Source organism: Anoplopoma fimbria, chromosome 3 (genome assembly GCF_027596085.1).
Source record: "Anoplopoma fimbria isolate UVic2021 breed Golden Eagle Sablefish chromosome 3, Afim_UVic_2022, whole genome shotgun sequence".
NCBI classification, from domain to species: Eukaryota; Metazoa; Chordata; class Actinopteri; order Perciformes; family Anoplopomatidae; genus Anoplopoma; species Anoplopoma fimbria.
This window is the reverse complement of record NC_072451.1, coordinates 4,795,170-4,858,902: the sequence shown is the minus strand read 5'-3', so window position 1 is coordinate 4,858,902 and position 63,733 is coordinate 4,795,170. Positions and strand designations below refer to the sequence as shown.

The following is a 63,733-nucleotide window of genomic DNA, read 5'->3' as shown; positions in this document are numbered from 1 at the left end:
TTACTGACGCTGTGCAAGAGGAGCTCTGTGAGACATTCAGAGTGTGTGTGTGTGTGTGTGTGTGTGTGTGTGTGTGTGTGTGTGTGTGTGTGTGTGTGTGTGTGTGTGTGTGTGTGTGTGTGTGTGTGGAATAACCGAAAACAGCCTTGATTTGACTGAGCTCCGTTAATACATGTGAGCAATAAAACAGAGGTAGCAGAGAGGAGAAGAAAATAATTGCTTGAATATCAGGATAAACCCGTTGAGCAAGGGTGAAAGAAGTACTTCAATGTTTTACTGAGGCTATGTACAAGTAGTAATACCTCAGTGTATACATACTCTGTTACAAGTAGGAATCCTGCATTGTCATTTTTACTTATTTAATTATTAAAAGCACAGGAGGATCAGAATATACTTCTAATGTGCAGAATGGTCAATTTCTGAATATTATTAAACTTTAATCATTGACGCTGCAACTGGTAAATGTGGGGCTGATTTTAACTACTTTATGTGCTTAATATATAGTAAGTTATTAGCTGATGGTATATTTTATATTAATCTGAATCTGCAATACTATTAACTATCGCTGTCAAATAAATATATTGGAGTAAATCTTAAATGTACTGTAGTGGAAGAATATAGTTGTATAAAATCGAAATACTCAAGTTAAGGAGAAGTAACAAAAAATTGTATTTCAAGGGCAATTCAGCCCAAATTAAAAAAAGACATTTTTCTTCTTACCTTTAGTACTATTTATAAATGTAGATTGTTTTTGTGTGAGTTGCCTAGTTTTAGAGATATTGGCCATAGAGATGTCTTCTCTTTAATATTATAGGTCTAGATGTTACTGGGCTTTTTGATGCTCAAAGCGCCAAAAAATAAAACTTTTGAAAAACTCAATAAACAGCTATGTCCCTTTACAGAAATCATGAACTGGTTACTCAAGATAATTCACAGATCTTGTTGTGAGTAGTTTCACAGGAACTATTTTATTTCTAATGAACTACACCCGCCAACCGATATCGCGATATGCAAACGTGAATGGCGTCCTCCTCGGCTGAGCTGAAATGTGAACTAGCTCAGTGTCAGCCAACAGTATTAAAGATGCACGCTCCAACCATATAAAAATATAAAAAAACATGAGAGAACTGCAGCCATTATGCTAATCCATAATTCAACCTCATGTTTTCTCACATATTCTTTCGTGTATTCTGTTGGTTCTCTTAACACCACATTCTCTCTGAATTCTTGCATCAGATACACATACATCATCCAAAATAAAAAAAGAGCTTTGTCAAATGAGGATGATGCAAAAGCCATTAGCATACAAATACAGGATTTGTTGTATTGCTGCATTTTCAAACGCTTGAGTCACGCTGTTGGAAAAATATTTCTCATTAAAAACCGCATTGTTTCCTATTAATAGCCAAGCAGTAATGAGCCAAAGGTTCCTCAGCTGTGACCTGCTGTGCAAAAAAGCATAAAAATGTTATATTGCAGGGTAGTGACTGTCGTGATGAAAAAGGCACAAATAAGATTTACAGCAAATGAGATTTCCTTTCTCCCTCCTGCCTCACACCATCCTATGAGTCCCACATCATCTGAATTGTCGCTGAAGTATCTCACAAGGGAAAGCTATCAACATGGCAGAATGAACAGAAGTGGAGAGCAGAGACAGCAGCGCTCCCTAAGGAGGTAAAGTGGTATAATGTTGTGAATAAAAACTTAAGTCAATAAAAGAGACAATAGAATGGACCTGAGGCCCTTTGAGTAGCATTGTGTCCATGTGAGAGAGAATAATGAAAGCAAACGAATGCCCTCTCACTTAAACCCAGAAGGTTATGGGACCAATTGTCTTCCTCACATCCTAGGGCTTTTATTTATTTTTCGCCTCCACTTTCTGGTCTCTCAGCCTCCCTGGTTCGTGCCGCTCTCCGGGGACCTGTGGTTTCTAAAAGGTTTCTCAATGTCCTTAATCCCTCCATCTCTTTGTGTCCAGGCAAAAAATATATCCGCATGAAACTCAAGAGGCCGACAGGGGCCAAGTCGTGTGAGAAAGAGATGAGCTTCTTTCCAACATTTTGTGGGAATAGGAAAAAAAAAAAGAAGCTTTTATTTCATTTTAATTGAGGATAATTGGGATTCTTTTTCTTTTTAAAGCACAAAGATTTAAATGAGTGGCTCTAAAACTGGTGTGCTTTAGGTTCAGAAAAAAATAGAATGGTTTGATTTCACTCATTTTAATAACTATGAATTATCCCAATTAAGACCGGGTGACAGCTTTAATCATAGGTTTCAGTTACCAACATTATTTCTAAAACTACTCAGTAGCCACCAAAGTGGATCCATTGTGGAGCACCGCTCAACTAATTTGATAGAAAAAAAGGAGTTATGATTGAATTAAAAACTACATCCACATTTTTGTGTTACAGATGAAAACAAACACACAAACAGGATTTAATTGGCGTATGCTGTTCTTGAATATATTCAGAATAATATGCTAATAGCCACAATAGGTTGACTGACTGAGCAGTACACGCAAAACTAGTTAATAAGCAAGCAGAGAAGTTGAAACAGTACGCTAAAATTCATGAATAAATGGTTGGAACAGCTAAAAGTAATTGACAAAAAATGGCTGAAACTATTAGTTAAAAGTAACGTATAAATGGCTCAAACTGTTAGCTAAAAGTAACGTATAAATGGCTCAAACTGTTAGCTAAAAGTAACGTATAAATGGCTCAAACCGTTATAAAAAATGGCTCAAACTTCAAACTGTTAGTTCAAAGCTAAAAAAGTAACTAACTCATAAATGACTTAAACTGTTATAAATGACTCATAAATTAAACTGTTAGCTAAAAGTAACGTATAAAACTAAACTGTTAGCTAAATGACTTAAACTGTTAGCTAAAAGTAACGTATAAATGACTTAAACTGTTAGCTAAAAGTAACTCATAAATGACTTAAACTGTTAGCTAAAAGTAACTCATAAATGACTTAAACTGTTAGCTAAAAGTAGCAAATAAACGGCTACAAATGTTAGCTAAAAGTAAGGGATAAATGGTTGAATCAATTAGCTACAAGTAATGGATAAATGGTTAAAACAGTCAGCTAAAAATGACATATATACAGTTGAATCTGTTAGCCAAAAGCAACGAAAAAAGGTTGAAACGGTTAGCTAAAAGCAACTGATAAATGGTAAATCTATTGGTTACAAGTTATGGAAAAATAGTTCAAACAATGTAATGGATAAATGGGTGAAAAAGATGATTATCAGAAAGTAACAGGTAAACAGTTGGTCAGTTAGCTTAAAGTAACAGATTAAACATGCAGCAGGAGTATTTTAATTATATATATTTTTCTTCGACATTCATGGTGTCATCAGGTCATGCGTTTTGTTAAATAAAAATAACTCACGCCAGCCATTTTGTACATCATCATGTCTTTATTTGAGTGTAAACAAACTCTGAAAAGAGCATCAGCCAGGTTCTTTATTATTGGCATTAACATGATTGATTTCTTTTTTGCAGTCATGGATAAAACATGATCACTCCACTGCAAAAAAAGGTCTTCAACAAGTAATTTATTTCACAGTCTTAAAAAGTAATGCACTGACCATAACGTGAAACTGGTGGATCATTGTATTAATCAAAAAAAGAAAAGAAGGAAAAAAGAAGTCATTTTCCAACAATAAATATGATTTTAGGACTTGATAAATGACTTATTTGTGGCCTTTTTTTGCAGCGTGTATAATAAATAACATGACACTTCCATGTGAACCGTTTGCGACCTCAGTTCAGTCAAGCAGGGCAACTTCTTCTCATCTTACTTGGTGTATGCAGTGTTTCTCACTACTGTATAAGGTGCTGGGTGTTTGTGTTTATGTGTGTGAGAGAGATAGAAATGTGATTGCTTGAGTATGTTTTGTTGATGTGAGTATGTTGATGTGTTTGTGGTTAAAAGATTTGGACACGACTTGGTGTCCAGAGGCTTATTAGGTTAGTAGTTCATCAAATCATTAAATATGTAACAGGTGAAGGGTTGCAAAAAAAAAGAACCTTCTTTAAAACAAAAAAAATAAAACGTCCGCAGCGATCACAGCAGTAGTGTTAAGCTCGGAGTGCAACATAATCTGTCACTTCCATTGTACATAAACAACAAATATATTTACAATCAAAACAAAAATACATACAGAAGAAATGTTACCACATTCAGAGCCACAGACAGAGAAGTCTTTATGGGACTTAATGAGTGAGAATGTAGCATGTAGTGTGTGTTTATGTTACTGACCTATTCTGACTGGCATTAGGCTTCGTGTGGTAGGTAGTGTTTTCCTCTTAACTGATTTATTCTACTGGCATTAAAAGTAGACGCTCCATCTGGAACCAATCAACAAGAAAGCTCAATAACAGCCTCCATCTTCAATGACAAAAACATTGACGTATTTCCACCATGAATGGTCCCAAGTGCAAACAAAACACTGTCAGATTTTTAGCAACATGGTGTTGGTTTTTTTTACGCCAATTACAGTTTGTCTCTTTGGAGCCCTGATGCATTTTGATGTACATCCCAACATTTTGGGGGTTGCTATCTGGAGCTTTTAAGCTCACTGTTGTTTTTGCTTTTATAGATTCAACCTCAGCTAACTAAAACATACAAACAGGCCCTTAAAATTCAGCTTAGTCCTCTCCCAAGACAAATATGTAGTGCTGTTTGAGAGCATGAAAGCTTACAACAAACAGAGAGAAATTCGAAAAACACATCTTGTACTCTGGGTTTTTGTGGGTATTAGGCGGCAGATATCAATGTTGAAACAGCCAATAGCTCTTCGTGTTTTGTTTCATATTTTGGTCTGTTTCGGAAAGCGAAGCAGCATAAAAATCAATCCAGGTCAAATCTATACAGGCGCCTGTAATAAAGTAAAGCCGTCTCTTAAAAAAAGGGAGGAAGGATTGTGCCACATTTCTCTGCTCATGATTTGTCAATTGGAGACATGCGATTGGAGTTTGGTATAACGGGAAACTAAACAATAAAAAGTTTATTTTTTATAAATGTAAACCTGTTGGCTATAGTTTGGATGAACAGATGTGATTACGGGACCAGAACTAAATATCCAACTTTCATGCAAAGCGGCATGCGTGTCACTTTTTTTACTTCGCTGAAAAAAGGACAGCAAAATGGAGAAAATCAGTTTGCAGGTCCGTCTTTGAAGGGGGAGACCGTTTGTGAGCCTTTTGTTGTGTGTAGGTATGTATTCATGTGTGTGTGTGTGTGTTGAATCCTTCTACCACACCTCCTTTTAAGGCTTTCAAGCTGCTTTGGATCAAAGTCAGTCCCAGGGGGATAATTCAGCAGAAAACACTGAGTTTATAAAACATGATAGCCTACCTTCACGTGCTGCTGAATTAAATTTTTCTAGACACATTTCAACACCTACTTCTTTCGCTTAACAAGGGGGGGGGGGGGGGCTGATGTCCCTCCAGCCACACACAGCCGTCTTCTGCTGGCATTGATGTGTTCGCTTCATCTGACTTCATCGCCGCTTTCACAAAATCATTTGTTTCTCCGTTTGAAATGTTTTAAATGCTTAAATACTAAACCAAATGGTCAAATTAGGATTGAAGAAAGTCAAAGTCAAGGGCAGAATTGTAGTATAAACAGCGCAGGGGGGAAAGCAGAGAAGAAAAACTGTTATAATGTTAAAATGAACCCCAGACTGGCCACAAGATTAGAACAGATAAACAGTACATTAGGCTATATGCATCATCATAATTACCATTAGATAAATAGCAGTCGCAGCCACCGCCATCCAGTTTTAGAAACATAATTGACTAAAAGGGAAGGAGCAGAAGGAGAAGAGAAGTTTCTCTTTCTGGAGTTGGATTGAAATAAATAATCTGTTTTTTTGTGTGTGTATTTGTTGTTTTTTTCTTTCCTCCTGCCTGGCGGGGGGTTGGGAAGAGAGGAGCGGAATTGGGTCTGGATGGGGGCTCTATGTGAAGTTCTGGAGGGGCTGGCTGACCCTCATGCAGGCCCAGTAGAAGGCCCGGGCCAAGGTGACGAGAACCAGGAGCAGCAGCACGGCCCACGAGGCGTAGATCCCCTGGTAGGTCTGAGCCTTCGCCCACGTTCCAGCCTAAACACACGTTTCAGAGAATCAGATGATACACTTTAAAGTACAACATGAATGTGTTATAGAGACTATAATGAGTCAGCTCAAGTCCAACCAGGCTACAAGTAAACCAGGAAACACAGAGCTAATGTCCAATGCATTTATTATGTGATTAATATGATTTATGTTGTCGCAAATTGTGCAAAATTCAAGAATCCAGAGATTTTTACTGTTAAAAGATGATTTTTTTATTTTTTATGACAGCATTTCAATATTTTTTAATCCAACAGAAACTCCCTCCTTCAATTATTTATCCAAAGTCTGCGATTAATCCACCAGCACCAGACTGATTTGTAGCAAATTAACAAATTTAAACATGGGAAGTATTCGATACTGAAGAGTGACTGGGGGGGTAATAGAGAAAATATCTTTCCCATCGAGTATTGAGTGTGCAGCTGCTCCGAAGAAAATTATTTAATGAGGATGGTAAAAGTGACTTTGAGAGAACCCACAGGGATTTTATGAGTGTAAGGAAATATGAATTCCTGTTTCAAAGTCACAACAGTAGAGTTAAGCCAATATGGGAAGAAAAAGTCTAAATAGAATTATAATACATTATTTAATAGGCATTTCATTCATCTATATATATATTTGTTGTTGTAGTGCTCTAAGGAATAGCATAGAATTACTGTAATGAATAACATTTTTTCCTGTTTTGACATGAAAAGATCCCCCGGATGATACACACCCTTGGCTCTGATGATTAACGCCATCTAGAATAAACCACAGAGCATGTTTAATGTCGGGACTCTGCACCTAGATAAAGGATTTGTGTACGTTACAGGTAAAGGTTTGTGTGGTTGGCCTCACAGAAACACTGTCAGATAGATTCTCTTCATCCTTATTTAAAGAGAGCGCGACCAGCAGCCGTATCGAACCACGAGGTAATCAAACCGGCTCATGCAGGCTGAAGAAAACATCAAATATGCTTAAAAAGTAACGTATACCACAGCCTTTAGTTAATGTCTTCCCTCTTCTCTTGTAAATGATGTGTGAAGCTTTAATGATTCCAGCTGCTCTCGGGGGCCTCTACATTTTAAATGGCATCTATTAGCTCGTGTTGCTGAGTTGGGGACACATCGCAGCTCCTGAAGCTCACAGCTGTTACGGTGATGGATCTTCTTAACTACCTGCATGTACTGTAAAACCACTGCTTCAGTATTCCTCTAATTAAATGCAGTCTGGAAGGAAAGTTTTATCCGTTACTTGTTGCCGATAAAGTTTACCGATGCAGCTCGCAGATTAAACTGTCAAAACTTGTGCTCCATATTCATAATTAAAACAACCTTTTTTTTTTTTTTTTTATTGAACACGACCTGATCTCGTGGTGTGGCATTTATTGCCACTACGCCAGCATTATGCAATGTCGTCAGTGCAGCATTTTCATTGTCTGTAGACTGCTAACTGTTGTCCATGCTGGCAGGCACGTATGCACCCTGTGTTATATGTGTCTGTACTGTTTCATGCTCATCTTGCACCCTCTGCTGTTTAGAAAGCAGAATGTATCGACTGTCTAGTTCTCTCTGAGTAACTGTGTTTTATTCTCAGCTGGATGTCTGTAAAATTGTGACCTTTAATTGTTCTACTGTTACACTAAAAAGAGCACCGACATACAAACTATATAATATAAAATGCACTGTGAGCCTTGTATGTTTGAATGCGCACGCAACTGTGAGTAAATTAAGAAAGGGAAAACGAGAAGTAGCAGCTAGTGTGGCCACCTGAACACTGCTTACAGTCAGACTAGGTTGTTTGTGCTGTATCTCACTGACAGATAGGGGCCTGTCACACAGTGTCTGCAGAGCTGCTGTGAGGTGCACAACCTCCATGTTAAAGATTGTAATCGTCCTGCTTCTGCCTACTGCTTTTTGTTTTTTCTGCACTTGTAAAAATTTGCATATTATAAAATAACAAAAAGGGAGGAGGGATTTGAAAAGATGAGACAATAGCTATTATTTTCAGCATTCTTTTGGCTTACGCCTACAGGCCAGTTATTGATAATCTGATATTAATACTGAACAAGAATTCTAACATTTCTTGAATGTCAGTGTGGCGTTACCACTTACCATCAGCCCGGCGGTGGAGATGCTGAATAGCAAGCAGAGTAGAAAACACCACAAGCTCCGCCTTCGGGGATACCTCTGGCCAATGGAGGAGCTGAAGGACAAACAGAGGAGAGAGGGGGGGTAATTAATTTATTTAGGAAATACAACACAATGACATGACATGACCCTGCGTTTTTACATCTGAGCCTTTTTCACAGCAGAAATGTTGATTTATCGCGGCAGGAAAAGCACAGGCGTTATTAATAAAGAGGGCTCCGTTCTATTTGAGTTCCCAGTAAGCCACGACAGGAGGACGGTGAGTCAGCATGAACGATACCAGAACGCTCGAACTGGAGCAGATAAATAGAATTCAGCCACCATTCATTTTTATATTTACACCCGTGTTTCCACTGTCAAAACACATTTGATAATAATATCAAATAATATGATAATTAAGTACATAAACGTACTCCAGGATCAATCATTTCAGTTTGTATATTTGGGGAATGTATAACCTTTTATTATTACTGCCGCCAAAGCAGGTAAACTCTTGCTGGAATTGCAGGGCTGAAGTAACACATGAAGGATGATGGAGATACACCTGAAGAAATTCAACTTCCAGCAGCACCTGTCCAGGTTCAATTGAGTTATTTTAGATCAGTCTGATGACTAAAGTCTGATGACTAAACCGGCTCTGTTTCGATTACTCGTAAATGTACAACAAACAAAAACTACACAGTTCTGTTCATAATTCTAGTCGTAACCAGACGTAAACACCTCGCGGTTGTATGCTTTAAATAGATGTCTGTCCAAAATGTCATCACTTATCCTGTAAGACGTTTTTGTTATCATATGAATTCTTGAGTTATGGCCAGAAATGTCTTTTGAGAAGTTACAATGACCTTTGACCACCAAATTCTAATCAATTTAAATTTGAAGACATTCCCTCCAGGTGCTCCTGAGATGTCACGGTCACAACAATGAGACGGACAGACGGACAACCTGAAACCATAGTGCCTCAGATCCCGGCTGTCGCCAACGCTGAGGCCTAAAAGCTGCAATACCACAGACTTGCCATACTTCAAATACATTTTAGCACCTCAAGAACTGATATGCATCACATGCCTGTTAATTCTAGTTCCTAAGATCCAGTGAACTTTGCCCACCATGTTAAGAAGCTTATGCAGAAAGTAATATAGGAATGTGGTTTGCAGCAAAGTCAAAGAAAACTCCTGAGGTTCAAAACACGAGCAGAGCTAAATCCCACAGATCAAAAACCTCATGATGTTATGAGACACGTGAACTCTGTGAGGCTGCTGCAGACCCTGAAGCCTCTACCTGCTCTTTGAGTAAAAAAGCCTCAGCCGACCGCCTAAGGATGTAAATCTGCAAAAGTGAAAGCACAGTGGGAACGACGGGATGTGATGGATGAATCGCTCACAGCTACTTACACTTTCCTGCAGTGTGGGCACCTGGCCAGCGTCCGGTCTGTGAACTCTGTCCACTGAAATTACAAACACAAAGACATGTCACCTTCAGCTTCAAACCAACATGCATAAAATGACAAATGAGGTATAATGATGATAAAACCAGTATGACCAGTACATTAAATACCAATAATTTACTCTTGCTCACATTCAGAAGAACTTTATTTTCTCTGAAAAGGTAATGTAAATTTGTTGCTGACATTGCTAACATTATTAAAATGTACAAAGAGTTAAAGTAGGGATGGCAGTGCAGGAAATAGGAAAGTGCAAATATGTGGAGGTGTTAAAAGTGCAAAGTCCTTCACGGTCCTATAGGTCCTTCACGGCTTGTTTATATTGGGTTGGCATTTAAAATTAATGTTTTTAATTAATGTGTTTGTCCCGGCCAGAAGGTTTATATATAAGAGACCTGAGTGACTTATGGAGGTGGTGTAAAGCTGCATACTTTAGTAAAACAACTGACTAATAGATTAATATGTCTGGAAAACAACAATCAAAAACAGAAAAAATATTGACCTTGCAATAATATATAATGGAGAAAAGCAAGAATCCTCACATTTAAGAAGCATATGTTTGGCATTTTTGCTTCATAAATGGCTTAATTTGAATCAATATTTCAGCATGGAAATCGATGCAAATGCAAATCTGCACTGATGGGGCAAATACTTTGACTCAAAGTTAATAAGTAAATGTACAAACTTCCAATAAAGTCTTAGTCTGATTACAGGCGGTCTTACATAAATATGCCTGCTGCTGCACGGATTGATGACATACTTTAACAAACTTAACACAACCGTCCCTGCTCTCGCCAACAGGTGCTGTGTGCCATCCAAAAAAAATTGACAAAGAAAAATAGTCTTCTCTCAGGCTGCAGACATTTATTCCCTCCCTAACGTTTGGGGGGTGTTGATACATTTGTAAAGCCGGCAGAGCAGAAAACACTGTGCATGCTATGCATTCGTCTTGTTTGGAAAAAAAAAAAAAAAAAAACACTCTGTATTGGAGGCACAGAGAACATTATCAGTAGATCTGCGACAAAAGGATCACTGCACCGCCACCCGGGGCACAGATTTGTATTTTCAGTCAGCCTCCCTGTCTTTAAGCAGGCAGGAAAAGGTCTCCCTGAATGCTAAACACCCTCAATCATCCATCTAACATCCAACTCTATTCTTCTCTTCGCCCTCCTCTCTCTGGCCATATATCCAAACCATCTTTACCTGTCGCACGCATTGTTAAAGAGCGCTGAGTTAAAATTCTACTCCCCCCCCCTCCTTTAGCACAAAATGGCCCCAATATATCAAGGCAGAGTTGATAGGGTTATTGATCTACACCAATAACTCAACATTTACTTGGCCTGGTGCAACGATGTTTTTGGGGACTATTCGATAATTCACTGCTCTGGCTGTGCTACAGTACATTTCACAACAAAAACCTTGCAGGCCCTACTGAAACTGTCAACAGATATTTCAGCGAACAAATGCTAAAAGCTCCACTCGGAAGCCAAAGAAGGAAACGCCAAAGCAGTTTTATTATTCAGTTATTGTACATAGTAATGCATCACCTCTTCATAAACAATTTTAATGGATCTTGACTCCCTATAGGGGATGTGGTTTTATTGGTTGTGCCTTTTTCATATATATATATAATTTTAAGAGGTCGTAGAGGGACCTGTGCCAGAGACTTAATAAATTGTACTGATGTTGCAATTCCTACTGCTTGTCAGAGGTTGATAAGAGCAATCAATAAATGTTGTTGAATTCTATTGTGAATAATTTGACAATTTGATATTTGGTCATTAAAAAAAATGTTAACCTATGCTCAGAAAATTATAGTAGTTTGATTTTCGTTATTTTAGCAATTTATCTTAAAAATCCAGGCAAAAAATAGAAAGAAAAAAGCTAGTTTGTGGACCATTTTAGAAAAAGTTTGGTTTTTTGCCAATAGTGAAATAAGACAATCAATACCACTTTCATGTCTGTCTTCAATCTTAAACCTAGCTAAGTTAGCCAGCTGGTGGCTGAATATTTAACAGACAGACGTGAGAGTGAAATCAATCTTCTTATCAAACTCTCAGCGAGACAGCATAAAAGCAAATTTCCAAAAATGCTGAACTATTCCTTTGAATAAGAAATTAATGAAAACGGTGTCTGTGTTGTGAATCTAAATCCTGGGGGTATTTCACCAAGGCCACATTAAAATAAAATAAATAAACTTTTTTTTTTTTTTTTTTTTTTTAAAAACAGAGTGAGTGTGGTACCAGGAAGGTGTTGCTGCAGTGTCCACAGGAGACCCGGGCCCCGGCTGGCTGGGGATCAGGACTGGCCGGACCAGGATGAACCGGACCCAGATTAATTATCCTCTTACTAGAAAAAGACACAGATGTGAAAAAATTACAAAATGAAAATTCCCACCACAGCCGACTAAAGACATCACTCAGCGTCAAGTGCGAAGCTAATTATCACTGCCTGAGGCGTCGGTGTGGAAAGGCTGACGACAGTTTCACTTTTTAGGGATTCATCAGCAGCCAATCTTCTCATTATCATTAGGACAGCTTTTCTTTAATCAACTTCCTCCTCTGACTACTACAGTCGCTCAGAATCCCTGATCAGACGGCTGCACACAGATTAGTCTGCTTTAGTCAGCATGGCTGGTTTGAATGCAAAACAGTGACGGTGGAGGTAAACTCTCCAGAGCAGACTGAGGCAGGAAAAGTGGTCTCTCAGGAATTTAAACAAACTTACCCAAGCGTGCATTTTTTTAAATGCAACAGCTGAGCCCAGAGATAAAAAAAAATTGTTAAACTTTTGGAACCCTGCAGAGCGAAATGCATGTCATGTGTCGAGGAACAACCAATAACTGCTGTAGATATCCGGTTGAGAGATCAACCAAACTAACACAGACTAATTGAGCAGCAAAGATACTGTGATGGATTTATGGTGCTGGAAATGTCATTGTTTTGACTTTGTTTAACTTAGTCGGTGATGCTTACTGCTAATTTATGGCGACTTCATTATCACCTTAGCACACAGGTTATGGTTGCTTAGCAACGAGGGGCGCGACAGGCAGCACCCTCCCAAGCAGCTTGGAAAAACAAACGAAAGTGGCACGGCAGATGTTTCACAACACGTTTTTTTAGACGCAACACGTCAACGCCTCCTAACATGAGAAACATGCAGATCCCCACCTTCTATGAAAGCAAAATTATGTTGATTTTCAGAAAACAAATTGCAGCATCTGTTTTATTATCAAGAATATCTGTGATACAAAAAATACACACACAGTTCAGAGACAATATTTTCAAAGAAAGTTCAAACTGAAACTCATTTTGGGAATAAGATTCCTGCCTTGTTCCTAAACAGTCGTAATGTGCGATCATTTCAAAGTTGTGAAATATGTTTTTTAAGATATGAGGATATGTCATTTTGTTTGAAATAAACAAAAACAAATTGACTTGTGCATTTATGATAAAATATTCAAAAATGCAAACCCTAATTCGCCCTCAGCCTTATGATCTGCAGTGAAGCTGACAGATGAATTACGTGTTCCAGAACATTAACAGATTTTGTGATGCACAGTTTAAAACGATACATAATTAAATTGCAGCAGAAAATTAACCCCCAAAAAAAGATGGCTTAAAAAAAAAATGGTGGTCTTGCACATTTTCTACCTCAGGCATAAAAAAAAAAAAAAAAAAAGGTAATGATATCTCTCTTACCAATTACACTAGTCTGCAGCAGCGTGATGTTTAGAAGACACTGAAATCAGCCTTCTGTTTTTTTACAATAAAATATCCAGACACATCTGTTTGGCCTGTAAAGGGTTTTATAGCTTTTTGTTTTAGCTCATTTCCTGACAGAAGGAAACATAAACGTTTCTTTCCCAAACTGTATTTGAACTTTTAGCAACACAGGGATGTTTTCTTTATGTACTGGAAAATAAAACAAAGTATATTTTTATTATAACACATGGAACAGTTTACTGTCATCCGTTTTGGTCCTAAAGAGACTTATGTGCTCATTTTGCTCCCTAATATTATAATATATAAATTAATCAATTTGCTATGCGATTATTAGGTTAGTAGCAGGAATTTAACTCATAATTAAAGCAGCTTCATGTTGAATGAATTATGTGATATTTAGCTGCAAGGTGCAGATTGAAAATTAAACCTCAACATAATCCCCATTCCTCAATTTAAATTTGGCCCAACAGAACACAGAATACAGACAGAATCTTACCCATGCAGACATAATACGGAGGCTATGCAGATGTGAAACACATGATGTGGCTGTTCTAATGAGGCTGTTATTTGCTCATCCGACTCACTGAGCACCGCATGTGAACTGAGCCAGGAGCACAGCCTTAATTGAGGGGACTGCTTCTCCCACTGCACCTTGTTTCCTCTGCTTCACTTCTCTCTCACACAGACACACAAAAACACACACACATGCACACAGTGTTCAAACACACTTTGGAAAATAATCTCTCACCAATATGGCCGGGGACAGGCGATCCTCTGGGAAGTGACTTTGCAGATGAGCAGACAGTTGCAGGGGCAGCGAACGTACTTCTTCCCCGCTGGAGCATTCTTAATGGGCTGCAGAGGGAGACAGAGGCGCCCAGGAAGAGGAGATAAGAAGACAGCAAGACAACAAATTAGAAGAGGAGTAGATAACAGGCTAATTATTCTTGACGGATGAGAATTAACCAATACTACTTGAGGGAGAGAGGTATTCTGGGAGATATTAGAAGTCGATGTACTGCAGTTGCGGGTACCGAATCAAGGGACAGTTTTCATGATACATCATGATGCCAGTGGCGCGTCACTGACCTTATCAGCTCAGGAGCAGAACAGAGTAATCATATGATTATTTTTTGTGATATCAATAGGTGATTTAAGACTAGAACTAACACATCAAGCATCAAGTGATCATTCTTTGCATGTTCAGGGCTCCAGAGTGTCATCCTTTTGGACGTGCGACGGAACATTTTCATTGGTCGCCAGTTGCACCTGACATTTAGGAGGTTGTTTATGCGTCTATACTTAAAACATACTGGTAATTCAAAATATAGAGAACTACCGGTTGTTTTTGCGTCAAGAAAAAAAAGGTGCGTTGCCCTCTACACCGTCTCCACCCCTGAAAGACCCAGCCAAGAACACGATCTCATCGGTGGAGGTAACTGCTCCACCAAATGTCTTCACAGTGTTCCCTGTAAAATGCATTGAGGGGCCGGATTAATTTAAGAAGTGGGGAGGGGAGGCAAAAAGTGTGTGTGTGTGCGTGTGTGTGTGTGTGTGAGAGACACAGTACATTTAATAACAGACAACTATTTCTTGTTGCCAACAGCTGATCTGCTCTGATTATTGTCAATGTTTCTCTAAAGCTTAGCCACAACATCCCTACGAAAACATAACTTTACGCTACTTTTATACCAACGTAATATGTAAACATGTTGATTGCACTTAACCCTGGCCATGGTCATTTTCACTGCGTGCAACAAAGCTTGGCGTGGTATTTTACATTTTGTTTTCTTCATCTACTCTTGTTTGAAATGTGGGACACGAGACGGCCTCATCTGAATCCAAAAAACATTTATTATCACCTTTATGCTTATTTACAATCATGTATATATTGTGTTAAAAAAATAACCAATGCATATGGGAACCGACAAAAAAGAAAAAACGCTTTAAATGTATTATTGCGGCACCAAAAGGCATGCAGGGAGATTTTGGGTGCACCTGAATCAAGTTCCAGTGAACCTACATGAAAAATGTAAACACATCTGCAAAGCAACAGGAGTCTCTAGCACATGAATATCAATAAAGGGGAAAATATAGAAAAAGGCATCAAAACAACTTTGTATCTTACTTCAGGACGAAATCAGTCATGAAGGACATTGTTTGAGCTCACACAGAGAACTGAAAACATTCTGTGTTTTCTACAACTACACCGGTAACACACCTTCCTGCTGATGGTCCTCTCCACTGCATCATTAAACTCTGACTAACCAGATCAGATTGAGTCCTATCAGCTTCCTGCTGCATCATCAATATCACTTACAACAGCTGTGGGAGTGGAGTGTGTATCTGCACTGAGGGGAGGGAGGTAATGATGGGGAGTGAAAAACTAATATTACATGTAGTCATTATACGGTGGATTGTCACCTTTACTTATTAAAATGTGTCACTGTCAACATTTATATTACTTTCAACACAGTCTAATACAACTGTCGTGCAATAAATCCTACCTTCATGAATTATGTCATTTTGGAGGCTGCAGATTGTGTTGCTGTTGAGAACATTATACTGACATGTGTTTCTTATATTCTGCCCAGTTTATACCAAAAATCTCTTCATCAAAACAAAATAACGTGCAGTTGCAGGAAAGTAACCTTTTCCACATCCTTTAAATTAACTATTTTCTTTATGAATATTTGAATCTGACATTTAAATATATAATCATTGCTTCGGCTAGATCAGCTTGTCCTGTGTCGCTACGACCGGAGAGTAAAAGATGTTCTGCCTTGTGATTATTGACAAATTAACAGCGATAAAAGAAACCGAAATCTGTGGCAGAGAAATAATCATATATAATTCTTTAGTTCTTGTAATGATGGTCTTCTTACACTATCTGTTAAATTAAAAGCTGGGCTAGACAGCATTATCACAACATGCCTAATCGATCAGGCTAATTAAGAATCAAAGACTGACACAGAAACAGAGTGCCCCATTAACACCGGTAAAGACCCTGTGGATCAAACCTATGTTTTGCTTCCTGTCCACATGCTTGTACAAATCTTATTTGAACCAGCTTTTATGCAAGTCTGTGCAGAAAGCATCAATATATCTTGTACAAAACAATCTATAAATGTCTGTTAATAGTTTTTTTTCCCTTTAATCCGAAACTCAGTTTTCCTGCCTTGTAGCTTATTTTTTCAGCAATGTCAGACAACCTGTTGCCTTGTTTTGGTCTTAAAAAGATTCTGTCTGATGCAACTTCCATCTGTGAGGCCGACGACAAAATCAAGTCCAGCCCAAATGAAACCTCATCCTTATGTTCTATGAGGTTGTGTCCAGCAATCTATATCTGCACACCGTGGACATATTTCTGCACACGTGCATATGTTCCCTCCATCTGTGAATTGCTCATATTTGCCAGTTGGTACCTCTGGACACATTTCAAATTTCAACTTCCATCTGTATACCGAGCTGCATTTCTTTTGACGCACACCAGAGGAGCCCATTTAACGTGTGATATCTTCAGCACAGCTCTCCAGTTGGCTAAATAATTTAGATCTGTTTCTCTGAGAGGCCTTTTTTATCATAGTGATGATCAAACTAGATTGTTTTTATTTATATATATATATATATATATATATATATATATATAAAAACCTTCATGTGTTCAACTTGGACCAAGAAGGTAAAAAAAAGGGTGCATCTGAAGTGTTTAATATTCATGTTGTACATCCTTCGATTTTGTCAACACCAAGCTCACATCATAAACAAATGGCTAACATTAAAAAGAGGACCAACTATCCGTCTACAATATGTCTCACTGTGATTGTTTGGTGCAAATATAAAAATCAAATGACATCTTGCCTCACCGGAACAAGCAGATAAAATAAATAAACTGGGTTTCGGAAAAAACTATTTACTCCGTTAAGGAGTCCTTGGATCTGGATACTTTCTGTTTTATGCCATGAGGCTGACCCAGTGGATTTTAGTTGATTTTTTGTTGGCATTGTTCAGAGTGGAAACTTATAAAGACAGCCAATCTAATTTAAAAAAGATTTTCATGATGTGTAAAAAGTAAAACCAGAACATTTAAGGGTTGCTTCAACCAAATAGCAGCAAAAAATGCTTTCTAAAAAACATTTCCACACAGATTAAAGGGACCATTAGTGACCTCACTGTGAGCTCTGGTGATTATCCAGAGTAATGAGGACACTGATTCCAGAAACATAGGAACTTTCATTGCTTTGAGTCACAAAAACAAAATTACATTCACCTCCATTGAACTGAGATGGAGGCAATAATCTATTAATGAGAGAAAAATATATTTTTGTAATTTGTGTGAAGCAGCCCTTTAATGGAAGATTGGGTCTAGTAAGTGTGCATGTATTTATTTTGCAACTGCATACAGTTTTTGTCAAGGTGTCTATTGTTAATTTCTTTTTTAAAAAGGGAAGTTTGATGAAAGTTAATAATTGATTTTTCATTTTGTAGGCCTAGCTTGAGTTTAAGAAAAAATCAAAAGGGTGATGTGCAAAAAACTTTGTGTGCGTTACTCTAGAAACATACCGTAGCTTCATTGCAAACCCCGCACTTCACCACATGCTGGTGGATCTTTCCCTCCACGGAGATCAGGCTCTGACACACCCTGCAGCTGATAACAGGTGCACTGCCACTCTCCGGGGAGGTGAGAGGAGAGTAGGGCGGAGGGTCCTCCCCTAGGAGCACCGAGGGCTGAGTCGGGCTGGGGAACGGAGGGAAGCCTGCACACGAAGGGAGAAAATGTTGAATGCAAAAGTAGTCCGACCAGAAACAAATGAATGGATTGTTGAGGGAAAATAAATACAAGAGCTGTGCAACAGACTGAAAAAAAAAAAGCCTAAATTCCCATAACAAGTAACCTCTTACATTGCGATTAACAAGATAATAAGATTTATCCTCGAGGTGGACTGAAAGGAGCTTTGGAAGAAAAACACTCTTGGAATGCTGATCAGGGTTAGTTTCAACAAATAAGGGTTTAGTATTAGTGAGAGACAGAAATCTGGTAAGGAATGAGTTAATAAATGTGGGTCACTTTTTAATTAGTAATGTTTCAGTTATAAGTTCCTCAAATGGAACAATAAAAAGGTGGATAATGTACCATCACAGAAGCACATGGTTCAGACATTTTCCAAGTTTATCTCAATGCAATGCTTATGTTATTGGTCACTGTAAAAATTTCCAAAAGTGAATAGTCAACTATGTATAGGTCACTTCCATGCATTCTTGTTTCTTAATGTTTTAGAAGAAAAACACTCTTGGAATGCTGATTGGTGTTAGTTTCAACAAATAAGGGTTTAGTATTAGTGAGAGACATAAATCTGGTAAGGAATGAGTTAATAAATGTGATTTAATCTAGAAAGCATATGCAACATAATTATAACAACATTATCTGATCTAACAGTGCAGTTTGTGGACGCAGAAACAATTAGGAGCCATCCATTTATACCATTAGTGCCTTTACCCAGAGCCCCGCCCTATGCGAGCTCCCATTGGTCGCAGCGTCTCTCGCCGGCCTCTGTGATTGGCTGTCTCACGTGTCAATCAAATCAGGTGTTTCTCAGATGCTAGCTAGCTAAGCGGTAAAGTCATCTATAGTAGCAAGCATGCAGCTGTTAAAATACATGCAGGAATATGAGTTAGGAAACATAAATACAATATACTTTAGTGATGATATTAATGAGCAAAACGTAAAGCTCTGCGCGTGCTTCTGCCGGTGCTAAAGCAGAGCTAGCCAGCTAGCATAGCGGGTGCTAGGTTGGCTAGCTAGTTAGCACGAAGCTAACTCCCGCGGACACTCACTCTTTGGTTTGTTGGGGGCTCCGTAGGGCGCCGCGCCGGGTGACACCCCGCCGTTACCGCTGCCCAGAGCACCGTCTCCCAGGTCTGACAGTAGCGGGGACCTCTCGCCGTCCGCCATACCGAGAGCCGGGGGAGAGGGGGAGAGAGGAGCGTGAATGCAGACCGGTGTTGTATTGTTGTGTCGGAAATGCAGAAGTCACGTGATCACACCACCGCTGCGGTAACAGAGCGAGGAGGCGTGGCCCTGTTACCCCAGGGGCGACCTCTGAAATATAATATAAATATATATATATATATATATATATATATATATATATATATATATATATATATAGGAGGTGTGGCCCTGTTACCCCAGGGGTCCCTGTACCCCACATGGGCGACCTCTGAAATATATATATATATATATATATATATATATATATATATATATATATATATATATATATTTATATATATATATATATGTTATATTGAAATATAAATATATATATATATATATATATTATATATATATATATATATATAGGATGTGGCCCTGTTACCCCAGGGGCGACTCTGAAATATAAATATATATATATATATATATATATATAATATATATATATATATATATATATATATATATATATATATATATATATATATATATAGGAGGTGTGGCCCTGTTACCCCAGGGGTCCCTGTACACCACATGAATATAAATATATATATATATATATATATATATATATATATATATATATATATATATATATATATATTATATATATTATATATATATATATATATATATATATATATATATATATATATATATATATATATATATATAGGAGGTGTGGCCCTGTTACCCCAGGGATCCCTGTACACCACATGGGCGACCTCTGAAATGTAAATATATATATATATATATATAGGAGGTGTGGCCCTGTTCACCCAGGGATGCTCCCTATACATATATATATTTATATATATATATATTTATATATATATATATATATATAGTATATATATATTTATCTCAATACAATGCTTATGTTCAGCTTTTTTCTGTCCTGGCCCCTCAGTGGTGGAATGAACTCCCCACTGACGTCAGGACAGCAGAGTCACTGCCCATCTTTCGGCGCAGGCTGAAAACTCACCTCTTCAAGAAGTACTACCCTGAGCCTTCCTCGTAGCACTTATTGCATTCGTATTAGTTGTTGCACTTATTGTATTCGTATTCGTTTATTGCACTTATCCTATCCGTATTAGTTTGTAGCACTTATTGTATTCATATTAGTCTGTTGCAATTATTGTTTTCGTAGTAATTTGCTTCTGCACTATACTTTTGCTCTGGTTTATGCTTTTAGATGCTTGTTTAAGAAAGGAGATGCACTTATGACTTCTGGTGACTAGTAGTTCTCTTGAATACCTATGTTGCATACACTTCCTGTAAGTCGCTTTGGATAAAAGCGTCTGCTAAATGACTGTAATGTAATGTAATGTAATGTTATTGGTCACTTTAAAAATTCCAAAAGTGAATGGTCAACTATGTATAGGTCACTTCCATGCATTCTTGTTTCTTAATGTTTTTGTGCTCCTGTCTTTAAAATCTTGAGATTTGTATGTTTTTGAAAAAAGCTCACCCCAAATCATTGAGACAGCAAATAAAGCATTTCTAAAATCAAATCAAATTGTGCCCTGAAATAATCCCTTCATAGTGTGACAACAATGAAAGAGACGGGGTACAAAATCCACAGCGCTCTTTTGTGCACAAATGCATTCCAACTTTCAGCCAAAGATAATGAGGCGTCGATAGTCTGAAGGCCAAATGAAGTGTTCATCTTCACAAAGAAAAGGAACAATTAAAAGTCACCAACAACATACACATACACACACGGGCATGTGAGTATTGTTATGTATTGAGACAGACTTGAGACTATTGTATCCTATTATCCAATTAACCTTTTTAATGTAAGTCTTTCCCAGTTGACCACAAATACCAAAAAACTGACTAGTCCATCGTGCAATAAAAAATGATCTGTGCAATCCACTGTGCAACACTGTTTATATTATATTTTGGTTATTGTGGATTTAAACGTTTTTTACTTATTTATTATTCTTTACTGTGTGATTACTTAATACTTGTTTTGATCTGTTTTTTTACTCATGTCTCTTGTTTGCACTATCCTCTCTGCTGCTGTAATCCTGCAAATGTCCCTGTTGTGGGACTAATAAAGGATTATGTTATTTAATTTATCTTATCTTAATCAGTTTACCATATAAGTTATTGTATTATCATCCATAAAAAGGGCATTAATCCTGAAATGATGAAAACAAACACATATTCAGACAAATGTTTATTAGAAAACCATACTTAAATAGTCATGGAATCAGAGAAGACGTGGAAAAAAAATGCATCAAATCAAGATTCAACTGATCTGTGTCTTATGACTAGTTGTTGGATGTAGTCCTTCTTTCTCATGGCATGTTGATGAAATCCATGGGGCGTTTGACTAGTAGAGTCACCTCCAGTTCCTCCCTCTCACTGAAGAACTGAGCCTTTCCCTCCTGGCTGTGGATCGGATGTGGAAGATGGAGACCCAGTTTACTGAAAAGAGAGAGGGGAGCAGACAAGTTAAGATACAGAGAGAGAGAGAGAGAGTAAAAGGGAGAGAGTATGTATCTGAGGGAGGAGGATGTTAACAGCAATCGAAGCTCAGATCATGACGTGAACCTCTGATTAAAAGGAAATGTCTGTAAACGGAGAGCTTTTGGTCTGAACTGCTGCTGCTGCTCTGCTTGAGGGGATTAAAAATGAAAGGGAACATTTTCAAAGCACCCCCCTTACTATTTAAGCGTCCGTAGATCAAGGAACTTCTCTTTCACATCCAGGACCACATCTGTTGCTTTAGTGTCGGGCAGTTTGATTTTCACCTAAGAGAGGGGAAAAAGTCAACATCTTTAATATTGTACACTGTGCACAGTTCAATCTTCACTTTTATTCAAAGAGGATACAGATTTTCACTCCCATTACGTTGTCATGTTCTCATTAATATGAATTAATATACACTGCTTTTTCAGTTCTAATAAACTATCTTCAGCTGTAAAAGACGTTTATTTCCTGGATTCTAGAGAGAAGAAAGATTTTTAATAATCTTTATTTACCTCTGATCTGATTTTCTAAACAGTTTCACCCACTCTGCCTTATCTGTGCTACTTAACAGATGAATTGGATGCATCTTAACGTTTTGTATACTGTCCATAAATAGTTTCAAATTGGTTTACCGGCTTTGTTGAGCCCAAAATGATCTAGTTCCTAAAATAAATGATCCAAAATCAACCTACACTTGGCAAAGCAAGCATCCTGGTTGTGCGTATCTTGCTTTCCCTGATCAAATGCTTTTACATTTAATATTTTCGTTCTATTTTAGTTAAGTATAAAAATCCTTTGGCGGCTGATAAATTACCAGCATGGCTTCGCAACACATGGAGGACGGGTCCTTTCTGTTCAAGCCCAAGAACAGATCCTCTGTCCCCACACTCTGCTTCAGGATTATTTCATACCTGAACACAACAAGGTTATACACACATTCAGTGTGTCATTTGACATCACATTGGACAGAATCAATAGAGAACAACAACAAACAGAAATAAGCAGGCAGAAATGAGCTGAGCTGTCAGCAGATGTGTAATTGTGGTTCTTTATAGTGTGTGTCTCTTTCTGCCCTCTTACTCAGGTTGTGGTCGCGGGTCAGCAAGATCATCATACTGGGAGCCCTCAGCCACCTCTTCCTCGCTCCATATATCTTTGCTGTTCTTCTTCTCATAGGCAGATGACACTAAATGAACAGCATTACACACAAACATGTGAATACTGCTTGTGCATATTATCAAGTCATCTAAGTTACTATACTGACTGAGGAGTTGTTTATTTTAGGAGTTATGTGAAAAAAATATACAAAGCATTACCTTCTTTATCTTGTTTGGGTGGGGGGCCGATGTGTCCAGGACCCAGTCCTGCACAAGCAGTCGAATTCTGCTGAGATAAACAGAAGTTATTGAAAACCAACAGAGAGTTCAGGCCTCTCGCAGACATACATACACTTAAAAACTTCCTCTGCTATGGGTTAGAATATACAACATAAAAAACAATAAATAAGTAATAAGTTTGGGATGAAAGTGCTCAACATTAACAATTTAAAGAAATATCTTGAATAGACAGCATCCATCCCTTATATCTTAAAGTCATTTGTTACGTAAGATAACAGAAGATGGAATAAAGATCTCTTAAAGATAACCAGATAAGAAATAGATACTCAAATAAATACGAATGGCATCTAATCATTCAATCATCAGTCTCTATAAGGCAGTTATAAGGACAAAAATAAGCCAATAACTAACTAGATTTTCACAAAAGCAACATTTTGTGTGTCTTCTTTAAAGATTCCCCATATGAGACATGTGTTCAGTATTAATATTTACCACAGCATTAAGGTCAAGTGAACTTAATAAACCATCCAGATCTGTCTAAACGGGTCTCAGAGAGTACAATATCTTACTTTACAGTCGTCATCATCACCATCATCCTGCTGAGTTGATAACAGGGAGGAGAGAGCCTGAAGGTGCTGAACAGATGACACTCCCAGACACTCCATTCATAAAACTATTTTTTTTTAATCAATTTTTTTTTAATATATATATATCCCCAAAAAGGAACTATTACTCTCTCGAAACGGCGACAGGTAAATATGGAAAAAAAAAATCGATATAAAAATAAATATAAATGAGCGTTAGCCTGAATACGAAGCCTATCTATATATATACGTTTGGACTGTTGCTGTTGACGCTTGATCCGTTTCCATGGAGACGACCGGGCTCCATGGCAACCCGTGACGTCACAGCGACGGCTACGGAACCATTGAAAACAAATGAATGAATAAATGAATGGAGAGAGGCCGATAAACTGAATACTGAAGTCACTACCATGTTATTAACGGTATAAATTAGTGTTTAAAAAACACAAGCCCGGTAATAATCCATAAAAATAAATTCAAATAAATAAAAATAAATAAAAATAAATAAATAAAAATAAAGCATATGTAGTAACAAATTAATAGCAGAGGTTACTCAACAAATAGGAAAATAAATTATAACTAAATATTATCATAGTAAAGGGTTTGATTTCAAAGTGTAAGAAAGGCCTAATGCAAAACTAATGTCATTTTAAAATGTACTTTGGGTGAAGTCATTTTAACTACATTGTATGCTTATTTCCACTGTATTTAATGAGCAGTTTAATCTATAACAAGGTAACATATTTTAAGAACAGCATGTTTGGTACTTGAGTGGAGCTAAAACTACAATATCTCCAAATGAAATGAAGTAAAATGTAAGTTTTTACGTGGTATAAAAAGGAAATACTAAATGAAAGAAGCTCACAATAAAAATAAGTGCTTTTATTTTCCACCAGTTATTACCTATTACATAACATATATAACAGAATAACCATTTTATATCACTTAATACAGTACCAGTCAAAAGTTTGGACACACCTTCTCATTCAACTACTTGGAAGAATCTAAAATATTACATTACATTACATTACAGTCATTTAGCAGACGCTTTTATCCAAAGCGACTTACAGGAAGTGTATTCAACATAGGTATTCAAGAGAACTACTAGTCACCAGAAGTCATAAGTGCATCTCCTTTCTTAAACAAGCATCTTAAAGCATAAGCCAGAGCAAAAGTATAGTGCAGAGGCAAATTACTACGAAAAACATAAACATAAACATAAAACATATTCTGGTTTGTTGAGCATTTGTTTGTTTACCACATAATTCCATATGTGTTCCTTCATAGTTTGGATGTCTTCAATACTAATCTACAATGTAGAAAAAAATAAAAAATAAAGAAAAATCATTGAATGAGAAGGTGTGTCCAAACTTTGACTGGTACTGTATAACAAGGTAACATATTTTAAGAACAGCATGTTTGGTACTTGAGTGAAGCTAAAACTGCAATATCTCCAAATTAAATGAAGTAAAAAAGTTTTTAAGTGGTATAAAAAGGAAATACTAAATGAAAGAAGCTCACAATAAAAATAAGTGCTTTTATTTTCCACCAGTTATTACCTATTAAATAACATAAATAATAGAATAAGATAAGATACATTTTATTTTATCTTATTTACAGGATTACAGCAGCATAGATATAGTGCAAACAAGCTACATAGTAGAAAAAAAACAAAAAAGTATTTTAAATAAATATGTAAGTAAGAAAAATAAAAAATCCACAATAACTAAAAAAAAAATAAAAAGTTATAATATTGCACAGCGTATTTGTATTGCACATATTTATTAGTGTTTTGAATAACCGTTTTATATCACTAATTATTATTATTATTATATTATTTATTGATCCCCATGGGGAAATTCAAGTGTTGCAGCAGCTCAACTACACAGACACAGACAATAAATCCATACTATACAACTACACAGACACAGACAATAAATACACATACTATACAACTACACAGACACAGACAACTATACAACTACACAGACAATAAATACACATACTATACAACTACACAGACAATAAATACACATACTATACAACTACACAGACAATAAATACACATACTATACAACTACACAGACAATAAATACACATACTATACAACTACACAGACACAGACAATAAATACACATACTATACAACTACACAGACAATAAATACACATACTATACAACTACACAGACACAGACAATAAATACACATACTATACAACTACACAGACACAGACAATAAATACACATACTATACAACAAATATGTAATAATAATATGTATATATATAATATAAGTAAGTAAGAAAAATAAAAAATCCACAATAATTAAAAAAGTTATAATATTGCACAGTGTATTTGTATTGCACATATTTATTAGTGTTTTGAATAACCGTTTTATATCACTTATTATGTATTTATACTAAACAATCCAGAGACTACCTTTCTTTTATGTTAAGTAATAAGAGTGATTGTCGCTTCGCCTTTTCTCCCAGCCACGTCCCTCCTCCGCCACCGTAGTGAACACATGGCCCCGCAGGGAGCATGCTGAAGGTGACAGGTAGCGCCATGCCGGGAGCTGTGTTTGCTGCTGCCGCTGCCGGTGACGGGGAGACAGACACGACCGCCCCTTTGCTCCGGGACGAGCTGACTCTGTACGGCTCCCCGCAGCAGAAGCCCCGCTGTGTGGAGCCCGAGGACGGTCATCTGGAGCAGAGTGTCGCCGCCCTGCGGAGCTTAACGGAGCCGTACACGGGCTGGTGTCTGCGCTCTTATAACAGAATCAAACCCAAAGTCCAAAGTGCTGCAAAGTTGGGGAATGACACCTATGAGTACTTGAAGAACCCACCGAATGACTTCTATCCCCGGGCGGGAGTCATCGGCCTCACCGGTGTGGTGGGGCTGTTTCTCGCAAGAGGCTCCCGGGTGAAGAGGCTCCTTTACCCGGCGGGCCTGGTGGCAGTGAGCGCCTCCCTCTACTACCCGGAGCGAGCCGCGGTCACGGCGAGGTCAGCCGGAGACGCGGTGTACGAGCGGGCGGTGCAGAGCTACGCAGCCCTGGAGAAGATGGTGAAGCCGCAGAGCAAAGCCGGAGAGGAGGGCACCGACTCTGAAGTTAAACCATGAAGACAGACTCTGCAATAATAATAATAATATAAAAAAGAATAATCAGCTTTTTCCTGATTCAGAAGATTGACATAGTAGTGTGTGTGACTTCCTCATGCCCACTTTTTGCACTAAGCTTCATATGTACAGTACCAGTCAAAAGTTTGGACACTTTCTCATTCAACTACTTTGAAGAATCTAAAATATGAGAAGGTGTGTCCAAACTTTTGATTGGTACTGTATAACAAGGTAACATATTTTAAGTTAAGTTAAGTTTGGTACTTGAGTGAAGCTAAAACTACAATATCTCCAAATTAAATGAAGTAAAAAAAAGTTTTTAAGTGGTATAAAAAGGAAATACTAAATGAAAGAAGCTCACAATAAAAATAAGTGCTTTTATTTTCCACCAGTTATTACCTATTGAATAATAGAATAACAATTTTATATCACTTAATACAGTACCAGTCAAAAGTTTGGACACTTTCTCATTCAACTACTTTGAAGAATCTAAAATATAAAACATATTCTGGTTTGTTGAGCATTTGTTTGTTTACCACATAATTCCTATGTGTTCCTTCATAGTTTGGATGTCTTCAATATTAATCTACAATGTAGATAAAAATAAAGAAAAACCATTGAATGAGAAGGTGTGTCCAAACTTTTGACTGGTACTGTACTATGAATATTGCAAATAAACAAAAAGGCTTGAATGTATATTTAATAATATTTGTGACTAATGTGACATAGTATGTCCTGTTGTCATACAAAATATATTTTAATTAATAATATATATATATATATTACCAGTCAAAAGTTTGGACACTTTCTCATTCAACTACTTTGAAGAATCTAAAATATAAAACATATTCTGGTTTGTTGAGCATTTGTTTGTTTACCACATAATTCCATATGTGTTCCTTCATAGTTTGGATGTCTTCAATATTAATCTACAATGTAGACATTTTTTAAAATAAAATTTAATTGAATGAGAAGGTGTGTACAAACTTTTGACTGGTACTGTAACTCAGGCCGGGCATGGTCTGTCACAAAGGGGGTTGCAATTTGATTGATGTACCTCTGCTTCTGCTTTGAATGTATATTTATGTAGAGAATTAATCAAATTAAACGGTCTACTTTCATGAAAGTTTTGATTTGTTTTTGTTCAGTTTGTTGATTTTGGACAGTCATGTTGATCTAAAGATAATAATCTCAAAATATTTGGATTGTCAGTTACAATTAGTTTCATAAATGACTTCCTTGACATGTATGAAAGCAAATTGAATATATTTTAGTTTTGGACTGTTGGTTGGAATAAAAAAGCTTTTTAAAACATCTTCAGACTCTAGGAATGCGTGATTTTTTGTTTGTTTTATAGAGCAAATAATTAACAGATAAAGATTGATTGACTGACTGATTTACAATAAACCATCATGCTTATCTAAAGATAATAATCTCAAAATATTTGGATTGTGAGTTACAATTTTTTCAAGCCAAACTGTCATAAATTTGACCTTGACATATATGAAAGCAAATTGAATGTATTTTAGTTTTGGACTGTTGGTCAGACAAAAAAAACTTTTAAAAAACATCTTCAGACTTTTGTTTTATAGAGCAAATGATTAACATACAAGTTGAGAAAATAACTGGTTAATTCATTAATATATTCATCAGTTGCTGCCCTAGAATGTAAAAACATCATAAAGGCTGCAGCGTAGGCGTTAACAGTGGTAAAAGTGAGCTGTCTAATACGTGGTTCGGGTAAATTAATTCAAAAATCCAGATTACATTAGCAATACAAACATTTATATAACGCATAGCTACATAACATTATTAAAAAAAATTACCAAAGACAATGATCCTAAGGGTGAACACGGTACGACTGTTAAACATCTTTATTCATCTCAGCCAAAAAAAAAGAAAAAAAAAATTGTACAAAAATTAAATATGAATCACTTCAATGAAATCCGCTCAGAGCAGCACCAGCTTCTCATTCAAAGCAATCTGTGCTTGGGTGAGGTTAGACAGGTAGGTCACCATCAACAGGTCCTGAAACAAAACGAAACGAAACAGAGCATTTTACATTTTGTCTTTTACAAGGTTGTTCATAGTGATGTAAAAAAAAAAAAAAAAAAAAAAAAAAAAAAAAAAAAAAAAGGAGCTGAACTAAATCCAATGAGGGGAAAAACAACCACAAGCAGTGAAAAGAAAAACTGTTCATCTGAGAGATGTATGTATGTGCCGTTTTCTAGCAGATGAGGAGCACTTACATTGATGTTGGAATTGAGCATGTTCTCAAAGTCCTCGGCTGAGATGGTGGGCACCTTGTTGACCAGGTCCATCAGGAAGCGACCCACGCTGTTATCTGCCGCCACTTTGCCAGACTGAGACAGATCGAAGAGCATTAGCTTAACAGCAAACTTAAACTTCATTACTTCACAAGTGATCTCTAGAGACACAGCGCTGGAATACGACCAGAAAAACAAAACGGCAGAAGGTATTGCTTTGTCAATGAAACAATGGACAAATCATAACGGAACTGAGTCACACAATCATTCCAAATCGCTCCAGTACTCACCAGCACGTCATCAATGTATGCAAGCATGGTGGTCAGCATGTCCTGCACCCTGGATGCAGAGCCACCCACCTGGGACAGATCAGAGGTCAGCCCCTTGGTGCGATTCGGAAGTATACGCGTCCTCTGCAGAAGGTCCACTGCAACAAACAGAAAGGGATTGTTAAGAGTACAGTACTACATTTACCAGCCAAGTACGAAGACAGTTAGAATAAATGATATTGGCTGGAAAAATACAGCACAAGGGGCCATGTTCAGATGTCGCCTTTTTGCTTCAGCAAAGCCATCGTTGTTATCGTGCCGCTGTCGCAGTGCAAAAGCGTTCCAAAGTACTCATTTTTTACGGAATGGCAGCCGCTCAGAGATGAAAATAGCTAAACTTTTGGAACGCTGTAAGTTAAACTACATGTCATGTGACAAGGAACAACAGACATCTTTTCTTTCTTCCGTAAATATCAGTTTATGGCAAATCAAGAGAGGAGAAGTTATTGATTTTAGTGCAGAATTACTCGGAACATTACCAAGGGTTCCACAGACTATTTTACTTTCTTCACCCTGGCCGTACAAGGACTGAAGATGGGGTTGAAAGGTCAACCAAATCTACATAGAAAAACTGAGCAGTAAAGCCATTGTGAGGGATATACAGTGCTGGAAATCCATTTCTTTGTTTTGACTTGGTTTAGTTTAGTCAGTGAGGCTTTCTGTTAAAGTCATTATCATCGTTGTGGAAGCATGCAGGGTTTGGTTGCAAGCACCCTGGGTAAAAAGATAAAAGCAGCATGGCTAATGTACTCTACGAGTTTTTTTTGACGGAACATGTGAACGGCCCCTTAGGCTTTATCGAAGTTGATTTTCTATTGACATGCACACCATTCAAACATTATGTTTTTTTAACAATGCAATTAAAATATTTCTCCCCATGACAAAAAAAACAAAACAATCACAGATATTTAGTTAGGAAGCGTTTAGTTTTCTTACCGCCTATCCTCTCAGTGTCATAGTAGACATACTTGACAGTCAGAGGGGTGAACATCACACCAACGGTCTTTCCTGGCACACCCATCTGCGCACTGTGTGGGAGATACACAAGCACATTTAAAACACACAGTCTCAATCTGTAGTGGATGACATAAACAAAACTAAAAACTAAAAAAAGGAGTATGACAAAAATATCAGCCCACCTGACGTAGGCGCGGATGCTCATCTTGCCACTCTGCAGTGCTGTGTCCATGGTCAGGTGAATGGGGTTGGTGGCCTCGCGGCTGTAGTACTCATGAATGAGCACCGAGTGTTCTGTGATGTCAAAGCCCGTGGCGTACCTGTGAGGAACGATGTCAAAGTAGTGAGATTTTCTGATCTGATTATCAATCTTTGATATTTCAAATTTGATCAGCTGACGCACCATCCGATGATGACCTCAGTGGGCGACACCCTCTTGTGGAGCTCGTACATGTTCTTAGCGAACTCCATGTCCACAGCCACCTGTTGGCAAAGAGGATCAAATTTGACACACTTCTTTACAAAACATTTTTTATATCTCTTTAACAATGCAATGAGGCAGCCAATACAAGACCAATGCACAGTATCTACAAGACTTGTTTGAACCATGTGCTGATTAAAACCTGGGACAATCACAAGTAGTAGCCTTCCACTTAGCACTTATTGTATTCGTATTAGTTTGTTGCACTTATTGTATTCGTATTAGTTTGTTGCACTTATTGTATTCGTATTAGTTTGTTGCACTTATTGTATTCATATTAGTTTGTTGCACTTATTGTATTCGTATTAGTTTGTTGCACTTATTGTATTCGTATTAGTTTGTTGCACTTATTGTATTCCCATTAGTCTGTTGCACTTATTGTATTCGTATTAGTTTGTTTCTGTACTTTTGCTCTGGTTTATGCTTTTAGATGCTTGTTTAAGAAAGGAGATGCACTTATGACTTCTGGTGACTAGTAGTTCTCTTGAATACCTATGTTGAATACACTTATTGTAAGTCGCTTTGGATAAAAGCGTCTGCTAAATGACTAATGTAAATGTAATGTAAAGTAGTAAGTTTTAAATTCAGTAACTTTCTAATGAGATTGTGATTGAGTGGACTTAGTTTGTGCATTGCAATTTTTCCATTAAGGCTGATACAATACATAATGCAATAATGACATTAATTCTTTATTAAAGCCAAGCTACATTAACACACTGTCTGTGGGTACATACCTCATCTTCAGACTCATTGTGGGGGACAGAGAAGCAGTTGGTCACCTCAATAGAGTGCTTGTCAATAGTCCCTGGAAAGAAAAATAAAAATAAAGTTATTTGTATTTATTTAAATACATTCAGACAGTTTAGATGACTCAGCAGATAGTTATTGTTTCCATCTGCGTGATCAGCCAGCTGTTACAACAGATAGCTAGCTGGCTGGCTGTGGAGTTAGCTTCTGCTGCACTGAACCCAGCCAGCATGCGTTAGCAGGGAAGCTAACATTAGCAACATTAGCATGCTAGCTAGCCGTCAGCAGATGTATCACAAATGGCTTCCTTCTCCGGCAAATACGTCAACATCTATCTCACCCAGCAGGGTCCCGATCACACGACTCGCTCCCTCATTTCTCCGCTCGTAAGAGTCGCAGATAGAAGCGAGAACGACGGGGTGAATTTTCACCACTGGCCCGTACACCGACATCTTGGAAAAAAAGGACTGGTGACTGGCTGCAGCGGAGACACGTTTATGTATATCGCCCCCTAGAGGCCGGAGGGTCGAACTGCAGCTATTACCGCCACCTAGAGGCCGGAGGCCGCATAGCAGCTCTTAATATAACGCTAATTATAATGAAGTCACTGATACCATTGATGATACAATTTAGTGTGTGTCTGTATCGGATATGAGGAGAAGTTATTTATAAGAGGGGGAAATACTCTATCTTTCATGTTTGTTTTTTTCTTGTAGGGGAGCCAAACAATAAACAAATATATTTGCATTCAAATGAAACCATTTATGCCTATAAAAACATCTACATAAGCTATATTATAATCATTTTACTCAGACATTAAATCAAATATATTTATGATAATTCATGACTCTGTTCTTGGAGGGGAGCAAAACAAAAAACAAATATATTTGCATTAAAACGAAACCATTTATGCCCATAACAAAATCTACATAAGCTATAATATACTAATTTTACTCAGACATTAAAACAAATGTATTTATGATAATTCATATAGCATCAAATATATTTATGATAATTCATATAGCATCTTTTTAAGAGGGAGATGACTCTGTTATTGTAGGGGAGCCAAACAATAAACAAATATATTTGCATTAAAACGAAACCATTTATGCCTATAAAAACATCTACATAAGCTATAATATACTAATTTTACTCAGACATCAAATCAAATATATTTATGATAATTCATATAGCATCTTTTTAAGAGGGAGATGACTCTGTTCAAACAATAAACAAATAGATTTGTATTAAAACGAAACCATTTATGCCTATAAAAACATCTACATAAGCTATAATATACTAATTTTACTCAGACATCAAATCAAATATATTAATGATAATTCATATAGCATCTTTTTAATAGATGACTGTGTTGTAAGGCAGGCAGGGTTGATGGGGCTGGGCTGATGACAGCATCCTCCGCCGCTCAGTGGCTCCACACCTGACCGACTCCATCAGATGCATACATGATGAAGATGGAGCTCTCTGCGCTGCCGGGTTATCCTGTCGCCACCATTTCGCACGTCCACTGCCCGACACATGTTCTACAAACGCCCTAATCATTTCTAATTCTTCTTTTTTTTTTGTTATTATTATTATTATTTTTTATTCTCATGCGTGCTCTTCCAGTGGATGCTGTGTTTTCGTCCTCTATCTTATTGTGAATTTGCTGAGTGGTCGGATCGTGGTGGTCTTTGTGTTTTTTTTTCTTTGTTTTTTTCCTGGAGAAAACGAACAGGAGAGGACAGATGCTGCGACGCTGGTAAACACCAGAAATGGGTGTCATCGAACCAAGGCTGCCAGAAGCGGTTCGCTCTTGGAGCAGATTTAGTTTTTTCTTATGATAAATCATCTGCAGGTATCACACATCTATAGGTTGCGACACTGAGCAGGTAAGATTCTCCTCATTCTTAGCTGTGTGACAGATACTCCTGTTGGTTTCTCTAGCCTAACAGACATCCTCTAATAGAGGCTATTTCTGATCCATCCATCAGGCGTAGTGCGTCATCTTGATTGTCACCATCAGTCTCCTCTTGCGTGCATCCCCCCCCCTAAATTGTCCAAAAGGACGCACATCATGAAGGGGTTAAAGGAGTCCATTTTACTGTGCTAATAAATGTGTGAGACACTCCCATGTCTCACTGTCCACAAACATACAGTATTTCAGTTTCCTATATTTATATGCTACTTATGTAAGAAACCCCAGCAGGCCTGCAGCATAAACCATCCACATTTAACACAGCAGTGAGTGCCCTTACACAACACATACACACACACATACACATGCATGGACCACACACACACACACACACACACACACACACACACACACACACACACACACACACACCACCCCACAAGGCGCTTTATGAAAACATGCTAAACGGTGGAAGTGGCTCTACTATGCATATGCCACACTGTGCTCCAGCATTAGCAGAGAAAGTCGTTTATTCTCCTTTCACGTCTAATTTGGAAGTTGTAAAAACAACCTAAAAACGCTGTGGTTTCCTTCTTCATTTTTTTAAAAAGGGGTGAAATGATGAAAGAGGAAGTTGGATCTGTATGGCAAGCAACACAGCAACACAGCAGCTACAGGCCTAGTTGTCAATGTAGGAAAGGAAAGATGAATCTTTAGAGAATATAAAAGGGGCCGGAAAGGTCCCATTTCTTTTTTTAAAAACCCCTTGTCAGTGAATTAGAGTGACAGCAAAACAGCTAATCAGTTACAGGAATGTATGTGATCATTGTGTTCTCCTCTGTTCTAGGCTTCAGTCGAGCAAACAAATGGTTCAATCAATCGTCTTTGGAAAGAGTCTGCCATAGGGAGGATATCAATAACACGCCAATACACCTGACACACACACACACACACACACACACACACACACACTAACACACACACACACACACACACACACAAACAGGCCATGGCACTGGAGAACTCGGTCTTCCCCGTCCGCCCGGACTCTCTCTCGCTCCCCGTGGAGGAGAAGGGGGAAGGGGAGGGAGTGGAGGTGGCCACCGAGGCCATCGCCGCCGCCACCGCCGGAGTCTTCAACGTATCGGAGGAGCTGGGCAACGTCGTCACCGCGGACACGGCGGACACGGCGGACACGGGGCTGCCACCTCCGCCCTTAGTCAAGGTCAACAGGTCGTTCCAGGCCAAACTGGCTGAGCGAGAGGCCCAAGCCAACGAGCCCAGGAAGAAGAGGGTGGAGACACAGAAGGAGAGGGGGAGATTCGGGTGGGGTGAGTGACTTCCTTTCCTTTTTAATGAAGAACTAAATGTTGATAAATGTCTTTTTTAACTCCTTCAGAGATTTGGAGCTCGTGAATGACTCTGGAGTCTGGATCAACATTTTCTCCCCCCCCATTTCTCCACATACTGTTTATTGACTAAACTTGTGGACCATAGTTGTGAGTCTCCTCTAATTTAGACCGTTCAGCATTGGTGCATCCCTCAGTGATTTTGACAGTCTTGCACATATTTCTCTCATTAGGCTTCTCCAGTTTCTCTCCTCTCTGCTGTACATCGTTGTGAACGTTCATTGTTTTTTGTGCGAGGATACCTGCCAGAGTCACAGCAGACTTTAAAAAAGTCAAAAACATCAGTGGAAGATGTCTAGTTTTGGGTGTTGCTTACTAAAAGAGCAGTCATAGAGATAGGACTTTTTTTCAATTTATATCAGAATATCAACATACAGGAAGACGTGTATCGATAAAAAGGCAGAGACGCTGACATTTTGGGCTAAAATGATTCCTCTAAACCTTCCGAGTCTATAGGTTTAGTAAAATGCACACTGATTGATATCCATTGTTGTCGTCAGGGCTAACAAAAGCAAACAAAACAGAATCTTTTTTGATTCTACAAGTGTCATAATCTCGGTTATGTCTACGTGCACCCCCATTAAAAAAGGCTTTTCAAAGAAACAAGAGTTCCCTTTAGGATTGCACAGTAATTCTTCTCTGAGTGTTTGATGATGTTGTCCTGTCGCACTTCATCTCCTCTCCTCTTCCTGTCTGTTTTCATTTCCGTTACTCCTTCTTCACCAGCCTGGTTTTCCTCTGAGCAGGTTTTGTCCCCCCCCCTCCGCCACCTTCCTCTGTTTATCCTCCAATCTCTCTACGTGGCTTCATTTAACTCAATTCCTGTGACTGCAGTCAGAGTTGTATCTTGAAACGGTAAACACTTTTCAGAAATGTAGAAAGGCAGCCCTGTACACGTTTTTGGAAGTTTTCTAAAAGGTTTTGAAAGAGTTTATTGGAACAAAGGGTTATAAGACTAAGACACCTGTTAAGACTCGTCTTTAACATAGTTCAAATCATAGAAAAGCACTAAAACTAACCACATTGTGTTGCTTCTCCTCTCTCTCCTCTCTCTCTCCTCTCTCTCCCGCCTCAACCAGGCCGGACTCGGCGTAAGAGACAGCGCTACGTGGAGAAGAACGGTCGCTGCAATGTGCAGCACGGTAACATGCGGGAGACTTACCGCTACCTGACCGACATCTTCACCACTCTGGTGGACCTCAACTGGCGCTGCTCGCTCATCGTCTTCGTCATGGCCTACGCCGTCACGTGGCTCTTCTTCGGGGCCATCTGGTACCTCATAGCCTACTGTAGGTAAGATTGTCGAGGAAGAAGAGGAAGAAGTTTATTCAGAGTGTGTAGGTTTTCAGTCTGCTTGTTAGTCACTGTTACTACATCTCAGAGACAGTGAGAGAGATCAGAAGTCCTATAGCTCAACATTTATTGAGAATTTGATTGATTTTAAAAATAACTATCAGACATTCTGGCAAAATTTGTATTACCAAAAACTGAGCTTTCCTTATCTGTGAACTTTCTTACTTCTTGCTACTTAAAGGAATAGTTAGACAGTTTTGGGAATGTGCTTCTTCACTTTTTTTTGAGTGAGATGGAAAGATTGATACCACTCTTATATCTGTATGATAAATATGAAGGTGGTTTAGCTTTGTTTAACCCATTCAAATACTTACAGCTGAATTGTTTTTAACCAATCGGACAAAGCCAGGCTAGCTGTTTCCCCCTGTTTCCACTCTTTGTGCTAAGCTAAGCTAACCTTTTCCTGGCTGTATATTCATAAATAACAGACTGATATGAGAGAGGTATCGATCTTCTCATCAAACTCTTGGGAAGAAAGCCAATTATCATGTTCCCGAAAATAAGCATTCATCACGCAATCATGCAATCACATTTCTGCAACGATGGCTTAAAAAAAGCCAGACTTTACAGCCATAAAAAAAGCAGATGACAAAGCAGTATTAATATTACGACGTATTTCATCATGATGAGATACCTCTTCACTTGATGTGTCTGCTGGATCCCCTGCTCCTAATTAGCTAACGTAGTCGTCTCGTAAAAATCGTGACCTCTTTATATCAATTACAGGCCACCTTAAACTGTGCCAGAGAGCTGTCGCTGTTATTGCAATCCCACGGTCACCAACACAGGTCAATAAAAGTCATATATTATATAGACTACTTAACACCACTTTCATTAATGAGCTCTCACTCTCTGGCCGGAGCCGTGTTAATCAGGAGCATTAGCCGGCGTAGCGTGTAGTTTCGAAGTAAATGTGCAGACTCGTGCTGTCACAGGACTGATAAACCAGCGCAGAGAAGACGCTGCATGTGATGATATACGACGGGAAAAAAAGTAGGTTTTTGCAGCATCAACAAAAAGTGTTGATGCTGCAGAAACCATAATCATTATGGTTAATACGAGGATGACTTCTTATTCATTATCAGAATTAGATGAAAGGCGATTGTAGGATAGTCGAGTCGTCAAACATATATTTCTGCACCTCTGTTCTAAGAATATAAATCTTCTCGCTCTCTGTCTATTTTTTCCTCTTGACACCCACTTTGTCACCCTCCCCCCCCCTTCCCCCTCTCTCACACATTCCCCTCCTTTCTTTTCCCTCCCCTAGGGGTGATCTGGACCATCTGGGGGATGAGACGTGGACGCCGTGCGTCAACAATGTCAACGGCTTCATCTCGGCCTTCCTCTTCTCCATCGAGACAGAGACCACCATTGGCTACGGCCACCGCGTCATCACCGACCAGTGTCCAGTGGGCACCATGCTGCTGCTGCTGCAAGCTATACTGGGATCAATGGTCAACGCCTTCATGGTGAGCACCGGGGCCGGTACAAGACTGAGAAATGGGAAAAGAAATTTCAGAAAGTAATAGCAAGAAAAACTCTCAGATTACTGTGTAGGTGTTATGTATTGTGATTACTGTTATTCATAAAATGGATTATTACTTTCATTTAAAGAAAAATGTATAAAGAAAACATTTCCCATCTTACACATTATTTAGATTTTTAGACTATTAGACTTCACATAAATCTTAGAATTTCACTTACAGAAACTTCTAAATCAAGTGTTACAGTATTTTCTTATAAAGATAAAACTTACGGGAGAAAACCTTTAAAAATATTTGTTGCCATAACTGACTGAATTATTGCTGACCATGTTGGGGACTCATCTGATATCTATTGTGTTTGCAGATTAGTGCACAAGGTGGCTATCAAATGTGCTGTAGGACGTCAGGAGTTTTAAGAAAAATATAAAGCATTCAAAAACTATAAATGTTCAAAAACCTAAAAATCTAAAACAAATATAAATGCTGCCCTTTTTGAATATAAGGAGGCCTCTTGTTAGATTAACTGTTTAAAAACAAGAAATTAATACTCATTATTTTTTTCTTGAGCCTAGAGAGAAGTGTGTATGTATCAATACTACGCAGACAAAATTACACTAATTTGGTGTAGATGAAATGCTTCCTGAAAAAGATTATATATACTTAAAAAAAGTGCTGATGGAGCATGATTTTTTCCCACCAAGTAAGCACTCTTTTGATGAGGATGAATCCCACACGCCTTCGTCCGAGCGGAATCATGTTTATTCATGTTTGCTGGAACCATGCCATATTAGTAACTGGGCTGTTTTACTATTCATAAGAAATAATGATTGAGTCTGAGGTCAACTCAAGTGTCGCTACTGAGTTTTAACAAGGAAAACTGGAAATAGACAGCTCTACTGAAAACATAAACCAGTAGTTTGTATTCAGCACTCACTCTACACCAGTGTTGATTATGAAAAACAAGAGATGTCATTCATGTTTCATTTTTTTATATTTTGCTTTTCCAGTTATTGAAAATATTTGAGCCTTTTGCACCCGCTCTGTCCATCTTTGACTTTTCACGTCCCCCTCCCTCCTCTCTGTGCAGGTCGGCTGTATGTTTGTGAAGATCTCGCAGCCCAACAAGCGGGCGGAGACGCTGGTGTTCTCCAAACACGCCGTCATCTCTCTGAGAGACGACAAGCTCTGCCTGATGTTCAGGGTGGGCGACCTTCGGAGCTCCCACATCGTAGGGGCCAACATGAGGGCCAAGCTCATCAAGTCCAAACAGACGCAGGAGGGTGAGACTACCAGAGTATTCATAGTATGGGTACACATTTTACACTAACGGGACTACCATGATTACTACAGCAACCACAACTACTACTTGTACATTTAATACTACCTTTACTGCAGCTACCAGAGGTGGAGTAGATTGATTCTACGGTAATTCTGTTATTACCCAATCAGGAGGATCTTGATTTATTAATAAAGAAAAGTACTCATCTCCTCCTTTTGTCGTCTCCTTTAGGCGAGTTCATCCCCTTGGACCAGACGGACATCAGCGTGGGCTTTGAGACGGGCGACGACCGTCTCTTCCTGGTCTCTCCGCTGGTGATCTCCCATGAGATCGACATGCATTCACCCTTCTGGGACATGTCGCAGTCCCAGCTGGAGAAGGAGGACTTTGAGATCGTGGTCATCCTGGAGGGAATGGTGGAGGCAACCGGTGAGGAATGGGTTAAATGTTGTTAAAGTAAAGTAATAGGAATGCAAACATTAGAATCCTCCCTCTGTCCTTGGTAAATTATTGCCCCTAACTTTTAGAGGAAGTTAAGTCAACTTGCAGGTAATCTTAAAAGTCTGGCAGTTTTGAAGAAAGATAAAATAATCAACAAAAATGACAAAACTGACAGCGTTTGCATATGAGATGTGAAAGAAAGGAAAAATGTGCTGTGAATGATTACTGGAAAGTGACAAATATAAATACAGATATATTTAGAATGTCTATATGATACAAGCCATATAAATAATACCCTTAACAATGTTTTATCACTTCAAGGGCTTTATATGATTATTTGTGTGTTACAAAAAATGTTATAAAATAAAAACAACCTAACAGCATTGTTTTGTATGGGAAATAATGCCTTGCAATTTCATTTGACTGTAAAGTTCTAATGGCCTCTACGTTGTAAATGCATGTTTGGCTGATACAACAAGTATTGAGCATTAGGAAATTAATCTTGCAGATGCATACAACAGTCTGATATTACAGTAATACCCTCACTGTTTTACAGAAAGCAAACCCTGTCCAAAGCTGTCCATTACAAAATGAAAGTCCCCTTCCAGGATGTCTGAGTTTAGATCTGCAATTTATTGTTACATCTCTTCTCCGTCTTTCGGGAAGCTTTTAGAGCCTTTTGATGCTGCGATTATGGGGAAATGTACATATATTTAGTATATTCACGTGAATGTGTTATATAATAGGAAACAAATTGGAGCTTGTGATATTGAGAGGGATGTTTTGTGCTCTTACACTGTGTGTTCTCATGACTGTATTGTTGACTCTAAAATGTTTGTATAGGGAGAAGGTTAGAAAGTGTTACAGTTTGTGCAACAAGCAGGCAGAGAAAACATCCAGATCCCCAACACCAGATAATGTGTGTCAGTGAACACTCATCTGCCCTTAAGCAAGGCACTGAACCTTTACAGAGTAACTCACTCTTAGTCACACTTATCTCTGCTCATAAATCCCTTCAGACGTGACAAATTAAGAAGCAGAGTTTAATTTGTTTATGGTTGTATTTCAGAGTCTGACAGGAACAAATAGCGAGGTTCCTTGTACCATGGAATGATTTAGACGTGATATGTTTATCTCTTTTTTCTTTACCCCTTTCTCATGTTGTTATAAGAGGGTGATATACTCAACTGATCCTCACCGTTTGGCAGATTTTCAGTGTATCAGAGCTATTCATGATGCGTCTTCCGTGAGGTAAAGGTGAACGTCTCTGCCTACTCCAAATATTGATTCCCCTTAGTCAGAGTGCGGAGTTAGAGAGAAGTAGCCGACTGTCAGAGGATGTTCATATAAAGACACCTTGCCAATTAAATTGTGAGTTAGTTATATGTGTTATTAATTGTCTCTGCCAGCTTCAGGTGTGTTGCGTTGACATTTCTGCTTATATTTTTGCCCAGTTGTTTCCTCTTTCGTATCACGAGGGTACTCATCGGTATATTCTTGTGTCTTTGTGTGTGCAGGGATGACATGCCAGGCGAGGAGCTCCTATCTAGCGGAGGAGGTGATGTGGGGTCACAGGTTTAGCCCGATGATGTTGCTGGCAAAGGGCTTCTTCGACATCGACTACGGAGCCTTTCATCACACGTTTGAGGTAAGGGCTTTTCGAAGCTGGGGAACAAGTACATGCTAGGGATTCTCGATCAGGTAAAGCAGTTAGGTACTCTTTTTCAATGAGTCTGTTTTAAGTAAAATACTTGCTGGTAATATATCAGCTACTGGCAACATGTGTTGGGAGTGTACTTTGAGTTTCTGGGTCAGATGTCTGCCTATAGAATGACTTTTGGTAGAAGTTTGGTAGAAGTTTGGTAGCTCCAACAATTTTAAACAATTCATCATAAATGTCACTGTTCTGACATTTTTCACTGCTGTTAAACAACACTTTATCGGAGGAGGCAAACACACAATTCTTCAACCAACTACCAACTACAAGTGTTGTTGTCCCTATTCCTGTCTCCACCTACATGTATAACTGAATTCTCACGCTTGTTCTCCCAGGGATGGTGAAAGGCATGCTGGGAAACGCAGGAAGTATTTATTCCATGCTTATTTTGGTAGGGACATGGCATGGACCAATGCCACATAGCGCAGCTTTTATAATCTCTGCCTATCCCTACATGGGCTCTCATACAAATGGACACAACTACACAGAAGACAAACAGTAAAATCAATAACAACGTGCTAAAAGTCTAATAAAAGTAGCAAATATCAATAAATCATTTTGATTTCTGTAGGTGAGTTAATCTCCAAAGCAGGTTTTACTCAGCGTTCTAGAAGATGCAGGTGGAGGAGAAGAGGATATACTGATAAAAGTCAATTAAAACATTTAAAGGAATAGTTTGCCTTTTTTGGAGAAAAAAAAAAAATGTTTTCTTGCTGAGGGTTAAGTGAAAAGATTGATGCCAATCTCATTCTTGTCTGTTAAATATGAAGCTACCACCACCAGCTGCTTAGCTTAGCTTAGCATAAAGACTGGTAACAGGGACAAACAGCTAGCCTGGCTCTGTTTAAAGGTTACAAAACCACCACCGGGAGTAGTGGCTTCCTGGAGTCGACACTGTTTGCACTGCAACCTCGTGATAAAAATCCTGATCTATAGCGCATGTCACAAAGTGAATGGCAGGAGTGCATTTAGGGAGTGTCCAACTCCCCTTTTGCTAGTTAAACAGCACATAATCTGGCTGCAACGTGAGGAGCAAAGGGGTTGTATATTGTCACTTAAGCCATCATGGGTGTGTTTTTGGGTGTGTCATCTCCCACTCCCTATAAAAGCCAGGTGCTCATTCCCCTGGCACATTGCTATTTAATTGGCCTATTCAGCAAATTGGAGAAACAAGCTGTTTTCTGCTGAGGGAACAAATCTGCTCGTTTGCTAAGTGAAAGCATGCAAGCACACCATCTACGGGAGCAGCAGACCCTCCGCCGTCTCCCAATCCTCTGTCCCATCAAATATTCCATTTGACTGCACATGAGCAAATACATAATAACCTATTCAACAAAGGAGGAAGGCGCTGCTGCCCTTCTGCTTGTGTGTGTAACAAGCAGAGTGTACAGGGGAAAAAAAGGCTGTCATTGACTTTAGACCAGGTTTTGTTTGTCATTGGCTCAATGGCTTTCTGCTGCCTCGAGACAACAATGCGCCAACAATGCACCTGACCACACCTCATGTAAAGACAAACACGCCTGTGGACGCACAGATGGGCTCAAGTACATTTGCTCTACACAACCTGGGCACTGGGTGTGAAAATGACAACTGCGTAGGTCTGGGAGCCGTGACAGTTACGCTGAGCTGTGCAACGCTTTTTCGTCCGGGTGTGAGATATAAGGCCCCAGGAATTGACACTTTGGCTTTTGTACGTGTGAAAAAAAACTGAATGGGAATAAACATGTTAATTAGTGAGATTTAGAGGTGCTGGTAGGTTGATTTTGTTCCCTTTAGACAGAGCCAGGCTAGCTGTTTCCAGTCTTCAAACTGCGCTAATATAAGAAAGCTCAAATGATTTACTTATCACGGAAGCAAATAAGTTTATTTCCCAAAATGTAGAGCTCCTTTAACTAAAATATAACTCAGTGAATGGGGCTTCTTCTTGCCATCTTGGTGGACACTTGAATTAGGAGTTTGACCAACACTCATGTTTCCCCTCCCCCCAAGGTGGTCACGCCCACCTGCTCAGCACGAGAGCTCTCATTGGCTGCAGCCAGACTGGACGCTCACCTCTACTGGTCCATCTCCAGCCGGCTGGACGAGGAGCCCACCCTGACCAACGAGGCGGCCAATCAGCCGGACAGCGGCTCGGCCAACAGCAAAGGAGGGGAGCCGACCTTCATCGTGGGAGAGATGACGGACATCCAGGAGCAAACGGGACTGGGCGAGCTGAACGGCAGCGTCGCCACCGACCAATCCGAATCAGAGGCCTAGAACAGACAATGTTTACAAAGACCTTCACCTTTATCACCACCTCACCACGATTAGTGTTTGCAAATCTTTTCTTTCAAGGCAAATGAGTAGTTTCATTAGGCCCACTTCTACAGTTTATGCCATATCTTATGTTACCATACGAAAGAGTCTTTTTCTTGATATTTTGTCTTTTATTTCTACGTTGATCTCTGTTACAAGTGTACCGTATGTGTGCTATCTCTTTTTGTTCTACCACCTGTTGTTTTAGCTACTATCACCCCTGCCTATATCTACATTTAAATTACAAAACTATGCTTTAGGTGCGGTCAACAATAGTATATCCGGTGGACCACGGCAGAATGTCGCAAAAAGATGACAAGGTGATTGTTTGTGCAGAGTCACACGTGTGGATTGTTCACATTTAAAAATAGGTGCCGTGCATAGACGCTTTATCTTCACCTGCGCATGAATATCATTAGATGATATTGAAGTATAGACTGAAAAAATTCTTTAGATGATAATATTGTTGAGGTTTATTGTAAATCAATCAGGTGTTAACATGGGGGTAAGCCCACAGCCGCTGGCATATCTGTATAATCTTGTAGAAACTTCATTTGGCCACAAACCATCATGTGGTGCTAGAAAAATGTTTATAAATATATATATTTGGCTGACAATAGATTATAAAAATGGCCAGTGGACAACAAAGCTAGTTTCCTATTCTGGGAGTAAACTATTTCTTATCTACTTTAGGCACAGAGTATATTGTTTGTTTGTTAAAGAGTAACTTAAAGGAATAGTTTACATGTTTTGAAGTGGGGTTATATGAGGGACTTATTCATAGTCAGTGTATTACACACAGTATATGGCAGTCGGCACGCCCCCAGTTTAGAGAAACAGACAGGAGTACCAGCATGGGAGCGAAGCAGTGTACTTCTTGGACGTCAGCAATACGTATTTTAGCCACCCAAAAAATCAATACCAGTGTACGCTATATTTGTATATTTTCACCGCTTTACCTCACCATCAGACAGTCCTTTCCGATTGGGAACTTCCACTATCTATGCTCTCTTAAAAAGCCACAAGACACAAGAAATCCAAACTAACCACTTTAAAACATAAAAGTCACACATTAACAGTTACAAACAAACCGATCAAAGCAGCCGTAGAGCAGCAACTCAAGGGTTGTCTGACGGCAAAGCAACGCCGTGAAAATATTCTAAATGTTGTGTACAATTAAACTGATATTAACTTACTTTAATGTAGGCCTTTCAAGCGTGTTTAACCTCTGACCCCGCCCAACAGTGATGTCGCTGGGTCCTGGAGTACACCTGTAAATCACTGCAGCAGTGTGAGAAGTTAAACCAGTTGAGGTAAACGAAAGAAAAAAAAAAAGATTGAAGTTATTCTTTAATAACCCCAGTATGAATTCGCTGATATTGCTAACTGCACTCTAACATAATGGTGACTAGGGTATCCATCTACAACCTGGAGTGTGTCCGTGGCTTCGTTTCACATGTGACGTGTGTAGCACCAGGATTGTCCATCTTCTGTTCCCCAGCCAAGTAGAAATTAAAAGCACAACAGTGTCCTGCTCAGTTTAGCCCAAACTCCTGCTTCTGCTGCTGTGTAGATATGTGGCCATTTTTACTTGATGTTTTTAATATGTAATATAACACATTGACTAGAATTAATAAACTGCAGTATATTACAGAGTGTGTGGTATTCTGCGAAAGGTCTCCATACATGAAAACAAACCACATACTGTGCATACTGAAGAGCTGAGTGAGATTACATGTTTGGAAAAGAAAACTGACTCGTACAACTCAAAGATCTGATATGACAAATGTGTCAGAATGCAGATAAGAGTTTTTGGTCTCGAAAATAGGTTTAATCCTTAATGATATCATAGAACATGGACTAGAACTTAAACATCACAGACAGTAAAACACATTTGTCAAGTACTGTATTTTCATTTTTTGCTTCTAAGGAAGTATTGTACTTTTTACCTCACTACATTTTATTTTAAAGCTAAAGTTACTTCTTACTTTGCAAATGAATTGTTTTTAAACTACTCAACAGTATATCAAGTTAAAATCAGCATCGCATCCACCAGCTACAACATTACAATGCAGCAAAGACATTAATGCAGCCATTATAATAAAAATGATATATAATACAATCACAGGGGCAGTGGTAGTGGAGTATGTTTACATTGCAGTATTGCTTCTATTACTTAAGTACACCTAAATACATATTTCATTACTGTATTAAAGTACATCAAATCAATTACTGTTATGTTTTGGAGTATGGAGTGTCTACCTAATGAATTATTACTGACTCATAAATAAGGAGACATGGAGAGTGGACCTATTGATCAGTAGGATACTAAAGAGACTACTTTGTAGTACACAAGTACACAAATTATTATTTTTTCCTTTCTCAAGGATCCTCAAAGATGACCTGCATCTTAGACCTTTTCAAATAAATCCTGTTTTTCCCTGGTTATTGTGTTATGTAGTATAGTATAGAAAAATAATAAGTGAAGGGCAGGCCTGAAGATAATTTACTTGAGTAAAGTAGCAATAACCCATAAAATAGTAAAATACCATCAAAACTAAAAGTCTAAAATCAATTTTTTATAGTAAAACTACAGAGGTTTTTTAAAACAAAGTGTACCTTAAGATTAGAAGTACTATGTGTATAGTAATATGTTTCCATAACGGCCCCTGTACGTGTTAAAGAATTATATTATAGCATAACAATTATTGAGGCATTTACATATAAGCAGGTGCCGCACAATTTAACACTTTCTACTGTATACAGCTTTTATATATAGCTGGGGAGTACAACAATGCTACATTTTAAAAGTTGAATATGACAAGTAACTAGAGCTGTCACGTAAATCTACTGTAGTAAAATATATAATATTTACCTCTGAAATGTGTAAAGTAGCCTTAAATGTAAACCTCAAAATTGTACTTGAGTTCAGTTCTTGAATAATTGTTATTTCCACCACTGTTAGCTCAATCTATCTAGGGAAAAACACATTTATAATTTATCTCTTGATGTATAGTGTGATAAAAAGTGTGATCATTTCCTCTTCCACAAGCTTAAGTTGCCTTACTGCATAAAAAAAACCACTCCCCCCTTCAGTTTTTACAATCAATCACTGATGACCTAGTAGGTTACTATTTGACTAATGGCCCGTATTGAACATATGTTGAAGCCCCGCAGTAAGATGTGTCTCATTAAAAATTCCAGGCTGGGATCTCAGCACTAAGAAAAGTCAGCATATTTGGTTACTAGGCAGAATCGTGGCTTTAAAAAAAGAAAAAAGAAAAAAACATTAAATGTCTTTCTCTGTCTTGGCTGCTAGATGGCGTTAAAGATCCCATGCATCTTCCTCCAGCCAGTCACACAGCCCTATTGGTGTGTTATGAGATGGGGTCCCCATCTCAGCTGTCTCCTAGGCAACCGGGGCTGGGGACAGGGAGAGGGCAGAATGCGTGTGTGTGTGTGTGTGTGTGTGTGTGTGTGTGTGTGTGTGTGTGTGTGTGTGTGTGTGTGTGTGTGTGTGTGTGTGTGTGTGTGTATTCATGTGAGTGTGTGTGTGTGTGTGTTTGAACTGGACCCTTACAACTGATGGGGGAGTTTATGAGGATTGTCAGAGAGTTGATGTGACTTTATAGTTTGATATTTGTATAACAGTGGATGATGATGACGCACTGCAGTGACCTTCAGGTGGAAAACAATGAATGCCCTTGACATTGAAAAATAAGTGATGAAGGATATTGACATGTTTTTTTAATTTTTTTTTACGTAAAACAAATATCACATAAATATAGATATGATGTTTTAGCAAACCTAATAAGTCCTTTCTTGGTCACTAAAAAGGATAAAATAGGACAGGCTGAAACATCCAGAAGTCTATAGAAAGAAACAGCTAGACCTCAATTAAATGCTAGAAACATCTTCAGCAGGTGTGACGTTGCTTTTAGCTTTCGCCTCACGTTGTGTGAGATTTCGTAACAGGAATCAGACATGTTTTGTTTGGGAGTGAAAGGCTAAGTGCAGGTTTGATAGTTTCCAGTGATTTTCAGCTCACCCCAGAGTTGAACCCCTATGTGCCATTTCCAAGTTCTAATTATGATTTTAAATGAGAGGCTGTTTTGCATGATCCCCGCTGAGCCGAAATCAATGTTCCTCTTCATGGAAGGGAGTCATGACAGTCTTGATTTAGTCCAGGCAGACAGCGAGAACAGAAGAAAAATCACCTGCATCACTGTGACCACCAGTTACCTCAAGACAGATAGAAAACTAGGCAAAATTGGGCTTTCAAACTAGTTTCTGGAGAGCACAAAACTCCCAACACAAAACTATAACGTATACTAAATGCTCTATACAGTAAAATGCAAACGCAAAATCTATGCCAACGACAATTAACAAAGTGAGAAACCTTATAATATAATAATGTTGCTTTATTACTGTTGGTGAAAAACATTGTTGGTTAAAGCTTCTCTAATCAATATTTTTTTAATGTTTTTAACGTGAAAGGGATCTCTCCTTTTGATATGCTCATAGAGAATTATCTTCGGTATCTGCAGCTCCCCTCAGCTCTACGGAGCGTTTTAGCATCATTTAGCTCATTGTTTTGGTTTCTGATTCGCTCTCACTGCTCTCATCAGTGTTGCCTTAAGCAGCAGCAGGCAGCTCTGATAAATCCTCTGTAATCTACCTGTCCAGCACAAAACAATTGACAAAGTAAGCGACTTACTGATGAACATATAGAGTAAGTAAGTAAAGCTGTATTTATATTGACTTTCACAGTTTGTAAGGCTTAAGTGTGTACGACGCAGTACGATGGAGTGCAATAGCTTGTCCAGCTATGCAAGGACATTAACGAATGCAGCCTAAACAAACTGACTTTCCAGATCTGTGCGCTCTTAGTGAGTGTTGAAGTTGGTGAGGGTAGAATAGATCAGCAAATTAGTTAAATTGAAACACCTGTTGCTCTGAAAAGGATGAATCCGAAACGTCACTCTTGTTTCCGACATGCACACAAACATTTCCGATGACAGTAAAGGGGTCTTATAGCACTTTTTAAAACACACACAGTTACACAAAAAATATCAATTAACAGAGTAAAAATGAATTACAAGATAAAGCACAATTTGAGGCTGAACAAACTTAAACAAACCAAAACATAACACAGGGATAAAGATCTATAAAAAGGCTTATAAGCCGCTTAAAACAGTCCAAAAATGCAGCAAATTTGATGGATTAGGGAAAAATGATTTCAGAGGGTTGGGGCTCAAACAGCAAAGAAGCAAATAAAGAACAAAAGCCATGTTATATGGGATATATCTAATTTTTGCAATATGTTTTCGCTGAAGAAAACAGGACTGGACCAGCTTAGTAACATGATGGTCAAAAGTTATAAACATAGATGATCATTAAGCAGCCAAAGATTATCGCTCAAGAGTAAGTGGACACCAAAACAGAGCTAGCAGGTTTTCAGTCCAACGATATAGTTCACTTCTTAGCGGGGTAGGTTGCCATGGAAACTTATACTGAACAACTAACTTGCTCTGGAGCAGTCAAAGCTTGATACAAGGAAGGTTAGATAATATTGTTCAAATACGAAAAAGTTAAAGACATAATCCAGACTAAAAGCGACATAATTTAATCTGCCAAATGCAGAAAGGACGGCAGGTAATAAATTGCCGAATGTGTAAATGTGTTAATTTACAGATTTTTTTATATCCATGCCCTAATTAGAGCATGATAGATATGACTATAGTTACATGTGTATATCCCATTAAATCCATGTGTTCCAGTTGTTTTCTTATGGTGTGTGTATGACAATATTTTAGCCTTATTTATTTAGCTGAAAACCCATATGTAATTCTTTTTTAAATTCTGTTATAGAAAAAAACTAATTTACGAGTGACTTGTATTGTAGCAAAAATAGTTTTATGTTCACAGTACTGGACTGATTATGTTTTCCTGCTGCCTCTAATTGTCTTTATCCATGACCGTTTTCCAGTTTCATCACGATAATCTGAAACACGGCCACCAGCCTTTCCTCAAGTCTCAAACAACCTAGACAGACCTCCTTTCATTCCGTAAGACTTGATGGGAAAAACATGCAGCAACACCTCCTGTACGTGTAATGAGTTCAATCTAAAGTGAGATATTCACCTCCTGGTAACAGATGCTCTCAGAACCGGCACAGTTAAAGCACAACATATAATGAATGTATGGAATTGTATGAAAGATCTCTTGGTTGACGAAATCTCAAACCATATTTCTTCCAAATGGTGTAAACAGAAGTCGTCTTTAGTCAAAGGGAAGTCACCATCTGATTCTACTTCCACAGATGTCTTGTGGCGTTTTCTTTCATGTGTCTATGAGCCCTTTAGTCGAAATCTTTCAAAGCAGTAAGTTAGAAGCAAAGGCCTCCACTCAGAAAAAGTCAGCCTGCCATGTGAAGTAGAGCAGAGCTGATATAGGTGTTAGACCACCCACTGTAGCGTGCAGCAGGCCCCGCGACGGGGAAAACGGGAAATGGCAAAGTAATCTTTCGTCTCCCAAATGACACGATTCTACGACGCGTCGCCTCAGCAGTTAGATATAAAACTCAGACTATTTCTTGGTGCGTCACAAGCCCAAATTTCGGTCATGTCTCCGTCTGGAGCGGGTGTAAAGGTGATCCAGATCAAACCCTGATCAGAACAAAGCAAGTCTCACTCAAGATAAAGACCCAAGACACACTAAGAGATCACGATAAATCAATCTCAGAGTCAAATTCACCACATGACCAACACACGTCATCAAAAGTGAACAGCAACACTTTTTCAACACTGGAACATTAGCGCCAAACAAGCTGCTAATCAATAATCTCAGTGTCTTCTTTATTCCAGCCAATATTGACCATTCCTGCTCAAGCCAGAGTCGGGCCTTTCCCCTCCGCTTCGGGCAGCCGTGCTTAAAAAAGCAGCACTTAAGCACTATAAAGGTACAAAGGCGTCCACCAAATGGCATATGTCACGTTGCCATAGAGATGGGCTTTGCTGGCAGTGGCCTGACAGTTCGGCAGCAGAACGGCTGCTCTGTGTTCAGCAGGTTTTATTTAAAGTGACCCGACATCAAACACAGAGCCAGGGCATGGAGTGGTGGAATTTGGGGGATTTTCTGGAGCTTTTTCAGAGCTGAGTGAGTGTGATTAGTGGAGGTGTTAAAATTGTATACATTGCATCTTAAAGTTATGGAACATGACTGAATATACAGTATGTCACAGCCCATGTTATAGGATACAGCAGATCTATGTTGGAATAAACAAATCTGTATTGGCTGTGTAGTTTGACTTTCTACCATATTTGAACTACAGATGCAGTTTTTTTTTTTAAACAGAATATTTAACATTGTACAGCTTCAAATTAGAATGCAACAGGTTTTAAGACACAAAAAATCTCTATTTGATGACACTGATATGGAAAAGAATGTAAATCCATGGTGGTGATGGAGGTCAGAGTAGAAACCTCACTGACTGTTGGATTTAACATGCATCAGTGCTGCAGACTGGGTAAAATTCGTACCTCAAATTCCACTTACTAGCTTTTGCAGAGCTTTAATCTTACAGTCATTATCAGCTAAATGTTACAGGAAATGTCGGGGAAAAAGCTAGAGAGTGAATTTAACCAACTAAGCAAAATCACCAGTAACTAAATCACAATTATCACTTTCGTATTTTCACATTGTTAGACTTCACTTAGAGAGTATTGAAAAAATGGTGGCAGTTAACGGTTGAGATTACCTTTATAAAAAGGACTTTAGATACAGAAAATCCAACTAGTTAAACATGTGGATGTTCCCAAGTAGCAGAGACGAAACATAATTTCGCTCTTTTACTACTTCTTTTGCTGTGATGTGAATGTAGAATTTTACGTTCTTCCTTTCAGTTACATATTTCTTAACTGGACCAGGAGGACAATCTGGACCGGAGACTGAATGTGCTATCCTTTCAGCTCTGAAAGATGAAATTCAAAACCTTCTCTGCATCTGCCCCTGCCTCTCAAGCAGAGGGAAGTAGCTGAAATCATGTCTGAACGTCAAGAAAGATAGCTGATTGGATGTTTCTCTGTTCAGTTTGATGTGTGATAATGGTGTGAATTGCCTTTCAAAAAAGTACCACATTCGGCTGTGTGGACCTCGATAAAGCTGGAATGAAACTTAGCTGCAGTTAGCGGTGCTCAGGTTAGCTTTGGATCAGTGTCAGCCAGGTATGTCATTTATCATCACTGTGACAACCGGGTGTCCAACAATAAGGTCTATATTGGGTCAAGGCATTGAGGCTACTTGGGTTCACTTGAGCTACACTCCGTCTCCGTTCTCAACAGATTTAATTTGCTTTGTCAACCAGGTTAAAAAGCGACAAAATGAGCCGATTGTCACTTAGATAAGTGTCCCCAATCACCAAGTGGATAAATGACCAATAACCATCTTTGACTTGGGAGCGACTCGCCATCCAACACGTTCTCATCCCAGCTCGTCACATACTGACGATTGGTTAGGACCCCTTGGTGTCATTCAAATGATGACGCTCAACTCGCTAACGTGATGAATTCAACACTTGCTTAGGTTAAGCAACAAAACCAAATAGTTAGGTTTGGGAAAAACATCATGGTTGGGCTTAAAATAAGTATGTAAACTAACAAAAACCAAAAACAACGTAGCATAATTAGGAAAACATGTCCCTTCAACATAACTTGAAAGTGGGTTTTTCAGTCTTTATACAACGTCATCACTCTCCCGGAGCATTTTCTCCGAACGTCTAATATCTACATTACATTACATTACAGTCATTTAGCAGACGCTTTTATCCAAAGCGACTTACAATCAGTGTATTCAACATAGGTATTCAAGAGAACTACTAGTCACCAGAAGTGACTACGTGAATGGGTTTACAATGGGTTTACATTGTAGTTACTTTAAAGCCCTGTGCGTCTCATACAGACGCTAAAAGAACAGGCTCGGCCATCAAGCACTGGTTGCACTGGGCAGCACCCTCAACCAATTAAACCCCTTCCCTAAATAAGTGGGGAAAAATGAAAGGCTTACATGGCGTCAGCAGGGACCCCTGAGGTCAGGCTTTTAGCACTTCGTCATCAGTCAGTGGCTCTCTGGGACGCCAGCGTCGCCCCGTCACTCCCCCGAACGAGGGATCCCTCAGAGTGCAGCATGTCACAGTTGGCACAGGAAGGCCTGAGCCCAGCACATTTAATTAGCCAAGCTGTCTTGGCATTGGATGGGAGGGGGGGACACACACAGTGACGAGTCATCAACATCACCAAGGGCGCGGTGCTGCTCGCTGCCATACTGCACATCCAAAAAACTTAACAGGATGGGAAAGGGACGCATGGGGCGTCGGTGTAGAAATCAGTTTCTATTGGGAAACATCAGTTGCAGCAAAAGTGGGCACAAGCAGTGACTGCCCTTTCTTCGTAGAAACCCCCCAAAAAGGTGTGTTCCTCTCGGGTTTTCGTGCACTGAAAACGTGTGACAGACATCAAGATACGCAGACATCACCGCTCCACATGTCTGTAGTTATCATTCAAGTCAATATTCCAAATTGAATGGAAAAAAAGACTGTTGCTATGAAAAAAAAAGCAAAGTTTTTTGGAAGAAACCATTCTGACATCCCCTCTCTCTGTAGCTGCATGCATGTGAGGAGCCCACCCCACCTCAGCTGTAGTGAGGAGAGCAGGCAGCCAGCAACCAGCGCGTCTCTGCCTACCAATAGGCATGCTCGGCTCAGGCTCAGGCTCAGGCTCAGGCTCTGTGCAGTGCTCAGTCTCAGCAGCTAGAAGCGGGGCGCAGGGGGAACTGCGACGGCCGCGCCAAGCATCTTCCCAGGTATGCGTCTCTCTGCTGCTACGCCCTGATTCCTCTTTGGGGCTTTTTTTTTTTTTTTTTTTTTTTTTTTTTTTTTTTTTTTGTGCAATGTGATTGCATCTCGCTGCATGTTTTCTTGTCTGCAGACACTGGCTTATATATCTAGGGAGGGGTTGCTATGTCCAATTTTTTTTTTTTTTTGTGTGTGTGTGTGTGTGTGTGTGTGTGTGTGTGTGTGTGTGTGTGTGTGTGTGTGTGTGTGTGGTATAGCCTCCACTGTAGCGCAGGGCAGCGCGTCTTGGTAAACACTCACAGTCAGCCGAGACGCATCTGCAAAAAAAAAAAAAAAAAATAGAAATGCCTTGCTCGTTAACCGCGCGTCAACACACACACACACACACACACACACACACACACACACACACACACACACACAGACTCACACCTTAAAATGCTCGCCCTTCGACAGATCCGCTGCTCGGTGTCGAGGCGGGGATGTGCGCTCACTGCTGCGCTGCGTGCATTTCTTTTTGGGGGGTTTTTTTTTTTTTTTTTTTTTTTGCAACGAGGTTATGATTTTGCATGAAAACATGACCGCTGCTCACTATATTTTCTAACTTGCAGCGCGTGTGCAGGTAGAGGGTGTTTTTATTTTTTTTATTTTTTTATATCCCTGGTAGGCAGGTATCAGGAGCAGATATGAAAAAAAATATATATATTTCATAGCAGTCAATTTGATGTAGGCTGTGGCCATACTACACTGCAGTCGGCTATGTAGTAGGTCGTACTGTATATATGCACGGGCAGATATATTCCCACAACCGTGATGCATTATTGATATCTATGTGTTTTGATACAACGGATCTATTTCACATCATCATTCATTCATACAGCAAGTTATCATCCAAGGGGGGGGGATTTTAAGGAAGATGGTTTTTTTTTCATTTTTTATAGAAAACCAGGTGGACTTAACACAAAGTGCTCTTAATTCTAAACGTGCTGAGGTTGAGCTTTAAATGAGTTTGAATGAGCAGGTTTTTTTTTTTTTTTTTTTTTTTTTGATAAAGCTTAGCCTGGTCTGTGTAGATCTGTTCTCTCCCTGTCACTAGGTAAGATGTAGGTACACTCCCTTGGCAGTTAGGGTGGTGCTGCCTGCTAGTGCTGATGTGTTACAGTGGCCACTACCTGTGCATGCAGTCTGCAAGGCCTGGCTGTACATTGAGGATTGTGGGGGGGGGGCTCTCTCCCCTCAGCCTTGGGAGGGTGGATGGGGTTTTGGCGGTCAATAAAACTAAACCTATGAAAGTTTAAAATAAATTTAAGACTCAAACTCCGAGTTGAATTATTATTATTTATTTTTTTAAAGGGCAGCACAGGAAAGTTAGGAGAGCTCCTCACATAAATAATGGTTGGTTTTAAAAAGCGGTTAATATCGACTAATGAATGACCTCAAAAGCAACTTTTTACAACAGCTGACCTTATTGTTAGTTCTCCTCACACACACACTTAACCATCACACCCCTTAGCGTATAATGTGCATGTAAAAAAATCTGTCTGTGTAGTAATTATTAACGCTACTTTTGTTGTTGCTATGCAAAAAAAAAAAAAGGGGGCTCATGTGCTGTATTTCCACTGCAATCATTTGAAGCTGTGACCTTGTCAAAGAGGGCCACTGTCTGGTTCGCTCTGGTTCTCTCTGATAAAACTCTGCGTTTAAGAGGAAGCTACTTTTCGGTACGAGTCCGTCTTCGCTGGTCATGACTGCTCTTGGATTTGGCTAATTCAAGAAGCCCTTGAGTTGATTTTTTTTGCTGCATTCGCCACACTGCCCATTCACTCCACTTGAAGAGACAGGAATAGTTGGAGGACTTATACATCAGAAGCTCTGATTTGAACATGCTGATTTTTTTATGATGTGTTATAGGGTCTGCTTGGGCTAGTCAGTGAAGTTACATTGGCATTTATAAATTGGCTAATCCATTTTAACATGTGCTGTCCTTGAGAATGTGGTTTCACCCAGTGTGGTCCTATAGGATGGAGGTTTTCTGCTGAGCCTTTATACATCTGGATGGTATTAATTACCTCCAGGCTACATCTGAAGGGTTACAGTGAGTCATTCAGTATGAAACCGGCTCCCAGGCCAGGGGCAACATCCTAACTGCAAAGTGGACAAAGTTATGGAGTGAGAAATGTTAAGGTCACCTTAAGGTCAAGTGAAAAGGAGGGAGTTTTTCCAAGTCATTTGAACGAAATTGTCCTTTTTGCATCATTGATGTAAATAGAGCTGACAGAATTCTTGGTTTACATTTAGCTTTAACTTCTTAAACAGTTTCCTATGTGAGCTGCAACAATAAGGCAATCAGTAAAAAGAAAATGAATCTGCATCTGCTTTAATAATCGATGACTACTTTAAATTTTTTGTTTGTTCCATCTTCTTATATACGTCTGTTTGTTTAAGTCTTTGTTATACATGATACTAAATGAAATATGTCTCAACAAAACAAGCAGCATAAGGTTATAACTTTGGGCTCTGGGAAGTTGTTGTGGCCATTTTTCTAAATCAGTTTTATTACATTTCTTATACTAAACAATTAATCACTCATTGTGACAATAATTGGCCAATAAATTGATTATGAAGTTTAGCATTAGTTAGAGCACTATGTCCAGTTACTGTTAACTCTATTAGTATTACGTTGCAAGTTTGATTTAATACCTTATGTTGTGAGGATTCTGTATATTACAATGTCTTTTTATTATTATTCTGTATTTATCGCTTAACAAAAATAAAATAAACGTTTTTTAAAAGTGAAAATCATCTTAATACATTGTATTGTCCTATCATAAGGTATTAATTATGAATTGCATATAAAAGAACAGAAGCCAAAACTTGTACAGGGACAGAATCTAGTCTCATATAAGTTTGTGAAATGTACAAGCTTGTTATTAATTTCACACTTGTTGCTCCTGGTAACGAACAATATGAAACCAGTGCATTTTGTTCATACAGAGAGGGAAACAAAATGAACTGCCACCAACAGGTACTCTGCCCTGGTAAACTTTCAGAGAAATGTACTGTAGTACTATAAAATGTTTTCAGTCTGTGATGTCTTTGGTATTAGATATTAATCAGGTCTGTCACATGACCCCCATTTATACCCTCGGTTTATACTGTAATCTGTAATTGGGAGATAACAGATGGAGTATTGTAGCTTCAGTAAAATAAATAAATAAAGTTTTTTTCTGTGAACAATTTTGGCAAAGCATCACCCTAACTTGAAGTAAGTAGTGGTTTGTAAGTCTATTTTAACACTCACGTCTTTGATTCAAAACTGTCCTTTAAGAACAGACAATGCCCACTATTCAAGTCCAAACATTATTAGCCAAAATGCTGATGTTTGCAAAGCTTTTGATCACCGTGTTAGTGTTTTATAAGCCATCCGCTGTCATCTCCAGGCAGGACAGACTGTTATAGCCACTAATTAATATATCAGACAGGGAGGGCTGCTGCTGCATTCACATACACACAAAAACACACACAAACAGCAGAGGAACAATTCACATACAAACTTAAGTCATAAAACAGTTCTTGTTGCATTATGTTTGGACAAACAATTCTGATATTAAATTATTTGTTTAAGTACTTTTCAACATAAAACTCTCAAACATTTCTGAGTTTCCACTTCTAAATGAGGATTTTCTGCTTTTCTGTGGTCATTTATGATTGATAACAGATTATCTTTCAGTTTTGGAAAGTTGGTTGAACAAAGCAAGCTATTTGATGACATTCTCTTGGGCTTTGGGAAATTGCGACGGCATTTTTCACTACTTTCTGACCCCTCACAGACCAAACAAATAATCGGTAAACTATCAATAATCAGATTAATCGGTGACATTAACTTACTTGCAGTGGTAGTTATATTAACAATACAGTGCTGACAATTAGATGTAGACTCAGTGACTACGGTCTGAGAGAAGTGTGGAAAACAGATTTACATGTATTTCCTGTATGTCCACGCCTGGTGTGGTGGCCTGTAAAGTTTTGGTTTATAAAGTCACATATTAAATAAATAAATAAGATATGATGTACCCGTCATAATGTACTTGTACAGAGATGATAAATTGTCATTAAGATGAATTAAATGGTGAATATATAGATTTCTAGAAAGTAAGGATCATCTCACAATATGACTTGAACCAACTAACTAATTAAGATTCATTTTATATGTTTTTTGTTTTTTTTTACTTTCATTCCAGATGTTTTGCACTGCAAGTTAGTCTAAATGTATTTTTTTAATCAGGAGCTGAATCACTTTAATTACATGTAATAAATGTACCATATTTCTTTCCTGATGCCATTACGAGAGAAGAAATACTGTCAATTTAGGAACTTACACCATGTATGGTGACACAGCACAGCGACGAGGGGCAGTATATATTATGTGCAGTAATTGATATGGAATATTTAATTTCCCCGTGTCTGTTGCCATGCAGAAGGGTTGCAGCTGTATAATGTTACCAGGAGGGCAGATATATGATGCAAACTCTACTGGAGGAGATCGCACACAGACTCTTCTCTTTACATCATGTTGGAGAATTTAGTGTAGCTTTTATTAGGTGTTTTCACTATTGGTGGAAGCACATCAATGTCCACGTGCATAAGATTGGTGCAGCTGTCCGAATGCTGCTGAGTGTCTGGGGAACAATAACCGTGATTGTAATTACTGATGACTAATGTTCCACTGAGAAACTGCTTCTATTAAAGGTTAAATGACAATTTTTGACTGTACTTTATCCAAGACAAAGGGTAGCGACATCTTTATTTAGAGAGAGGTTTAATGGATGGGAACTCTTAATTTAGCAAATGTTATATGAGGCTACGCAATAGTTTTGGACAGTTTGGAAAGATTATAAAAAATGTCTTCGGGAGGAAGGAAGGGTGTGGCTAAATTTGAAAGACAATCCATGTTCAGGAAAGTAATCTGGACTAAAACAGATGGGCTCTTAAATTCTGCAGTGTGCACGTTTAAAAAACTGAAGTTGTTCATTTCAGATTCAACCTTGGAGACACAGTAATGTCTGCACAAATGACTGTGCGGTGTTAAGCACATGTTCATGTTTAATTTAGGGCAAGATTCACTGCGCTTTCAACATAGCCCATCCTGGGAAAAAACGCCTTAACACATCTGGAGAGGCAGCACAAACATCTGTATTTTCTGACATCTGCTCGCATGTTGAAAATGACTCGCTCCTCTATCTAAGTGCACGCTGAAATAATCTGTTCACAAGTTATCTCTTCCCTCCCCTTGTCCTCCCCCTCAGTGATGGCCTCTGCTGAGCAGCCGTGCTCCAGCTTCCACCAGCAGCACTGCGCATAAGGCGGCAACACACCCACCTTTGCCCTCCTGCCCAGAAGTGAGAGAGAGACGCCACCATGTACAGTGTGGAGGACCTCCTCATTTCGCACGGATATAAATTGCCCAAGAGCGGCCCTCCGTCTGCCACGCCTTATGACAAGCGCCCCGCTGATTGCCAGCGTGAACTTGTGGACAACAGGGCTGGCCGGGGGACGCTGAACGGGTACGAGGCGGACCGGGGGGCATCTATCACGGGCATCTATGGCAGCAGGCAGGCACTGCTGAAGGGCTACCCCGCCACGGACAACGAGAGCGGGGAAAGGATCCAGAGGAGAAAAGAACTCGGCATCGGTATCCTAGGTGACGCTCAGCCCTTGGGTGATTCTCTCGCCACAGATAGTGGGTGAGTGATTCTTTTTTTTTTCCCTCTCTTTTGCAATCCCCCCACACCCTTTACCTTCCTTTCTCTTCCCCTTACCCCCACCCCTTCTCACTGGGGCCCTTCGGTATTGCATGCAAACTGAGTCTGCACTGCGCAGGTTTTTTTTTTTTTTTTTTTTTTCCTTCTCCTCCTCTTCCCTTTCCCCTCCTTCCAGAGCTGCAGAACACTCTGGCTGCAGCAGCCCTACTGACATATCTTATGCTGGTATATGAGGAATCATGAAAGGTGCCTTTGCATTGGTTTTGAGGTGTTTACATGCATGCACGGAGAGGTGGCTTGCATCTCTGCGGAGCCCAACCCGAGCGCTGGGATCGTCTCTGCAGCCTCCAGACAGGCAGATGTAAACAGCAGCACTAGACAGCGAGCAAACTGAGGAGGACTGAACATGCCTCAAGACAGGCGCGTAATCACTCCACTATAAACACTCGCACACCGAATCCCGCCCAGCACGTGCTCTGTGATGTAAGCATGTTGCTGGGCAAGTGTGCTCCCCTCAGCCATACAGTAGCATATGCTGCTGAGGATGATCCATTGACTTTGCTGCTTAAATGAATGAGTACAGTGACTAACACAGCGATTTAGAGCAGTGCAGGTATGAGACCGCGCTCTGGGAAAAAAGGTTCTCTTTTATTTTTTATTAGACATTCAAACTTATATTGTAATATGTATTTATGATATATTTTATGTATAGATTTGGATTTGCTAACAGGAAATCATAACCACATTATGTGGTTGTATCATGTGTATCAACTAGCCTGAGAAAATACAATTATTGATTTATTATTTCATTTGAAAGACGTGATGGTTACATTTGAATTTCAGCGAGGATTTCAAACCCACACTCCCTCGTTCCTCTGTAACTGACTGTCATCAGGGTTGCTTAAAAAACATGGTTGGATGTGACGGATGACCTATTCCTGGATATCACAGTGTTTCTCCTGCTTTGTTCAGCAGTGCATTTCCACCACACCAAGACAATTACCACAACTGCTTGGGAAAATTTCCAAATTTTAATAACAATATAACAAAATGACCCCCTTTTGAACACAAAGAAGTGAAGCTCTGTTTTTATAGACTCAGTCTGTTATGATTTTGTGTGCTTTTTCTAAGATTACTGCGTTTGGCAGTGCAATATGCATTCCAGCCATATCCTGCACCTAAGAGATATATTTGGAACCATAACCAGAATTATCTCCAGGCGGCACTGCTTTATCACACTACAGTGGAACCACTGGTTTGAGCTTGCCAACAGTCCCTCGTCCTACACTTGCCATTTTATGTTACGTTCAGCAAAGCATTTTAAAATTGATATTAAAGCTTGTGATATATAATATATACATGTTAAAATGTAGGGCTTCCTCTGTAAAGGATTTTCTCCTTTATTGGAGAACATACAGACTGCTTTAAAAGTTTATTGTTTATCGGTAGGTCACACTGTATTTCCTAAAAGGGCAAAAATTGGTCTTGATAATTGAGTTATAGGATCAGTTAATCAGAGGGAATTTTTTTTTTTGTCAGATCAGGTTATGGGATGTTTTTTGCTCAGACTTTCTCTAATAGCCAAAGTGGCTGTCCAGATGACCAGCTTCCAAGATAAGGTCAGCACAATTTAAAATGCAGATCATATTGCAGTAGCATCACAATTTCATGGTTTCTTCAAGGGACTTGTGAGCCGCTGACTTAAGCACTTCTGTCTCATATGTGCTGGCTCTCCTTGATTAAGTTGCGTTGGAAAGACAATACTGCCAAAGCAAAAATACATGCTTGAGACTGACATGGACACAATTATCAAATCTAAAATAGGGTGTTGTTATTTTCCTATATCATCATAGAAAGTGTTAGACTATTTATATAATATGCAATATACATTTAGATTAATTTAGTTTTTGTCTATTGCAAACACATTTTAGAATAGATGTTTCAATAGTGCCTTTTTATAGTTTCTTTTAAACGATGGAATACCAGCAAACTGTCAATCATGAAAAGACACTCTTCTTTTTTTATACCTAATGACTGTGAATGACTCATCTTGCAACTTCTGTAACTACAGCCAGAAAATGTTATCAACTGTTTTGCAAGTGTCAACCTAGACACTTTGGATTTCTTATTCACACTGAACTTTTCTGTCTTTACAGGTTCTACGATGTTCCCAGTTTGACTTATTCAGAGCCGCTGAGCCATGACGAGAGGGATGTTTCCTACTGGCGGAGGCGAGGTCAGGACTTCAGCATCCTCCTGGACTATGCTGATGGCAGGGAGCTGAGGGCCTCTGCTGGCGCATGGAGGCCACAGGCCCTGATTGCGGCAGAGGAACACAGAGCCGAGAGGCAGGCGCAGCAGCTATGGGAGGACATTTCCTGGCTAAGGGACCTGGACGCAGCACCCGGTCAGCTAAGGGTGACTGGGGAGAGGAAGTGCCAGAGCCTCGGTACAGAGGAGTGGAGGCCTGCTGTGGGCCTGGGAAGGCAGCTGTCGGATGGGGACGGGGACAGGTGGGCTCAGGACCAGTACCGCCTGAGGACACCCGAGGGTTTTTTTCACCCAAGAACTAAAGCAAAGTCTCAGTCTCTCCCCAGAGTTTTGTCACCCGATGGAATTGCCAGCAGAGAGCTCATTCCCTCCAGGCCGAGCCTACCTGATAGACAACAGAGGATAAGCAGCACTGTCTTCTCTGGACCCTATAGTAGGTATATCTATAGTGGTGCTGTTGTCAGGGACCGGTGGGGTAGGAATGCAGGGCCAAGCAGCCATGTTGCACTTTTACCAAAGCCCAGGTTCAGCAGGCCTTTAAAGCCTCCGTCATATGAGATTCACCAGCAGACTAGGGGTAGCGCAGAAATGCTTGCTATAGACCAGGGTGCCAAACAAAAAGAGAGGCCTATCTACTATCCAAGGGGTGGGGAGCTGAGACAAGACTATTTCGCACAACACTCCCTCACTGGAATGGAGCCCCCAGGCTACATCCCACCCCCATCTTACAGAAGAGGCCCACCCCCAAGAGCAGTTTCAATCAACCGAAATGAAATGGCAAACCTAAGATGGAGGGCGGAAACGCTGCAGATGCCCCACTCAGATCCTGGAAGGTGGTTTTACAGACAGGCAGGTTCATGGCTGGAACATTACGGAGAACGTGCAGCGTCTTATAGGAAACAGTTACATTCTGGACACGAAGAACAACCAGGTCATGCCCGTCAATTACCCGCTGAAGACCCAAGAGTGAAGCAAATCTCAGGAGGGGCTAGCGGAAATTCTCTCACTGACTCAGACAAGATTCGTAACATCAACAAAGAGATTCTGCCCGCTAAGATTTTAGGACAATCTACACATGATAGTGCCTTTCCTCCCCAACAGGGGTCAGCTCTCAATACCGACACCCGCAAAACAGCTCTCACTGACAGCGACAGCAGTATTCGATGGTCCAACAGGGGTTTAAACAAAAAAAGTGAAAGTGTAGGGCCTGAACAAAACCGTAGTCAGTTTTTTCCTTCATCTATTCTGGGTAAACCACCACCTCCCCCATGCAAGCCGGCCGACCAGGGTGTCTCTGAAACTGTGACTGAAGTAAAAAAGGTGGAACAACCTGAACCACCAGAGAAAGACAAATCCAAGAATCTAAAAAAGAGACTTAGTGAGACAATTTTTTGTTTAGTGTCTGTACCTGTTACTCCGCAGCTCACTGGGACAATCCGTGATCAGAATAACAACAATGAGAAGTCACCAGACCCAGCGGACAGTCCTAGTGACAACAAAACTGGCCATCTAACAAACCAAAGTCTCCAAAGCACATCTTCAGCTGAAGCTGAGCTGCAAGCACTAACTGGTAGCATAGCGAGCAGCAAAACAAGCAGTCGAGCGAGCAGCAAAATGTTTAAAAGAGTACCCTGTAGACCCCCTAAGATAAACCATTACAAGGAGATGAAACTGTCGGGAACCTGGCCTGCAAACCAGTATAGAGACCAGGAGACACAAACTAGCCCAGAGATCCAAAAACCTGACTCTGAAAACAAGGAAGCACAACAAGAACCTGTCCCTCCTGGCACTGAAGTCCCTCCTGACGGCAGCGGTGCAGTGGGCACTGCCTTCAGCTTTCCTATAAAGGGTGTGAAGAGCCTGAAATTGTCGAGCAACAGCGCCTTCTCCCTGACCGCCACCTTCTCCAACCAGCTGAACAAGAGCACAGCTCAGCAGCCAGCAGTACCACCCTCAGGAAATGTGGAGGAGACCAAACCAGCAGCAAATAGTGCGCAGGAGCCATTTGAGCAGTTACTGCTGAAACCGGCCAGCCAGCGTCCATGGGATGCTGTGAAAGAGCTGGAGACCATCAAAAAAGAAGTCCAGGATCAACAGCAGCAGAGCAGCAAACAGCCCAGTGTTGACAAGTGCATAGAGGACCTTAACGAGGCCTACAAAGACATCTTGGAGCTTGGCACTGCCAGCAATAAAGTCCCAAATGGTTCTGTTCAAATCCCCGAGCGTATCAAAATCCGAT

General features: G+C 39.3%; 6 protein-coding genes across 7 annotated transcripts in view; 3 read left to right on the top strand and 3 right to left on the bottom strand.

Annotated features, from left to right (window-relative positions):
- Nucleotides 1–3,425: 3,425 nt before the first annotated feature.
- Nucleotides 3,426–19,487, bottom strand: pip4p1a (phosphatidylinositol-4,5-bisphosphate 4-phosphatase 1a). Its single transcript, XM_054596122.1, has 7 exons — nucleotides 19,255–19,487; nucleotides 17,983–18,176; nucleotides 14,168–14,274; nucleotides 11,938–12,043; nucleotides 9,645–9,697; nucleotides 8,215–8,305; nucleotides 3,426–6,112 (listed from the first exon to the last, which is right to left on the bottom strand). Exons 1-7 carry the CDS (start codon nucleotides 19,370–19,372, stop codon nucleotides 5,969–5,971), a joined length of 813 nt encoding a protein of 270 aa, XP_054452097.1. The 5' UTR covers nucleotides 19,373–19,487; the 3' UTR covers nucleotides 3,426–5,968.
- A 2,221-nt stretch (nucleotides 19,488–21,708) lies between these two features.
- Nucleotides 21,709–23,897, bottom strand: dnaaf6 (dynein axonemal assembly factor 6). The gene is made up of 6 exons (XM_054596716.1): nucleotides 23,802–23,897; nucleotides 23,212–23,278; nucleotides 22,976–23,081; nucleotides 22,710–22,806; nucleotides 22,091–22,176; nucleotides 21,709–21,850 (listed from the first exon to the last, which is right to left on the bottom strand). Exons 1-6 carry the CDS (start codon nucleotides 23,895–23,897, stop codon nucleotides 21,721–21,723), a joined length of 582 nt encoding a protein of 193 aa, XP_054452691.1. The 3' UTR covers nucleotides 21,709–21,720.
- A 2,439-nt stretch (nucleotides 23,898–26,336) lies between these two features.
- Nucleotides 26,337–27,123, top strand: LOC129110731 (MICOS complex subunit MIC26-like). The gene has a single exon (XM_054622924.1). It carries the CDS (start codon nucleotides 26,356–26,358, stop codon nucleotides 26,935–26,937), a length of 582 nt encoding a protein of 193 aa, XP_054478899.1. The 5' UTR covers nucleotides 26,337–26,355; the 3' UTR covers nucleotides 26,938–27,123.
- A 1,670-nt stretch (nucleotides 27,124–28,793) lies between these two features.
- Nucleotides 28,794–32,198, bottom strand: eif3f (eukaryotic translation initiation factor 3, subunit F). Its single transcript, XM_054622913.1, has 8 exons — nucleotides 32,056–32,198; nucleotides 31,703–31,773; nucleotides 30,891–30,970; nucleotides 30,670–30,807; nucleotides 30,467–30,558; nucleotides 29,492–29,628; nucleotides 29,184–29,297; nucleotides 28,794–28,962 (listed from the first exon to the last, which is right to left on the bottom strand). Exons 1-8 carry the CDS (start codon nucleotides 32,165–32,167, stop codon nucleotides 28,885–28,887), a joined length of 822 nt encoding a protein of 273 aa, XP_054478888.1. The 5' UTR covers nucleotides 32,168–32,198; the 3' UTR covers nucleotides 28,794–28,884.
- Nucleotides 32,199–34,642: 2,444 nt separating this feature from the next.
- On the top strand, nucleotides 34,643–44,919 carry kcnj9 (potassium inwardly rectifying channel subfamily J member 9). 2 transcript variants are annotated; one of them, XM_054622892.1, is made up of 7 exons: nucleotides 34,643–34,964; nucleotides 36,122–36,335; nucleotides 37,663–37,864; nucleotides 38,967–39,159; nucleotides 39,390–39,587; nucleotides 41,117–41,247; nucleotides 43,306–44,919. In XM_054622892.1, exons 1-7 carry the CDS (start codon nucleotides 34,643–34,645, stop codon nucleotides 43,570–43,572), a joined length of 1,527 nt encoding a protein of 508 aa, XP_054478867.1. In that variant the 3' UTR covers nucleotides 43,573–44,919. The 2 variants fall into 2 exon arrangements, with proteins under 2 accessions (XP_054478867.1, XP_054478875.1); XM_054622900.1 differs by lacking the exon at nucleotides 34,643–34,964 and adding an exon at nucleotides 35,889–35,960.
- Nucleotides 44,920–58,879: 13,960 nt separating this feature from the next.
- LOC129088628 (junctional cadherin 5-associated protein) overlaps nucleotides 58,880–63,733 on the top strand; it is a 6,593-nt gene continuing 1,739 nt past the window's right edge. The window contains exons 1-3 of the mRNA XM_054595967.1: nucleotides 58,880–59,205; nucleotides 61,380–61,931; nucleotides 61,974–63,733. The exon at nucleotides 61,974–63,733 is cut by the window's right edge and continues 1,542 nt beyond it. Of these exons, the coding sequence (XP_054451942.1) occupies nucleotides 58,880–59,205; nucleotides 61,380–61,931; nucleotides 61,974–63,733 (2,638 nt within the window). The remainder of the gene's footprint in view (nucleotides 59,206–61,379; nucleotides 61,932–61,973) is intronic.

What these genes read in the sequence shown, in the direction of transcription:
- kcnj9 (XM_054622892.1), top strand. Translation starts at nt 34,643, where the DNA reads ATGGCACTGGAGAACTCGGTCTTCCCCGTCCGCCCGGACTCTCTCTCG. An exon ending in GTCCAAACAGACGCAGGAGG is followed by an intron (nt 39,160 to 39,389) that starts GTGAGACTACCA and finishes CGTCTCCTTTAG; the next exon opens with GCGAGTTCATCCCCTTGGAC. An exon ending in CCTTTCATCACACGTTTGAG is followed by an intron (nt 41,248 to 43,305) that starts GTAAGGGCTTTT and finishes CCTCCCCCCAAG; the next exon opens with GTGGTCACGCCCACCTGCTC.
- pip4p1a (XM_054596122.1), bottom strand. Translation starts at nt 19,372, where the DNA reads ATGGCGGACGGCGAGAGGTCCCCGCTACTGTCAGACCTGGGAGACGGT. An exon ending in GCCTGTCCCCGGCCATATTG is followed by an intron (nt 12,044 to 14,167) that starts GTGAGAGATTAT and finishes GTCTTTTTCTAG; the next exon opens with TAAGAGGATAATTAATCTGG. An exon ending in TCTCCACCGCCGGGCTGATG is followed by an intron (nt 6,113 to 8,214) that starts GTAAGTGGTAAC and finishes ACGTGTGTTTAG; the next exon opens with GCTGGAACGTGGGCGAAGGC.
- dnaaf6 (XM_054596716.1), bottom strand. Translation starts at nt 23,897, where the DNA reads ATGGAGTGTCTGGGAGTGTCATCTGTTCAGCACCTTCAGGCTCTCTCC. An exon ending in GACCCGCGACCACAACCTGA is followed by an intron (nt 22,807 to 22,975) that starts GTAAGAGGGCAG and finishes TGTTGTGTTCAG; the next exon opens with GTATGAAATAATCCTGAAGC. An exon ending in TGTGTTGCGAAGCCATGCTG is followed by an intron (nt 22,177 to 22,709) that starts GTAATTTATCAG and finishes CCCCTCTCTTAG; the next exon opens with GTGAAAATCAAACTGCCCGA.
- eif3f (XM_054622913.1), bottom strand. Translation starts at nt 32,167, where the DNA reads ATGTCGGTGTACGGGCCAGTGGTGAAAATTCACCCCGTCGTTCTCGCT. An exon ending in ACAATGAGTCTGAAGATGAG is followed by an intron (nt 30,971 to 31,702) that starts GTATGTACCCAC and finishes CTTTGCCAACAG; the next exon opens with GTGGCTGTGGACATGGAGTT. An exon ending in CATACATTGATGACGTGCTG is followed by an intron (nt 29,298 to 29,491) that starts GTGAGTACTGGA and finishes GATCTGTCTCAG; the next exon opens with TCTGGCAAAGTGGCGGCAGA.
- LOC129110731 (XM_054622924.1), top strand. Translation starts at nt 26,356, where the DNA reads ATGCTGAAGGTGACAGGTAGCGCCATGCCGGGAGCTGTGTTTGCTGCT.